The sequence below is a fragment of the Uloborus diversus genome, chromosome 2 (assembly GCF_026930045.1).
Source record: "Uloborus diversus isolate 005 chromosome 2, Udiv.v.3.1, whole genome shotgun sequence".
NCBI lineage: Eukaryota > Metazoa > Arthropoda > Arachnida > Araneae > Uloboridae > Uloborus > Uloborus diversus.
In genome coordinates, this window is record NC_072732.1 from 43,934,485 (window position 1) to 44,006,573 (window position 72,089).

The 72,089-nt window shown below is 33.6% G+C and overlaps 1 protein-coding gene across 1 annotated transcript; it reads right to left on the bottom strand.

The window, feature by feature from the left end:
• Window positions 1–12,511: 12,511 nt before the first annotated feature.
• Window positions 12,512–37,033, bottom strand: LOC129235262 (glycine receptor subunit alpha-3-like). The gene is made up of 6 exons (XM_054868976.1): window positions 37,029–37,033; window positions 27,173–27,255; window positions 24,456–24,596; window positions 21,683–21,897; window positions 14,639–14,818; window positions 12,512–12,754 (listed from the first exon to the last, which is right to left on the bottom strand). The coding sequence occupies exons 1-6, from the start codon at window positions 37,031–37,033 to the stop codon at window positions 12,512–12,514; spliced, it is 867 nt and encodes a 288-aa protein (XP_054724951.1).
• Window positions 37,034–72,089: the final 35,056 nt, after the last annotated feature.

Consider the following 72,089-nt stretch of genomic DNA (forward strand, 5'->3'; position numbering starts at 1 on the left):
CCCACGGCGAGGAGCGGCGCCGACGATCGGCGTGTTCGCTCCTAGGAAACCAAGGCTTAACGTGCGTTAGTTTAGTGACATTCCAAATTTAGGTTAGCAGGGGACATTTCGAATCATTGTGTTGAAATGAACAAGCGTCCACATGAGAATGCTCTCATAGATCGCTTGGTGTTTCACTACCATAAATTAGTGCTAACGATTGATCATTCTAAAGCAGCGCAACCAAATCATGTCAACAGACCCTTTAGTTAATATTTTCTAACCCTTTTTATACAGCAAATGGTGTCGCACTCGTTTTCGGTATTTCTCATAACTTTTATTTTAAATTAGATCTACTTGTAGCATGAAAATTTGCTTGAGCAGAAAGAAATTGATTTAAAATGTTTTAAAAAATCAAAGTAAATCGGGAAACTATGCGAAGTATATATATTTTTTATAGCTTTACGTTTACTGAAAATTAATGCGTGGATTGGGATACCAAAATGACAGTACACAAAAATCCATTGCAGTCACCACCTCGGTTTGGAATGCAGACATGAAAATTGTGGCAACTGCAAATATAAGAGTACCGCATTAAGAATTCCGTCGCTGTCAAGGAACTGAAACTAAAAGTATAAAAATTGAAGACAAATCTCGAAGAAAGTAAAATAGAGAGGAAAAGCTAGCCCAATGAACATTTAAAAATGCCTGGGTACATTTTGCTTACAAAAAATAAAAGCAAAATGCTTAAATTCGGTTCTAAAAGTTGGAACAGAAAGAAATTGATTTAGAATGTTTTAAAATATCAAAGTAAATCGTGAAACTACGCGAAATATTTTCTTTCTTTTTATAGCTGTACGTTAACTGAAAATTAATGCGTGGATTGGGATACCGAAACGGCAGTAAAATAATATCCATTGCAGTCATCTCGGTTTGGAATGCAGGCATGAAAATTGGGGCAACTGCAGATATAAAAAAGTACTGCATTAAGAACTCCGCTATGAAGGAACTGAAACTAAAAGTATAAAAATTGAAGGCAAATATCGAAGAAAGTAAAATAGAAAGGAAAAGCTAGTCCAATGAGCATTTAAAATGCCTGGGCACATTTTGCTTACAAAAAGTAAAAGAAAAATGTTTAAATTCGGTTCTTAAAAAATTAAAGTAAATCGTGAAACGATGCCAAATATTTTTTTTATATAGCTTTACGTTAACTGAAAATTAATGCGTGGATTGGGATACCAAAATGACAGTAAACTAAAATTTGAAGGCTGAGCAAACATCCATCGCAGATGAAAAAATGGTGCCTAAGAAATATTTCTTTCTATTCATTGAGTTCAAAAAATGAACCTTCAAAATTAGTAATTTAATATAATTTTCAAGAATTTTAATAGCAAGAAACATACGAGTCAAATAAAATTTAAAACTACAAAAAACATTCATTGTAATAAAAACGTTCAAAATTCCTTTAAATGATTTAAACTTTGCTCTTTTAAACTAAACTTTTTAAAATAACATTTAATGTTGTTCAAAAACGAAACTCACAAAGGTGTTTTTTCAGGAGTTTTAAGACTTCGGGATTCAAAGAATACCAAGGCAGTCATAAGATTTTTTAACGCATACTTCTATCAAAGCTTGGTTTACAAATAATAATAGGAATAAAGCTGATTAATTGTTTAAAGATTTGTTTTGCTAAACATAAACAAGAATCTTAAAGCACTCATTATTTTTCTCATTAATTTTTTTTCTGCTTCTTTCTATATTACAGAGGAGAGAAAACATAATGCGTCTTTGGTTCAATTTGGTATGATATAGATACTACAAGACTGACACATACTAAATAATAAGTAAATTCTTAATTAGTATAGTGATTACTTTTACTCACGCGTGAACATATTAAAACATTTTTTAGTTGAGTGAATAAATGAAGAAAAAATAATCGAAAATATAAAAAAATAAATAAATGATGTTAGAAAAATAAACAAATACGAAAATAAATGAATGAATGAATAAGTAAGTGAATTAATAAAGAAAGGAATGTAAATGAATAATTAATGAATGAATACCTAAGTTATTTAGTAAATGAATGAACAAGTGAACGAAATGAACTATTTCAGTTTGACCCACCACTTTGCTCCGTGTGCAATTGACAAATTGTATTAAACATTTAAAATCAAAATTTGTCTAATCTTAACTCAGTGATCTCTCGCTTATACGTGACTCTGTTATACGCGTTTTTCACTTATGCGCGTTTTTCTCATGGCCCCGACCAGCGATATAGGAAAACAATGTTAACTCTTGTTCATTTATAATCGAAACCTAAAATGCACCTTCCACTTATGAGCGATTCAAGTTTTAGTTAAATCGCATATTCACGCTTTGCTTATCGGAAGATTTGTACCCTTCTTGTTCTGTCTTTTGCATTCACACGTCTTTATTCCATTGTTTGGATTTTTTGAAGAACGCGTTCTTTTTCGCACAAGTGTGCAATTGTGGGTGGAATTAGTCTTGTGGTTGACATTGAGAGGGGAGAACAGATTACATACGAAAAGGTTGACGTCACTAAAAGTCATGGACAAGCGGTAAGCATTGACATAGCCTATCGGGGATCTTTTGCATCCTCGTAGGTTTTTTAGGTTTTTTTAGGTAGGCTTTCTTAGGTTTTGGGGAATTCGATTACGTACTGTACAGTGTATGAAAAATGACAGAAAGTACAACTTCAAATTTTACATTTTTATTAAATTACAATGCATAAACGGAAATTATATGCACATTTAATCATTAATATTAGTAGTGTACTATTAGTACGTATTACTATAACTGATGTTAACTTATTGCATTTAAGCTTATTTATGGGTTTTTCACATATGCGCAAATCTCACTTGTGCGCGAAAATTTCGTTGTCCCCTTTGGTCGCGTATAAGTGAGAGGTCACTGTAAGTACTGCACTGGACAACAGTCATATCAATTAATGCACAAAATATTCATAACAAAAACTTTAGCATTTTATTATAATAAAAACTATTTTTGATAACCCATAAAATATTACAATTTGGGTGTCGAATTTTGCAAATTACTTGTATGATCACGCAACTTGATAATTGTAAAACGACATAACGTGTATAAAGTACAAATAAAGTATTAAAATAGAGTTAAAAACTCAGCAAAGAGCTGTTTCGGGGCTGTCAAATGCAAGCCCCTTCATTAGTGCATAAAAGAAGAACGAAAAGTTCACCAATGTAGACCAAACGACAAAGGAACGAAAAATGGAAGGAAGCAAAGTAAATGGACATGGAAACCGGAAACATTGCGTCGCAGAACAGCAACGACACCTACAGTGGGCGGAAAAACGTCAACAGCAGAAAAATGTTTTTAAAGATAAGATTTCCAAACACCAGGGACTTTTTTCTGTTTGTGACGTTTTTCCGCACTATAAGTGTCGTTGATGTTGTCCATTTACTTTGCTTCCTTCCATTTTTCGTTCATTTGTAGTTTGGACTACATTGGTGGGCTTTTCGTTCTTCTTTTATGCACTGATGAGGGGGCTTGCATTCGACAGCCCCGAAACAGCTGTTTGCTGAGATTTTAACTCAATTTTAATATTTTATTTGTACTTCATACACGTTGTGTTGTTTTACAATTATTCCATAGTACAAAGTTTTCGACTGCTTTTTTTACTATGCAACTTGATCTTTAGAGCAATTTATTTTTAGGCTGGAATGGGCTATAGTTTTAAGAACATGGTTCGCATATTGCTTGTTAGGCAACGCAGCACAGTGTGAAAATAATTTAAACCTTCACTTTGGCCAGCCATTTCACTTTTCCACAAATTCCGCTACTTATTACTATTTATGTTTTATAAAGGCAGTACATTTTACTACTATTATTTTACAACCCCAGTTTTCTCCAAATCAATAGTAGCAGTTTTGTAAACAAAAGAAATGATTTTATGAAACTGTGTTAAAGTGGCTCAAAGTACATAACAGTATAGTACTTTGAGTCACCATGAAGTGCTCTTGAGTCGTGACTAAAGTTTATCATATTGCAGATATAAAACAAAATTCTTACAGTAAAAATCATTTTAATTATCCTAATAGATACAGCTATATCATATAAAATTCTCTGATCCAAGTTTAAGAAGGTTGTTGTTTTCAGTCGGAGCATTCTCTTTTATGAAACTTTTCCAAAAGTCTTTAAGCTGGACAGCGGTTAAACGGATAACAATCGCTAGCAACTCAGTAAGTTTTTACTTAATTTCAAGCGATTTCATGGATTTACGTAACAATGAATTTCGAGAATTTATATAACATAAAAATTCATAAACACCCAAGCCCCATAAAAAATCGAAGCTCATTTTTTTTTCCTTTCGCACATGAAAACCTGATAAATCTGAATAAAATGTGAGATTACGTAACTGTCGTAAATGTTACTTTAATTTATGTAGTAAAGGTTTTATGCTATTACTAGTGGTACCCGCACGACTTTGCCCGTAGTAGAAAATTAAAAGGTCATTTGTTCCGCTTGTATACACTGATCGACATTGAAAATGCAACACCAAGAAGGAGTGTTCAGAAATTTATGCAAATTTTAGAGTAGACGTACATCACTGAGTTATGAAAATGATGTGAAATGCACAGCTCTCCGACGCACGTGAAGTAAGATATAAGGGAAAAAACTTGCAGAATGGGCAACATTCGTGTCGTTATTTCTGACGGGAGAATTATCGAAGAAATTTTGTTTTTGTCTTGGAGGATACGTGTAACACGAGAGAATGCCAGGCCAACGTCAACGAAGGCACTTCCAGCAGATAGACGATTTTACTAGGGGTATCATGATCGGACTGAGAAAGGGGGGTTGGTCCGTACGTCAAATCGCAATTGATACCCACATGGATGCGAGCACGGTGCATCGGCTGTGCCGAAGATGGTTGGAACAACGAAATGTGGCAAGATTGAGGGGTGCAGGGGCAGCCAGAGTGACGTCAGAACGCGTGGATCGACGCATCCACCGGCAAGCTGTAAGAGACCCACAAGTCACTTGTTCCTCGATTCTGCAGCAGGTACAAGATACGTTGAATGTTCCCGTGTCAACCAGAACCTTTTCCCGTCGTTTGGTTGCACGTGGTCTGCAATCACGGCGTCCGCTAAGAAGACTGCCATTGACCCCACAACATAGACAGCAACGTTTAGTATGGTGCTGGACTAGAACAACGTGAATTACAGTATGGCAAAATGTCATGTTCTCAAATGAATCCCGCTTCTGTTTATCCAGGGATAGTCACCGCATACATGTGTGGCGTCGACGTTGAGACATATCTAATCCGGCAGTAAATGTGAAACGTCCCACCGCACGACAACGTGGCATAATGGTTTAGGGCAAAATTGCGTACAATTCTATATCATCTATAGTTCGTATTCAGGGCACTATGAGGCCCAACGATAGTTGGATAATGTGCTGCGGCCGATGGCAATCCCTTACCTTCAAGGGCTACCTATTGCAATTTTTCAGCATGATAACGCCCGACCACACAGTGCTCGCACTGCCACTGCGACTCTCTAAGGCACACAGATGCTTCCCTGGCCACCATACTCTCCTGATCTGTCACCAATCAAACATGTGTGGGATGTGATTGGACGCCGTTTGCAGACTCTGTCCCTGCCTCGCTCAGAAGACGAACTGTGGCAAATGGTTAAAAAGGGAATGGAGAGTCATCCCTCTAGATACCATCCGCACCCTTATTGACTCTATGCCTGGACGTATTTCTTCGTGTATCGCTGTCCGCGGTGGTCCTACATCCTACTGAGCCGACGCCGTTCTCGCTCTGTATTCTGCCTATCATTTTGAAATTAAGATCATTTATTATTCCTTGCTGTCTCTGTCTTCTTTTCAAATTTCATCACTTTCTGACCACTCCTTCTTGGTGTTGCATTTTCAATATCAAGCAATGTCTTTACAAATAATGGATGATGAATTTCTCGCCAATTAGCTATGCTCATTCGCTCTGCCATTCCACGTCATGATAATTTCGTAATTTACTCGTCCATCTTATGATAATTTTGCTCTGGAAAATGTTCTTAAAATTGAAATAGAAAAACAAGAAAATCGAATTTTCGAAAAGTCGCTTCTAGGTGCACACCCCCATGCAACAAACTAACTTTGTGCCAAATTTCATGAAAATCGGCCGAATAGTCCAGGCGCTATGCGCGTCACAGGGATCCAGACATCTTCCAGACATCCTTCAGACATCCTCCAGACAGAGAGACTTTCAGCTTTATTATTAGTAAAATAAACTAGTATGTTGTGGCCATCACGAAACTTTCTTCTATATTTTTCTTTTTTTTTCTGATCCCTCCCCATGCTTGACGAGGAAGCAATATTCCCAACAAAAACAAAATGACACATGCAAAAACTTGACGACTATCCCAATGTCTGAATTATTGCAAAAGCAAAGCAAAGAGCGAAAATTGAAAGTTATTTTTAAAGCCTTGCTTGAATGAATTACAAATATTTTATTTGTTAACAAACATAAGATGGCAACAGTTCAAAATTTTAAATCATTGAGATAATATTTCCTATCATTTCCATACAATTAAAATCACGAGAAATACGCAGACGACAATCTATTACGATTTATCTTTCTTATTGTTGCATTAATAAAAGTATTTTTATTCGCAAAAAAAAAAAAAAAAAAAATCAACACCTCTTGGAGCGATCGGCGTCAAAATAGAACCAAAGCCTGTTTACATATGGATTCACATATATTCCAAATTTCAACCAGAACGTAGTATTACTTCTTGAGATAGGGCACTCAAAATGGAAAAAAAGAACGGGTGATTGCGCTACCCCCCTTTTAGCTGTTGACACAAAAATAAAATCAGTTCTTATACCCACTAAGGGCTACTTGCCGATAAATTTTTCTTTCATTCCGTTCATTATTTCTTGAGATACAGCAGTCACAATTGACGACAAAAAACGTTCTACAGCTCAACCCCCGTTTGAGTTATTGACACCAAAATTGAATCAGTACCTGTTCCTGTTAATACCAACATATGGACCAAATTTTGTTTGATTCCGTCAGTTACTTCCTGAGGAATAGCAAGCACGCGTAACTCGAAAAACGTCCCATTGCTCCACCCCCCTTGGAGGAATTCGCGCCAAAAACTAATGGGCACAAGTTCACATAGGGGCACATATGTGTACTAAATTTCGTTCGATTTCATGCGGTAGTTTTTGTTGTAGAGCGGCCACAAAAAACTGGTCACACACAGACGTGACACACATACATACACACACACACACACACACACACATACATACACACACACACACACAGACAGACAGACATTTTCCAAAAATGGTCGAAATGGACTCAGCACACCTCAAAACGTTCGAATCCGTCAAAATTCGAAATTCGAAAATTTGCACGAATCCAATACTTTCTTCTATATATTAGATATAGAAGAAAGTAAAAAAAGAAAACATGGGTACATTCGGAAACAGGGGTCGGTTGCACCGATGCTACCGCAAGCGTTCGGAAATAGGGTCGCTTAAGATACAGGCTGACGCATCAGCTTAAGTTTAGCCATTTTGGATCGGATGTTTTATTGTTGCGCTGCTAGGGGTACCATAGAAAAATTCGGGTTTTGTAAAATTGGCCAAGAAATGACGTTTTATTTAATAAACATTTAACGTGCCGCTAATAATTGCTCGCAATGAAAAATCACCAAACGCGATAACTAGCCAGAAAAGACAGCTACTCAAACCCGCGCTCCGATCCAAAATGGCTGATCTTAAACTGATGCGTAGGCTCGTATATATATGGGCCTTATTCGGAAACGGTTAAGTCCCTATACGTTTTCATATAAGGACCCTATCGTTTCCGACCGCTTGCGGTGACACCGATGTGACCGATACATGTTTCCGAGCGTGTCCAAGACATAGCTCAAGTTTCAGAAAGTTTTTGATTTCATTCATTAATGCAAGATTTTTTAAATAATTAAGTCTCAAATGATTAAAAAATATAGGAAATGACGCATTCATAAATTACGGTCATTCAGGGAAAATTTGCACCCCTTCGTATCGCTTAGTATATATGACGTAAAAAGGAACTGCAGAAGTTCCAGCGTTGCACTTATCTAACGAGGTTAAAAAATTATCAGTTTTCTAAATTTTACAATACGAAAAAGGTTGGCAACACTCTTCACATTTTATTGCATAACAGAGTACTGGTCAACAGTATTGCAAGCACAAAAAGTTTTTTCGTTTTGCAAGATAAGCTAAAAACTTTTTGTTTTTTTAATTAAACTAATTTTTTAAGTTTAAATGTAGAAAAAAGCTTAAGAAAACATTTAGTAAAAATTTGGCACCACGAAATAACGAAAGAAGTGTTGAAAAACCTCGTGTATTCCGTGTCCGTGCATAAAAGAGCGGCTAATGTAATCAAACGAGAGTTGGTCCCAAAAATATAATCTTTTTCGGTTCAGTCTACACTCACTTATTTTTTTTTTTTCTGCTTAGAGTAACTCAAGACTCTATTGTATCTTTATTTCACATTACTTGGGGGAGGGAGGGGGGAGTTTAAATGGATATCAATTTCTATTATCCTGAAGATTTCGCTTTCATAATATATATATTTAATGAAATTAAATAGTTATTTGTTTTCAATAACTCAACCACATCTAGTCTTTAAACACATTAAACATTTTAACATTAAAAAATACCTGGCAAAAAAAAAACTTTGCTGAGACTCATGCTTGAAAAAAATGTTAAACTTCTCAAACTTACATCGTTTTTGTCCATTAGTGTACAATAATTCTGAAGTTACTGTTTGAAAGCTACTTTTCAATGCTGATGTGAAGTTTTTTTCTGGTTCAAAGTTGCACTACTTTAATTAAAATAGTTTACAGTGAACGCTCATTTTACACGGCTTTGATCATACGTAGTTTAAAATTTGACGTCTTTATTTTGTTTTGAGCAGATGAGTTTTAGTATTAAGTGGAAACGCATTGCAAACAGAAAAAAAAACTTCCTCTCCTTCAAAAATACAACTCCTGATAAGAGAAAAGTTTTGCAGACAACATAATGAACTGCCTTTTGGTGCTCTAGTAAGCGAGCTTGGGCTACTGGAGACACTTTTTGAGGTTAGTTCCAGAGCTCTTTCCTGAAGTAAAGTTATTAAGCTTACACAATTCAAAGCTCACTGAAGAGGATCTTTCGAAAGTGACAAAGGATGTCGAAACCAACGAGAATATCGAAATCAGTAACATAAAACCAAAAGCTTTCACATTGAAAGTGTTGAGCCATACCTTGACAATAGCAAATGAATTTTCTGATTTGTGAGTGAAGGAAGGTCCCATCGTCAAAGTGACACGAGTAATCATGAATGCCTTAATGCTCTACAAAGAACACAAAGAAAAAAAAGTGACAGTCAAAAGACTCATACTGCCGTGTGCAGGCAAAGGGTAGTAACTGCAGATTTTTTTTTTTTTTTTTTTTTTTGTCATCTATTGTACGTTATCTTTATTGTACAAGCTCGCTTATTTGGTTTCCGCTGAAAAAAAAAGGCGCGAAAAAGACGTCTAATTCCAACATTTCCCTATTGTTTGCATTGAATCCGAAACGTGTTTCTTCAAATATCTCGAAAACTCATTTCTGCAGATACTCTCGTTTACCTGCACACGGCAGCATAACCAGTTGTTTTTTTTTTCAAGCATTAAATTAATTCTTGTTTTTTCATGTACATAGTGCACATTTACCGAAATGTGCCGTTTCTTATACGATGTAGCATATAATATAGTATGCCATGTAATTATATATGAGATTAACGTAGTAGTCTGACCAGGGATTGTATGGAAAGACAAACATCCGTTTTACAGCCGGAAATGGACGAATCTATTATTTTTTAGCGACGTCAGCTTTTTTAGAAGCAGAGTCTCATTCAAATGAGCGGAATACCGGCATCAAATTTTTACTTTTCCCCCTCATTCAGATAGATTCGTCTTATCTGGACGTTTGAAAATTCCATACAATCATTGGTTGAACAGTAAACTTTAGTAGTTAACGTCTTAGTGGAACTTATGGGGCCACGATTAGCGTGAAACCCTGTATATAATATGGAATTAGTAAACTTGACATTTATAACTATAATAAAGAATTTTTTATCAATGGAACCTAACCCCTGTTTTAGTACTACTAAGTCTCAATTTAAGTGATTTTCATTTACGCGGCATATTTGTGGAACGTAACATCTTCGTGAAACGAGGGTCTAATGTGTTTTACATCACATTTCTTAAATCGTTAAAAGTAACTCAAAGGGGCGAGATAATTTTGAATTCTCATAGTTCTATTAAAATATTTTTAATAATTATTCTTCTCCCATTTTGTGAAACTGAACACTACAAAATCCTTAACAAAAAAAAAAAAAAAAAAAAAAAACCAACGCATCTAGAAAGAGTAGTCAGAATGAAATGAAAGTTTATATACGTAAGGACAGTGTTAATATAAGAAAGTGATCACAAAATGAAATCAGAATGATCATTTATTGCAGGAAAATAATTACAGATATTATTAGCCTGTTTGACAATCTCTATCGTGAATGCATGAAGCAATACTAACAAGAATTGAAGCGTGAAAGTATCGTATGATGTTCTACCTCATCTCGTGCCACATTTATACAGTAAAGGCACCACTAATTCTATCAAACACGGAAGCCGTCCCACTTACTCACCAAAGTTGACACAGATATGTTCGATCTATCTTTATCTTTATCTTTACTAATAATAAAGCTCAAAGTCTGTAGCGATATATGTCCGGATCTCTGTGACGCGCATATTAGGCTCTGTGACGCGCCTAAGCCGCTGGGCCGATTTTCATGAAATTTGGTACAAAATTAGTTTGTAGCATGATGGTGTGTACCTCAAAGCAATTTTTCGAAATTTGATTTTCCTCTTTTAAAAATTCCAATTTCAAGAACATTTTACCGAGCAAATTATCATAACGTACATGAACAAATTACCACAACGTGGATTAGTAGATTGCCATAACGTGGACTAGCAAAATAACAAATGCGACCATGGGCGAGCAAATAAACATAGCAAATTGGCAGGAAATTCATCTTCCATTACTTGTGAATGTACATGCGAACCAAATGACCTTTTAATTTTTCTACTACGGGCAAAGCCGTGTGGGTACCGCTAGTAAAAATTAAGGGGATATATCAGACCGGAGAAGGGGATAATGGGGAAGAGGAAGTCCCCTGACACCCTTGCTATATGTGACTGATGAGCAGTGCTCTATTACAAAATAGCTCCTGGGAGCCCGGGCGTGAGTGCCAACACTGACTGAAGCGTGCCACAAACATCCCGTTAGAATGTCACGGTGTTACGGATTATTATTAGGGGTGAACTTGTTTCGTATACGATGACATGTGTCATCAGCATGTGAAAATCAAAGGCGCTATTTGGGTGCTTACAATGGTGTCCCCACAAGCGTTCACGACTGTTGGAACTGCCAAAATTGAGTCTGGATTCGTCGATTGAGACGTCATAGACCAGTCGGATTCATTCGGTTGCAGTCTGATGCCATCAAAAGTAACACTACTCCAAAGAGAGATGACGGTGGGAAAACCCTCTGTTTTCAGCGGCACACTGCTCATGTAGCAGGGGTGATGCGACCGGGTGAAATGGCATATCACACATTGTCACTCCTAGCATTGATCCACAATACCTAACGGTACAGTTGTACCATTCTCCAGTTGACAGGGCTCTCGAGAGCCACTTTTTCCCAACACAACGCTCGGTCGCACACAGCAAGAATATCAGAGGATTTCTTCTTCTACAGTATCGCCTTCTGTGACCTGCTCGATTCGCTGATTTGTCACAGAGTGAGCATATCTGGGACGGCCTACGAGTTTGATCGAGTCACTAGTGGCTTTACAGTAAAAGTGGAACGAGACGACGCAGGTCATAGTACGATCATTTAAGCTTCAATTCTTGCCAGTATTGACTCGCACTTTCATGCTAGAGGTGACCCAATAGGGTACAAAAACCTACACTAATTACGGATTTTTCCAGTAATAAATCACTATTTGGTAATCACTTTCTTTTATCAATGTTGTCTTTACGTGTGTAAACTTTTGTTTCATTCTGACAAGTCCTTCTTAAGGCGTCGATTTTTTTAGTACGAAGTGTACACTACTTTAGGCGTTGTGTGTGTTTTTCTCTTTTAAGTTTTGTACTTATAGATCCAATAACACTATTAAAACATGAGTAGTGCAGTTAAAAATAAAGAATTTAAAGCACAAACTTCCCCTGACTGACTGCACCAACTGTATTTGGAATGTTACTGAACATTATCCGAGTATTATTTGTTATGAATTAACATTATAACATACAAGTTCTTAAACAAACTTTCAGATGTATCCTCATGTAGGATTTCAGTTATAAACTGCTCACATTTTTACTAAGCAGTGTTCAATATTATTACATTTTCATATTATAATATTGAAAGACTAACTATACGACATAAAATGCATGACTCATGGAGCCCAAGAGAACCAGTATATCAGATTGAATATGACGAAAGCACAGGGAAATAAGAATCTGCAAACTCGATCCACGGATTTGGCAGTATGTTCTGTTAGCTTGATTTTGCAGAAAGATGCATCGGGAAATTCTTCAGTTTGCAAATTTTCGCCATCCCTATTACCGAATTGGCGAACACAAGGACCATTGGAAATAGCAGCTGAAACCTTGTTCGTTGCTAACGGTTGTCGGACAACCTGAAAAGTAAAAAGCTTAGGTTAAAATCAAAAGATATTATCTCCATTTTTAATACGTTACTTAATTTTAATGTTTATATTGATGTACAATAAATGAATATTAGGAAATGCACTTAATTACAAAAAGTAATGCATTTTATTTAACATACAATTTTATATCTCTAACTAGCCATTTTTATAATTTTATCCTCATTTATATCTGTTGCCACTCATACAACATAATTTAATTGACACGTTATGGTTATTATTATGACAATAATAACGTTTTGAAACATTCGAAAGTCACAAAACAATGAGAAAAGTTTTATGCAAATGCTCGATCAGCTTTTATGAAAAATCTGATCGAGAAATGTTGTACTGGATAATGCCTGCGTAATTATTTAATACATAAATGTATTTCGTAGGGTACACCAAATTATTTTTACAAAATGATTTTTGCTATGAAAATATTTCATGAGCTCAGAAGGACATACACAAAGCTCTGTAACCGGAAAATATAATTATTTTCCTAATTATTAGAGGGACAAATAATAACAGTGAGAGGACAATATCTATCATAAGTCACGTTCATCTCTCAGTTGAAGAAATATTTTTAGTTCAATTTAAAATAATTGTCAAAGTAGAAAATCTGTATTTAGGCAACGCAGTCTTAATACTAAATGCCTATCGCATTTGCCTTAAAAAGTGATCTTCCATTAACTTCCGCGTTGACTTCCGGAACAGAGGACAGCGCTACCTAGCTGCAATCCAACGAAGGCGTTGCTATGGCGATAGATCGAAACAATTCAAATCAAATTGTTAATTGGTTAATTTAAAAATTAAAATTTCGAAATTAACCAAGTGTTTTCTTTACTATTAATTTCCAATAATTTCGAAAAATGAAAGTAGCTTCCGTACCAAAATTTACTTATCCTCGTACCCTCGATTTGGGTTCATTTTTGCTCTACGTTAAAAGCGAGAAAGCGACAGGCATTTAATATTGAGGAGGAGTTGATTTAGAAGGGTGGTTTGGAGAGCCTTTGAGGTAACAGGAAAGCTAAAAAAAGGTTTTGGAGTATTAATTTTCTAGAAAGGATTTGGTCGTTTTATTGTTTTCCTCTTCTTTTGTTTTTGTTGTAACACGATAGATGGCAGCACCATCTATGGACAGTTCGATAGTTTAGAACAAGACCAGAAGGCGAATAACTTCTGGCCCAGCAATCCCAGAGGTATCGTTTCACTTGGAGGACTTTGTGAATACGAGCATATTTAACGTGCCCCCAGTCACCCTTAATGAAGACGGCGGGTCTTCCACCGGCTAGGATCGAACCAGGAACCCTCCGGTCACAAGTTCGATGCTTTACCGATCAGTCCACCACGGCCTCCCTCTTCTTTTTGTCAACAAATAGCAAAGTTCTCAAACATCTAAGTTTTAAAGTTGTACTAATCAAAAAGTTAGCATTTTCTTTTCTATTTTAACATTTTCTGATTAACTTCATAACTGCTCTGGTATTTACAAAATAAACTGATAGTGTTGACATTATACGCTAAATGAGCTTTATTTCAACCCTACTTCAAAAACCGTGACCAGGAGAATAAAATGTTCCAAAAACACGTCACGTGTTATGTGTTTCATGTTCTGTAAGCAGAAAATGCGACCTAGGAACCTGTGTACCACTATGGCAATAATAACTACTTCATCTCCTCGTATCTTAAAATGTCCACAACGCTAAGATTTTAATCCTGGTCATCTGAATCCCATGATTACGTGTTGCTGCAAGGATATTATAATCATGTGTTTGTTTTTTCTTAATATTTCTAATCGTTCTTGCTTTGCCAATTTTTCATTATTATTATTTTTTTTAATCATATCTTCTGAAATAGAAGATTTTAAAACAAACTCACTTGAAATAGTTTGTTGGACGCTGGCAATCTCGCGTTATTCTGGGCTGCTGCGTTCGCTAAGGCATCATTTTCTTTACCTTTGCGAGCAATGAAATTAACAAATGGGAACTCAAGTAAGGCACAGAATACGAGCCACGTGCATGTCTCGATCCATACGTCGACTGCCTTCACGTATGACACCTGGAATAAACATTGGGAAAATATTATTGCACGAACAATAATATAATGCAGAAATTTTGTTTCAGTGTTCAAATATTGTACCTAATATTTAAAGCACATAGCGATTAAATTCTCATCTTTATTATCAGACCTGCCCCTCATTTATTCCTTTCCTAACTTGATTTACATAATAACGCACAGCATAATGCCAAAAGGGGAGACATTAGTGAAAAAAGAGCAGTAAGTATGTTTTAAAGTCTCAATTGTTAGATTTTTTTGAGCAATCACGATTGCTTATTGTTCTCACTAGACTGTTTTGATGTCCTATCATTTTATTTTCCCACCGCCACCCTCTGCAGCATCACCGTCGACCGGGTCCTCACGATGCTGCTCCTATAGCGAAAGCCGCCTCCAGGTTGCATCCATGTCCTACACACACGCGCATACATACACAACTACACACACACGCGCATACATACAGACACCTACACATACACACACACAAAAACATACACACAAGTACTCACACATTCATACATACAGACACCTACACATACACACACACAAAAACATACACACAAGTACTCACACATTCATACATACAGACACCTACACATACACACACAAAAACATACACACACATACACACAACTACCCGCACATTCATGCCTGCACACAGACACAAACATTTATGCCTACACACACATACACATACCCCCCCCCCACACACACATTCATACACACAGCTACCCACACACTTATGCCAGCCCACAGACACAAACACACATGCCTACACACACATACACATACCCCCTACACACAAACGCACATACCCCCGCACACAAACACACACGCCTACATACACACACTCGTGATTGCGAAAAACATAATTTGAATTCAAGATGTCAAAATTCAAATAAATTTTCCTTTTTTCTTTTTGGTGTAGGTGTTGAAACTTTCGATTTGTGCTGTTACGAGTCGGACACTCTTCAAGAAATTCTTTAATGATGGCACAGTTCTTGTGAAACAACACGGGCGATTAATTTTCAAATATGTACAAATAATTCATTAAAAATTGCTAAATTATCTGTAGCACTTAGACAAATTTCATCAAACAACGTAAACTCGACAATAAAACACGTGTTTACATCCCAATACGCAACTAGTATGTTGTGGCCATCACGAAACTTTCTTCTATATTTTTCTTTTTTTTTTTCTGATCCCTCCCCATGCTTGACGAGGAAGCAATATTCCCAACAAAAACAAAATTACACATGCAAAAACTTGACGACCATCCCAATGTCTGAATTATTGCTAAAGCAAAGCAAAGAGCGAAAATTGAAAGTTATTTTAAAAGCCTTGCTTGAATTAATTACAAATATTTTATTTGTTAACAAACATAAGATGGCAACAGTTAAGAATTTTAAATCATTGAGATAATATTTCCGATCATTTCCATACAATTAAAATCACGAGAAATACGCAGACGACAATCTATTACGATTCATCTTTCTTATTGTTGCATTAATAAAGCTATTTTTATTCGCAAAAAAAAAAAAAAAAAAAAAAAAAACTGACCCTCTTCCTCTAATCAACTCTAATTTGAGTTCTGAAACTTTGAATTCAAATTATGTTTTTCGCAATCACGAGTTGCGACAAGACCCTACTCATTAGAATTATTGTTTCTAGAAATGGCTCCCCCCCCCTCAAGCATGTCCCTCCTCCAGGGTGGTTATGTGTGTATAGTTGTGTGTGTGCAGGCTTAAGTGTGTGCACGTAGACCTGTGTATGTGTGTAAAGGCGCTCACGTGTTGGCGAGTGTGTATGAGCATGCGTGTGAAGGATATGGACGCCACCACCCAGCAGGAGTGGATTCCGGGGGACAGTGCTCAGGACCAGAGCAGCCGTGCCGCCGCCGCCCCGGTGGGCGGTGGTGCTGCTGGTCCAAGCTGAAAAACTAGTATGTTGTGGCCATCACGAAACTTTCTTCTATATTTTTCCTTTTTCTGATCCCTCCCCATGCTTGACGAGGAAGCAATATTCCTAAAACATGCAAAAACTTGACGACCATCCCAATGCCTGAATTATTGTAAAAACAAAACAAAGAGCGAAAATTGAAAGTTACTTTAAAAGCCTTACTTGAATTAATTACAAATATTTTATTTATTAACAAACATAAGATGGCAACAGTTAAAAATTTTAAATCATTGAGATAATATTTCCGATCATTTCCATACAATTAAAATCACGAGAAATACGAAGACGAAAATCTATTACGATTTATCTTTCTTATTGTTGCATTAATAAAGCTATTTTTGTTCGCAAAAAAAAACTAGTATGTTGTGGCCATCACGAAACTTTCTTCTATATTTTTCTTTTTTTTTCTGATCCCTCCCCATGCTTGACGAGGAAGCAATATTCCCAACAAAAACAAAATTACACATGCAAAAACTTGACTACCATCCCAATGTCTGAATTATTTTAAAAGCAAAGCAAAAGAGCGAAAACTGAAAGTTATTTTAAAAGCCTTGCTTGAATGAATTACAAATATTTTATTTGTTAACAAACATAAGATGGCAACAGTTAAAAATTTTAAATCATTGAGATAATATTTCCTACCATTTCCATACAATTAAAATCACGAGAAATACGCAGACGACAATCTATTACGATTTATCTTTCTTATTGTTGCATTAATAAAAATATTTTTATTCGCAAAAAAAAAAAAAAATCAACACCTCTTGGAGCGATTAGAGTCAAAATTGAACCAAAGCCTGTTTACATATGGATTCACATATATTCCAAATTTCAACCAGAACGTAGCATTACTTCTTGAGATAGGGCACTAACAATGGAAAAAAAGAACGGGCGATTGCGCTACCCCCTTTTTAGCTGTTGACACCAAAATAAAATCAGCTCTTATACCCACTAAGGGTTATTTGCCGATAAGTTTTTCTTTCATTCCGTTCATTATTTCTTGAGATACAGCAGTCACAATTGACGACAAAAAAGTTCTATAGCTCAACCCCCGTTTGAGTTATTGACACCAAAATTGAATCAACACCTGTTCCTGTTAATGGCAACATATGGACCAAATTTTGTTTGATTCCGCCAGTTACTTCTTGAGGAATAGCAAGCACGCGTAACTCAAAAAACGTCCCATTGCTCCACCCCCCTTGGAGAAATTCGCGCCAAAAACCAATGGGCACAAGTTCATATAGGGGCACATATGTGTACCGAATTTCGTTCGATTTCATACGGTAGTTTTTGCTGTAGAGCGGCCACAAAAAACTGGTCACACACAGACGTGACACACACACATACACACAGACAGACAGACATTTTCCAAAAATAGTCGAAATGGACTCAGCACACTTGAAAACGTTCGAATCCGTCAAAATTCGAAATTCGAAAATTTGCACGAATCCAATACTTTCTTCTATATATTAGACTAGCTGTACCCGACGCGCGTTGCTACGCCAACAAAAAAATACATCATTATACTGATTTTCATGACAATCGGTTGAACGGGGCAGAAGTTGCTACTCTGCAGTGCCACTGGTGGCGAGTGGCTTCAATGAGCATATTATGCACCTTCTCCGTGGAAAAATACATATATATAGCAATTTTCATAATAATCGATCCAGGTATCAAGTGAAGCCGTGACTATACACAAATTTTGTACTCACGCCGTTTGCAAGATCAATCAATCGCTAAAAATATCAAATAGAAAAAGTTTTAAATCCCCCGTTGCATGAAAAGCCATAAAACAATAAAGAAAGAATTTATTTGCTCAAACTCAAGAAAAATGGCAACAGCTAACTTCTTATCAACGAAATCTTTCTCGCGAATTAATTTCTGCAGCCGATAATTTTATTCGTATTTATCCAATGGATTGTGACTTAAATTGGAATAAAAAAGGAACTATCAATCGGATTTTTTTCGAACTGGTCTATAAACATTCCCAGTACCAAAAATAACAAACGGTGAAAGTTTCAGCCAAATCTGCCGGGTAGTTTTTGAGTTCATGGATGACATACAGACAAACATTCATTTATATATATATATAGATATAGAAGAAAGTAAAAACACTAAGACAAAAATTACAGCTCTAATAGCACACAGAGCTAAGCACGCTCACAGCCAAGTGAAAAACCGCACTGACTCTCATTGAAGCGGCTTCCCTCATATCGCATTGATTAAACTTCTAGCAAATTCCATTCAGGTACATTCTAGTATTTTCTATTCAGAAATATTCTAGTATGTCTCCAAGATTGGCTATATTTGGCGGTTTCTTGCCAAATTTGGTGCCAAAAATAAGTCACCAAAAATTTGTTACGATACTTTTACCTTACACTTACAGATACAGAAAGATATTTTTTCCCCTACGCTGGGCTCTTCCATATTAAAAATCTTTTTACTTGAATGTCATAAAGTTTTCAATTAAGTAAAATTGCATATTCAAGTTCATTGGACTCCCAGAGAAAATGTGTTTGAAATGGGTTTTTTATAATAAGTAATTGTTTACTTTTTGCGTTCAAGAGATAAGAGCGGTTTGAATGAATCGCTTTAACCAATGAAAAAGTGCCTATGAATTAATTTTTAGCATAATCTACAGTTAGTTAATGTTACAAAACCAATGTTGGTTCAAAAAAAAACATAATTACAAAAGAACTTTGTGGTGTATTAAAAAGCAAGTATACGTCAACGTGCATGTCATATTCTCTGGAATTCACTTGGACACTTCTAAACTAAGTAATTTATACTACATTGTGTTCTAATTGATCTCGTGACTTAATACTTTGATTGCTGACAATTTTTTCCGTATCGAATGTCTGCATCAAAAAATTTTTAGTGTTAATTCTGTTGAGTAAGAGACATCTTAATATTTTAGAGAAGAGGTTATATATTTATTTCAAAATAACAAGTAAATGTTCTGTATTTATTGTGATTACTGCAAGCAATCACATGCTAAGTCCTAAGCAAGCTTTGCTTTATTTTTTCAGTAATAGTAATTTTGATGATTACACAAATAATTTACGCCTCTAAATCTATGGAGCAATCATAAAGTTTTCGCGAAAACTTTAAACAATAAATATACCGAGATAACTTCATTACATGGTTCTTCGACGTGCTTTGTGGAGGAAATAATGCATATCCCAATCATAATTCACTTCAATACAAAAAATATCGTGAGTTTTACATTCTTGTTTCATTGATTGAAAAAAATTCTGAAAATTTGTTCTGCAGTAATAATTTATATATGGTAATATGACAGTCAAACTGCGATTCAAAAAAGAAATACTCTCTTACGTTGAAATGCAAAACTGAAGATGTAAAACTAGTTGAAATGACGACACGTTTCGGGCTTTGAACTTGAACCGCTGTTGCGCAGATAAAGTTTCGTATGTACGAGGAGGCAAACTGTTCTCCAAAATGAATCATTAAAGGATTAGGAATTTCATTATGAAAGATTTTTATGGTCGTGTTCTTGAGCGATACTTGAAATTCATATTACTTCGTAACTAAGTATTGAGAAGCCTCAGAACTAAGTACTATTGGATAATACTATATCTACTTAAGATTAAATTTGCTCATGAAGGATGGACGCACTTTATTGGAAAGAAGATAAAGAAATGGGGAAAAGGTGTTTGGATGAAACACCAAGAACATAAAATCAAAAATATTACTTTCGCTACAACTAAATGCATACATTAATTCATCGTGGTTTAAGAAAATCCGCACTTAAAATTGCATATTTGTATTTCGAAGCCACAATAAAACCATTCGTCAATGGAATAAATGATTCTGCGTTTGAAAGTATGTATACAATTTTTATGGTATATTTACGCGCGCCGCTCAGTCACACTGACTTGTTTTATGTGGCGTGTTTGCGTGCGTTCGTCGAAAACAGAAAATGTGTGAAAGCACGTAGCAGCGAATGTGTATCAATTTTTGCTTTAAGCTCGGTGAAACCGGCACCAAAACCTACGAGATGATGAAAACAGCGTAGAAAACGACCGGTGCTGTGGGCGTCCTCTCGCTGGATGCTTCATCATGGCGGTGCCCCATTGCACACCAGCAATCTTATGCAGCAGTTCCTGACAAAACACGGAGCAACCCAAGTAACACATCCTCCCTACTCGCCGGACATGTCCCCTCCAGATTTCTTCCTTTTTCCCAAGATCAAGAACACCTTAAAAGGACACCGGTTTCAGGACATTAAAACCATGAAACAGAATTCGACGCAGCAGCTTCAGGCCATCCCAAAGTATGAGTTCCAGAAATGTTTCAAGGACTGGAAACGTCGTTGGGCAAAGTGTGTTACTGTCAATGGAGCATATTTCGAAGGAGGTTGACTCAAAACCTTTTTATGTATGTATATTTTTGCACAATAAGTTCAGTCTCGATACTTTCTGAACAGCCCTCGTATAACATTATGTATATAAAAATAGAACAACGTTTAAAAGCACAAAAAGGATAAAAAGTTTTTAAAAACGCAGACATGTTTCGGAGGCAATAGCCTTCTTCTTGAAGGAGGCTATTGCCTCCGAAACATGTCTGCATTTTTAAAAACTTTTTATCCTTTTTGTGCTTTAAAACGAGAAGGAGGCTAATGCCTCCGAAACATGTCTGCGTTTTTAAAATTTTTTTATCCTTTTTGTGCTTTTAAACGTTGTTCTATTTTTATCCAATTTACCTTGCACAAAGCTATCGCTTTTCAATTATGTATATAGTTAATGTAATAATTAGAATAATAAAGTCTAGTATTATAATGTCTGAATGATCTATATTACCATTTACATGTCCAAGCGAGCATAGGTTCCATAAAAGGAGCCATAACAGTTCCAGGTATATTTTGTACAAAACTGATGAACTACTCACTCTCGGAATTGATTCTTTTATTCCCCTGGAACTGGTAATAATCGTCAAGATTGTGGTAATTCCCAGAGCAGTTCTGGCTGGTACAGCGTATACGTCTAACCAGAATGAAAGCCAAGATCCTATCACTAGTAAGCTTATAGGCAAATATACTTCCATAAGATAATAGGGAATTTCTCTTCGAAACCGGAGGTGAGCAACTAGTCCGCTGAAATCCCCTGAAAAGAAAAGAACAAATGTTTTTCAAAAGTCGGAAATAATTTTTTTGGCTAATTGATAGAAAGTGATGTAACTGTACTTAAAATAAAATTAATACGAAATAAAATTAAACATAAATTTTCCGTAACACTTTCTTATTTTGTAACTTATAAGTTATTTCACAAAACTGAAAAACATAAGGCTATTTTTTATAGCCAGAAAGCAAAAAAAAAAAAAAAAGAAATATTTCTTTAAATCCTAATATTATTGTCACCGTGTTGTAGGTTTTAATCAAGTAGTTTCCTATCTTAAGAACTATATTCATAGAAACCGTAAAATATATTGGACTAAATACCTGAGTATAGACAGAGATGTCATTCCCAGAATTAATAGAAAAACAATTGTTTAAGAAATAAGAACCCTTTGAACGGATTCAAGAAACAAAATTAGAATTAGTATCTACTTGCATCCATGCATTTAAATAACAGACATAGTACTAAAACGTAATGAATGTAGCGTGGAACTAGATTGCTTGATAGTTAAAAATAGCAAATTTTCCCATAACCACATTTGTCAAACATAACCACATTTGTCAAAAGTTATATTTTTACTGCAAAAAAGAGTAACTAACGGAAATTGATTTTGTTTACGTATATGTTGCATCTCCCCCATTAAGGAATAGAGGGCGCTATTAGCGCGCGGGAAGAATGTACTGTTACTTTCACTTGAGTCATCCATCTTGTGTGTTCTAATGTCCTCGTGTTCTTGTGTGTGCCGTCCATAGACTAATAATAAGAATAGACCGAGTTATGGCAACTCTTTTGCTGCTCATAAACCAAACCATGTGACTGGTGGATATCCTAGCAACAGCGGGCTTTGATCGTAGCAGACGATCTACGCCAGCGAGAAATAAAATAAACAGAATTGATGGAACACGGATTTTTATGGAGTCCGATTTGTAATATAGTGTTAATATAGTGAGTTTATCGTTTAGATAGTACTGTGCATTTTCTTTAGTCAATTTCAATAACTCTCTAAGCAATTAAAGATGCAAGCGTACAAAAAGAATCGGCAAACGGTAAGATTTTTACTTACAATTTCAATTTAAGATACCGATTAGTATATTTTTGCGTTAACGCAAAACGTTTACGCTATTACGTTCACGCCAACGCTGACGTAGCAGTTCCAAATGAAATAAAAGTTACTGAAAACTGTGATCAAAAACTAATTACATGTCAAAATAATGCATATAAAAGAAAAACAGTTCAATCTCTGCACCTGGAAAAAATTATAATGAAAACACATTACGTCTTAAAATACATGTCGAGTGCCAAACTATAGATAATCCTGCCATCTAGCAACCATGCTGCCAAAGTTTTCGCCAAGCCTCCCACCAGTCACATGATGTATCCATGAACCAATTTTTTCATCAGCAAGTCTGGGAAAGCTCGGTCTACTCTTATTATTAGTCTATGGTGCCGTCGTTCTTGTGCTGTACGTAATAAAAGCTTTCACAAAATAATGTTTGGGTCTTCTTTCCATTAAATTAAACTTGACCCTACTCGTGTTCCCACAATATATATCCTCCGTCATGCGATATACCAGACAGCTCGGTTGTCACTTCCTGAGAATGCAGTCTTGTTCTTATTAGAACACCTCGGTCAGAATAGTGAATAACCGAGCTGGAAGCAGATGTCATCTCATTGAAATTGAGTACCAACTAACTGGTAGATAAAATCAATTTATCTCACCAGCGAGTGTCCGCAGCATGGTGCGTTTAAACTCGTGAATGGAAGACAAAGCTTGGGTATTTAGCAGTAAGTTACCGCCCGTAAGCCATGGCTATGGCATGGCTTAGAAATGGCTAACACATCCTGCGACTGCAGTTTCGTTCTCATTAGAACTCCTCAGTCAGGAATAGTAAATAACCGAGCTGGAGGTCATCTACCTCCAGCTTGGTGAGCATACCAAATAAAATCATGACAAAAAGTTTGCATGACAGGGGTTTAATCGCCACACACGCGTAAAGATACGTTTTTCTTTGCCGGCACTGTACTCTCTAGTTCGTGTTTGCCACTTATTTATCACAACTTTCAGGTCTGAATTCACTCATAGATTCTATTTTTTAGCATACAAACATACAAAATAAAAACAAAATCTTCAAAAGAGTCTTATTGTTATTTACAGTTGAAGTTCTTACCAACAGAGCTGATTTTGTACATGAAATATTTATACAAAGGGTTGCTACTGCCAGACCACGGATTGTATGGAAAGACAAACATCCGTTTTACAGCCGGAAATGGACAAATCTATTATTTTTTAGCGATGCCAGCTTTTTTGAAGCAGAGTCTCATTCAAATGAGCGGAATACCGGCATCAAATTCTTACTTTTCTCCCTCATTCAGATAGATTCGTCTCATCTGGACGTTTGAAAATTAATCCGTGGTTGGACAGTAGTTATATCTTGAGTAGTATTAAGTGATAAATATTCCAGTCAACATATACCAGTCTTAGATTCACTGTTGTATTTCAGTAACTGAAGGAGAAATATGAGACTAATGTCAGCAGCAGTTCTTACCAGTTGTTTCGTACGTTGAATTAAATGACTTGCAAATGACGTCATCTTTGTCAAGAAAATGTTCAGGAAGCTCTACACTTTCTAAGAAAGTTACACATTCGTCGTGCCAACGTAAGACGAGAGCATTCATATCATAAGACCCTGTGAAAGAGAAACGAAACATTAAAAATGCATTCGAAAAAAGAAGACGGGCGTAAAACAGAGGTCAACCCAGTTAAACCTTCAGACATACCAAAAAATTAAATAATGCAGTTTTTTAAAATTAATTTTTAATTTTTTTTATTTTTATTTATTCATTTGTTATTTCTTAGACCTTAATTTCATAGACCTTCATTTGTTAAGCTATATTTTTCATCAAAACAGTTTTTACGTTACTAAATATTTTTACTTCCTTTTACAAAAAAGGAAGTATTGTATTCGCGAAAAAATTTTCACTCAAGAATCAACCTTAATTTCCATTTTTCTCACCCCCGAATGAATGTTGAGTTTTTTTTTTTTTTCTTTTTCGACTCGACCACACGTGGATAAGTGCCAAAGAAAGTATAGACACGCGAAATATCCATTTCGATTATTCCCAAGTTAGTTACAACGAGTTTTCTCGTGACGTATGTATGTGTGTGCGCATGTGCGTATGTGCGGAATTGCGGATGTGCGTATGTATGTCGCATAACTCAAGAACGGTATGCCCTAGAAAGTTGAAATTTGGTACGTAGACTCGTAGTGGGGTCTAGTTGTGCACCTCCGTTTTTGGTTGCGTTCGGGCGTTTCTAAAAGGGTCTTTTGCCCCTTTTTTGGGGGAAATCATTGTTAATTTCGATGTAAACTCAAGTGGTGTTACAATTTGGCGGACACTTGGCGATATATCGACAGTCTTTTGGTCGCCAAGTTTTGTCGCCAACTTGGCGACAATTTGGCGATTTTTTTATTTAAATCTGTTTTCAATTTGGCCAGTGTTGGTGATATTTAGAGAATAAACTATTGAATCACATTAAAAATACCAATATTGGGAAAATGACATTAAATTGGAGTAAAAGGAAGTCATGTGAGGCACACATCAGCTCGTTTTTGTATCATTTTATCGTTTAAAAGCAGAGTATTTATAAGCAAGAGAGCAGAAGGTATATTGCATGTAGTTCTACCATAGCTCTGGCTTACTGCTTTCTATCTAAGCTTTTGCCTTCATTTTTGAGTTGAGCGGAACCATTGATTGCGGACTATTGCTGGTATGCTACATTAATTTTAGCTCCCAGTTTGTTGGTAATTTAAGCTTCAATCAGAGAACATTGGCATCCGGCTCGGTTACTGACCATTCCAGACTAATGAGTCCATAGCGAGGACAAAACTGCAGTCTCTAGATGTCGTAACCGGAATATATTGCACGTAATGTTATTGTTGTTTGTTTATTCCATTTTGGTGTGTGAAATACACAAGACCATTGTTCTCCAACCTCTGCATCATCAAAATTCTGAACATTAGTACAAGCTGTTAACCCATCGTCTAATATAGTTTTCATGAACAATTATTCATTTCAATCGATTCTACAACTGTTTACAAAAAAGAAAAAGCTTCTTCTACTTCTTTTGATAGGTACTTGCACAAAATATAGCTTATATCACGAAAAATGTTTTAATGATTAGAACGGGCAGCCCTCAAATGCTCGGCGAGTCACACGTGACCTGTGGTTTAAAATTTTGAGAATAGCAGTTTAAATGGTTTAAAGATATCGAAAGATTCAAAAGATTTAAACCAACACAAATATTAACAATTTAACAGAGAAAAATATCATTGTTGCGTATTCCGTTTGATTTCATAATCACACAGTAAAGGATATGTTAAACTAAAGAAAATAAATATTTATAAGCTCTTTTAAATTAAAAATGTATGTTGAACAAAAAAAAACAATTATGTACCTTGGAGTAAAGGCAGTAAGTCACAAAAACGAAACTTGCCGACAAGGAGATAAGGATATTTTTTTTCTTTTGTAATGGTTTGTATTTTACTCTGTTGCCATTTAGAGGCTTATAAAGTGAAAACTTGTTTATCAAAATCTTAGTTGTTTTTACCTCTGAATATAGTCTTATTCGAATATATAGATTTATTAGAAGTTTAGTAAGACGGTGTTCCAGTTTTTAAAAAAAGGACATAGCGCCCTTTACCTCGCAGATTAAAAAAATAAAGTTCTGAAATCGAAATTCGAGCTGTTTAGAACTGTTTAGAAAATCTCTACGTTCCTCATTTAATTATCTCCTTGCCATATTTAGTAAAAATTCGGTGTAAACGGTGTTTTCGGATTTTAAGGAATAAAATCACATTCGAAACAGATTTGTTGCTTTTTTTATTTTATTTTTGTTTCATTCTGTGGTATTTTTTGTAATTATTAAGAAAAACTGGAATAGTTACGACGAAATTGATGCTGAGGTTCATCAAAAAACTAAACTCCACCAGATTTTTAGTGTGCTTTTTGTTTATTTCAGTCAATAGCTTGAGTGCATATCACAAAATTATGTCTCACATTATTAAAACGGTGATAGATTTAAGTATACAAAGCCTTGTTTCGTAAAAGTATATGCTGCCATCTATTGGAGAGCTTAGCATCCTTTTGATTTTTCTCGAGCAGTTAGGTGCTTAAGCAGAAGCTTTTTTTTTTCTCCCTTTCTTTCTTTTTTAAATGTCTGCTCCATCTAAATCAATAAAAATATTTCTACATTTATACTTACAGCTACTGACACGAATACGGCAGGATTGTTTGTCGAAAGGATAATGCTTTAAGTTCATCGGACAGGACAAAACTAATTGTAACCTAAAGAAAAACACAGCAAATAATGATATAAAAATTAAATTAGGCAATGCAAGAACAGAAAATGCTTCAAAAAATTTTATAATATCTAAGCAGCTAGCAATTAAGTTGGAAAATTCGTCTGTAAAGGTTGACTAAATTTAGCGTCATTTTATTGATTTTATTAGCACAACTTGTCAACAGTATTTTTTTTACCTGAATTTTAATAGATTCAGCAAATATTGAAGAAGTTTTAAGTTCGCAAATAATTATATTAAGTCTTAGAAAATATGCAATTATCATGCAATTTCCTTGCATGCTTCGTTAACTTAAATCCAGGAGCAAAATTATGTGACACATTAAGAACATAAATCACTCAACAATGAAGTGTACGGAGAAAAGAACTTGAAATTTTCTACCTAAAGCTCTCTACTTCTTAGCAATTCAATTAACAAGCTCATGTTCCAAGTTGTAAACAATGCTACGATTCTGCAGTTTTACCGTAAATGTGGCTTCTTTGTCACTACACTAAATGCGCAATGGAAACAGCATTCCGCTTTGAATTATTTCACATTATAGACTCAAATAAAAGTAGTTAACAACATTGTTGCACAAATAAGCAACTGAATTGCAGTCACGTGTTTCGGAGTTTTAATGAACACATTTTTCAATGCAACGAAGTGTTAATTTTGGAATGCAAAGTCATTCGAAAAATACTAACATTCTAAACACCGAAACACTTATCTGCAATTCATTTTCTTATTTGTGCTTTATTGAGGTTGTTTATACTTATACTTTGTTGCACAAAGGTTTTTCTTCATTTCTTAGACAAGATTCTATTTATTTTATAATTAAATTCAAATGAGCATTCAAAATAATTTTTCTTAGAGCTGCTTCTCTGAGCTTCAAAGATAGTTGAAGAATAAAAGCAGCTATTTTGCTTTAAAAAAATACATGACTAATTTTATAATGGGAATACATTTTATTTCATTTATTCATGTTAACTTTGAACCATGCGTTTTAACTAAATACCTATTTTACAGTTTAAAAAAAAAGCCGGATGTGCATATGAGACAGTGAGAGGCAAAGAGATATGAATGGACATTTTCAATTTTTGAGTAAAACACGTTTAAAGATAAGGTCCTAAGTGAGCTTTCATTGAAATGTTTTTCTAAATTATGCTGTACTAGTGGTACCCGCACGGCTTTGCCCGTAATAGAAAAATTAACAGGCTTTTTGGTTCGCATGTATATTTACAAATAATGTATGGTGAATTTTCTCGCCAATTGACTTGTACCCATGTTACGGTACCACGTAATGATAATTTCGTATCTCGCCAATTGACTTGTGCCCATGTTACGGTTCCACGTTATGATAATTTCGTAATTTAATCTTCCATCTTATAATAGTTTTGTTCTTAAAATTGGAATTGAAAAAGAACCACATCGAATTTTCGAAAATTTTCTTCGAGGTTTCTTTTTCATCGTTTCTTTTTGTTACAGATGCAATGCTTGTTATGGGACGTTGTGGCGATCCGAAAGAATTGAAAAAAAAAAACAGCAACAGAAAAAAAAAGTTCCCATTGTCAAACGAGCTCAATTCTCTAAATTCGTCCTTTTTACACGCATTCAATATGTTTACAGTGCGTTGAATCGAATTAAACGATCTTAAGTTTTAACTCGATAAGACTTACCGATCAGGATATAATTGAATTTTAGCAAAGCAATTTCTTTTCGATTTTAATATTCCTTGAGTTCTTAAATACTTCTAAGTGAGTGTACTTTTAAGTACTTGAAAATTTGTATACAGTAGCTCCCAAAAGTGTTCGTGCACCTTGAAATTTTGTAGTAAAACCAAAATAACGCAAAACTGAACTCGAATATGAAGTCCAATTTTTTTTCACACCATTCCTATGCCATTCTGAATAAAACCCAGTAGTTTTTTTTTTTTTTTTTTTTCAAAATATTGCCAGATTTTATTTTTGAAATTAGTCAAAAAACGAAGAGACAGAGAAAAAATACGCCACAAAAGTCATCGTACACTGAAATATTTTCGAATATATTCATGATTAAAATTATCATATGTGGGGTTTTTTTATTATTTTTGCATTATAATGACTCTGTAAAGTCATTTGCCTTTAATTTTTTGTTTATTTATTCCCTAATATTCTGCTTAATATTTTTAAATGCAAGGTATGCGTAGAAAACAACAAACACGATTCGAAATTTGATTTTTTTCCCTCACAGTAGACATAAATTGGTTTAAAATGTCTCTTAATTAGTTAATTTATACTATTCTATAGTGAAGTGCTTGATAAAATGATCTAAAGACAAGAATCGGATCGAAAACAAGGTAAGAAAAGGTCAACTGGCAAAGTTAACAATGCGTGATCGGAGGTTTACAGTTAAAAAAATTATGAAAAATACACATTTGAGTGCTGAAAAAGTTTCTGTAGAATTGAATGAAACATTTTGTGTTGAATTTTCACCTAAAATTGCTCACCAAGTTCTCTGATTAGCTGGGTTAAGGGCGACCTCTTCCAGCAGAAATTTTCTTGTTCATGCGAAAAACAGTAAGCTTATGCTTTCCGTTGTAAAATCAATGATAAATAAGCTCAAAACGTTTTGGAACAACGTCTTACTTATAGATGAAAATGAATTCAATATTTTGGGTTAAATTGTTGTATATCTGTCTATAGAAGAAAAAATGAGGAATTTAATCTAAAGAACTTAGTTGGATCAGTAGTTGGATCAGTTAATGAGGACGATGAAGGTGTTCTTGTGTGAGGGTCATAACTGCATCAGGACTTAGAAATTTAGAATTTTTTGAAGAAACAATGATTTATGTTGTTCATTTAAATATTTTAAAAATCAATTTGAAACTATTAGCCCAAAATTTGGTAATCGGAAACAGCTTTGTTTTTAATAAGATAACGATAAAAAGCACACGTTAGCGTTTGGTGCCTCAAAAATTGTCCTTAAACTTAGAACTATCTCCTCGATCGCCAGATTTAAACTGAGTGGAACATATTTGGAGATGTCTGGCGGCCAGATTACGAAAATACACCATTGAAACGAAAAGCGAACTAGAAACAGTAAGACTCGAAGAGCGGGTGAACACTTACTCAGAAATTGCATAAAAAAGAAAGAAAAAATAATGAAATCTCTTCCCAGACATTTAAAAGCTGTTGTTGATACTGCATGATATTCTATTAAATAATAATTTTGTAAAAAGTTAGATATTTTATTAATTTTTTGACATTTTTTCAAAGTGTACGAAGACTTTTGTGAGATAAAATTTCCGGCACTTTTTGGTTTTTGATTTTTAAAAAATTAAGTTTTAATGTTTTATTAAAAATTTTCGTGTAGTTTTGTTAAAAATAGATCATAGATCTTATAATTAAATATCTAGTCCAAAATATTAATTCTAACCAATGCATGGGGCCTATTTCATTGAAAATCGTTAGTGTACGAACACTTTTGGGAGCCACTGTATATACTTTAACCAATGTATATTTTAAACTCGTACAAAAATATTTCATGGATATGCATTAGTTAAAATTTTCCGTTTCTGTAGTTTGATGAACAAACCCCTTTTTAACAGAATGTGAGAAAGTATTCCAGCTAAGAAATTTCCGTAATCCACTCTCATATGGCATGTTTCTTTGCTGTAACGTATGTTTATTTAGGACAGGAAGGTTTTAAATACCTTTTATTTTTCAGTCAAGTAGACATGAAAAAAAAAAGAAAAAGAAAAGCGGAAAACCAAAGAGAATATCGTCTGCGTTTGAAAGAACAAAAAAAAAATTGACAGTTCGAAGCCTAAGACAATGAATGCTGAAAGAGGCAAAATGTATAGAAACAGATTGCGAGAATAGAAGCATTCGCAACTCCAAAGCTCGAATACGCTACCTTGCGGGGATCAGCAATACTAAAGAAAAGGGTAAAACATTTCATTCCACGTGTTTTCTTTGGGGTAAATTACAGGCTTCAGACAGTTTATGATGTAATGTAATTTCAGAGGAATAGAAAGGAAAGCTTCTCACAAACACGATGAAAAATTACTGTCATTCACCAAGCGTCAAAGTAAGTTATAAGTTAAGGCGTGTGTTTGTTTTACCTTTTTCATACGTCATCAGACAATGACTGCAGCGCCCCCTGTAGTTTATTGGAGTTGCGAATAGCTGCTATCGGCCGATCCCCAAACTGCCATTTTCTTTTTGCTTTTCTTCAATGGTACATTTTCAACTTTTTTTTTCTAAATTTCGAATTTGTTTTATATCTAAAAACATTACTTACCGAATCACAAACTTCAATTCTACTGCGAATTAAGATTTTTCCTATTGTTCTTTATCGCAAAAAAAATAACCAACGAACATTGAAACTCGCATAACGGTCAAAGAAGAAGGATTACAGCAACAAAATTTGCATGAGTACCGTGCTGTGAAATGCGAAAATATATCTGCAGTAAAATATATGTACAACTTCACGTAACTGTGCAATGCAATAATTATGAAATGCAGGCTCATTTCAGCAGTAGCTTTTTCTTTCGTTGTGTTGGATATTATGTTTTTTTAGTAAAACGACAACAAGGTGCGTAAAAGTACAAATAAAGCAATAAAATAGAGTTAAAAATTCAGAAAACAGCTGTTTCGGGGCTGTCAAATGCAAGCCCCTTCATTAATGCATAAAAGAAGAACGAAACGTCCACACAATGTAGACCGAACGACAAGTGAAAAAAATGGAAGGAAGCCCATTCCATTGCCCAGGCGCTCTTCCATTTTTGTTCATTTGTCGTTCGGTCTACATTGTGTGGACTTTTCGTTCTTCTTTTATGCACTGATGAAGGGGCTTGGATTTGACAGCCCCGAAAGAGCTGTTTGTTGAGTTTTTAACTCTATTTTATTACTTTATTTGTACTTTATGCACGTTGTTGTCTTTTTACTTATTCCATAGTACAAAGTTTTCGACTGCTTTTTTACAATTATGTTTTTTGTTTGGTGCTCATTTCTTCATTTGTTTGTTCCGAATTTTTGAAAAGGAAGCTTCATCTCCAGTAGAAGGGGTCACATACCCTACTGATAAATGTTTGAATCTAAAGGTTTTTAGTATGAGTTACGGATATTTTTGCCCTGTTATTTTGCTTGACTTTGCCTCTGCAGACCAACAATTTGTGAAAATTTATTTGTAGTTCAGTACATTGCTTACATTTTATAAAAATGTCTCTGTTTATTCGTTACTCTCTTTTTTAGACAGAGTGTAGGATCAATTTAAAAAAAGAAACTAAGTTTTTTTTTTTTTTTTTTTGTAAACACTTTCGTAACCCTCGTTTTTTGTAAATAAAGGTTCCTTCTCCTAACATTTATTCTATGCTAAAACAAGAACTTTTTTGGTACTTTTTCCCTTGCTTAGTTCAATTCCAATTAACTGTAATTGGAAATTCAAAATAAACAGCCATGCTGGTAGGAAGTTATTTAGTCAAATTTGCTGGAGACGATTAAGCTTGAGCTTTAGTTTAAGCTTTGAAAGAAGTCTAATTAACGGAGAAGAAGAGGCGAAAATTTTGTAAGACTCTAATAATAAAAGAAACAAAACTTTTAAAAAAATTTAATTAATTTTAATATTGCACAGTTTCTATTGAAATACATTTTTATCCTGAATTAAAATTTAATTTATCACCCAAAGTACATTGTAACTTCAGAAATGAAAAGTTAAAATTCTAACGATATTTACCTAAGCTGCTATGATCATGAAAATATTTGCACATTTTACTATATTTTCGTCACATTTAGAATGCCTTAGAACAAAAATTCAAAATAAGTGAATTACAAAAGCATCATAAAAACGAAACATTTTCCATAATTTCAAAACATCTTGTTTCTATTCTAAAACATAATTTGCTTGAAAATGTGAATTACATGGAAAACTCTCCGCGTTCTTAGATATTTCTTTCAAGTAGTTACATTGAATTTCTTAGCGTACTCTTTTCTCATTTCAATGAGAACAACACGTGCTTTTCAATCTCTATTAGATATTCTTTTTCGTTTTGAAAATTTTCAACACATTTCGTATTCAACGAAAAAACATTTAAAGCTTTTACTTTTGAAATTTGTAATTTGCAGCAAAATATCATTAAAATTGTTGTTGCATTTCTCTGATGTGGAATGATTCTAGGAAATAACGTTAATGATGATCATTTTTTTTATACATATCGAGTAATATATTTTTGTATATCTATTTTGAGCTATTCACATTTTTATTCAACAAATCTTTCAAATTTTACATTGATGTTAAGGATAATTTGAAACAGCAAAATCTAGCAAGAGTTTCTTATGGATTAATTGATTTTTTCTAAATCATTTTCAAACTGGTGCATTGGCATGTATTGAATTTTCCGCTTGAATTAGAGTTATAGCAGACGCAATAAAATACATAATATTGATGTCTTTCATGATATTTCCTTCATCATTCTTTCACATGTGTTTTTACTGTGACAAAAAATGGTTTTGTTAAGTTTTTTCTTAAATATTCAGATGAATAGAAAGTACTTCAAGGTTAATGAGTTGTTTTTAATTTTATATCATTCTTTTTCAAAGTAAGAGCTTCTCATTACATTACAATTTTCTGAAAATGGACTTTTGAAATTTTAGTGCATAGTTTCTGTAAATGAAACACAAAGGATCGCAAAAGACAATTACAGTCTGAATACTGATTAGATGGAAAGGCAAGCATTCGGTTTATAGGCAGAAATAGACGCATATATAAATTTTCAGGAATGGCAGCTTTTGCAGATGTATGCTAACCTTTAAATTAAGAGTTCAATTCAAATGAGGGGAATGCGTGCATCATTTTTTTTTTTTTTTTTACTTTTCCCCCTCATTCGGATAGGCTCGTCTTAACTAGACGTTTGCCAATTCTATATGTCCATGGGCAGACCAGGGCCGCTCCAAGCCTGATCGGCACCGTCGTTCAAATGTCTTTTGAGCGCCTTTATGCTCTGGCGTTCGAGGAAAATGTAGTGAACACCTGGAGGGAGGCTTTGTAGACAAATATAAAATGGAAAAAATACGTTTAGCCTTTAATTTATACAATAAATAATGTGTGAATATTTAATTTCGCAATATGGTGTACGTTTTTACTTCATATCTCGAAATAATTCCGATTTCAACAGCTCTCTGATATGCTAATAATGCGCTTTGGAAGAGGAAAATATTTTAATATCTAAGTTAAGCCACTTGAAATATCTGTCTAATTTCTAAGTGATGAATAATTAATGAAACTTTTATGCCTGTCAAAACATGACAACAGGAGCAGTGGCGCAACTAGAAAATAGTTTTAATAGGCACAAATTGAAAAAAAAAAAACTCTTTTAATAAGAGATGTTCGGGGGTTTTCCCCGGAAAATTTTTAAAATTTGTAGTTTGAAAAACGCATATTTAGACAGTCTTTGCTGGTGTTATGCGGTAAAAAAAGGTACAAGGCGCTCTGCGGAAATTTATCGAAGTTGAAGCCTTAAACATGATTGTGTAGGTAATATTTATTGACGTTAGAATAAGGAATGGAACTCTGAAATTCTACGCGATCTTTTTTTTTTTTTTTGAAAAAATGGATAGAAATCAATTCCCCACTTTTCTCCCCCCCAATTTCTCGAAATTGAACTTCCAAAAACGCAATTGTAGACAATATTAAAGATTTTTACAAAAAGAGAATTCTGAAGTTCCCCTCTGATTTTTTTTTTTTTTTTTTTTTTTTTTTTTTTTTTTTCAAAATTAAAATCCTAAAAACCTAAGCAGTATACTATGATGTTAGGAGAAGTGGTTCAGAGGCTATTCTAACTTAAATTTTTCGTAAATCATATTCGAAAAACCCAATTTTTGTTGATATTTAAGGAAGGAGGTTCGGACAGGCCCTTGCCCAATTATTTTCTGAAATTGAACTCTTAAAAATGTGATTGTAAGACCATATTTGGTAACATTATAGGGCCGGCAATCTTTCGAAGCTCTAAAAACCCAATTTTAAGTAATCTTCGAACGGAGTTTCAAGAGATGTTGTTTTGTATCTGGAAGCGTTCGCGAAATTGAAGATCTGGAAACGAAATTTAAGATGCTCCGTAATGATTTAGGTACGGGGGGGGGGAGGGCGAGAGAGATTCGGCAGGGTAGCATTTTAAAAACTTTCTTAGTTTCAGCCAAATTAGAAAAAAAAGAAAAGAAATATAACGGAGTTAGAGTAGAGCTGACCAATTAGTAGAAATTAAAGTTTTACCCCAACATCATTAGGTTTTCCTTAATTAAATCACTTTGTTAGACGCATCCCCCCCCCCTTCAGTAGTAAATATTTTTGAAAACATTCAACTAAGCATTCTGGAGGGGAGGGGGCACGGGCGGTGCAACCAAAGGGGTGTCCTCTGGACCCCTACCCCCCTCTGGTTGTTCCACGGAACATGATTGTAATGATTATATTTTTAAATTAAAGGATAATATTGCAGAGGATATTCCGCTTTAAAATCTAAAACTGAAACTTGCCGTAAAAACTAATACTTCTAACTTACGAAATCGTTAAAAAGGCATTGAATTTAATATCTAAAACAAATACATTGTCCAAATCTCTTTCTTTAATTTAATACACAAATAGTTGAAGAAAAAAGGGGTGGAGGAATTAAGTAATTATAGTCAAATCGTTACTTTTCGGAACTAAAACTACATTTTTGTCTACAATGTATGCATATTACGGAAAATTAAATAATATGCAATTGTGCTTACCGTATTTTTTAATGTATGATAATATGATGCAATGAAATTACCACGAACAGTAGTTAAAAATCACAAAAAGACATATTGCACGAATTATAATTTAACATATTGACCGCAAGAACCAAAATGGGGAATAGCAAATTTCTTGCGCTGACCGAAATAACATTCATGACTCCACACATAAAGAAAAATGCTAATGTATGCATCAGTTAGCATCATGTGTTTTTAATGTAAAATATTGCGCTTCTGAATATCATATTCAGACACAACAAAGCAATTTGTTTTTCCTGATAGATAGTCAGCAAGGAGGATTGTTTGTTTTAATGGGCAGTATAATTTCAAAAGTACTTATATGGATACAATAAAAAGTGGGCAGAGCTCGGCGCCTTTTTTACTCTGGCGCCGTCGTGCGCCGCACGACACTGTAATTTTGTTTCCCAAATAATTCATTTTGTTCAAAGTTCATGTACTGTATGAGAAATCATTTTAACCTACACTGTCATAGCGAACGAGACAAAAAATAATAACCAGTATTTAGGGTCAGTTTGGAGAAATGGGGACATAACTGCAATATTTTAACTTTAGATCTTTCCCTTCCTTTTGGGTGAATTGAGAGGAAAAAAATTGTGCATCTCATCGAAGACTGAGAATAACTAGGTGTGAAAGTTTTGGCTTAGTGACTTTTTGCTAGCAAATGTAATCATGTTTACATTTACCCCCGAAACTAGGGGGTAAATGGAAACAGTGATATATTACTCCATGAGGCTGATGTAGGCACGTAATCAATTGAGAAGCTTCCAGATGTTCTGCACCAATGGTATTCTATATGCGGTCACATACGAATCCTTCAGCTTAAAAAAAGAAAAATAAAGAGAAAGAAAAATAATGCAAAAAACTAAAATACACGGCCTAAATTTATATAAAATAACTGAAAGGTGTACAGTCGAGTCCCGACTTACGCGAGGGATGCGTTCCAGACTCCTCGCGTAAGTCGAAATTTCGCGTTGTAGAAAAAAGTACGTATACAGTTTTTTTAGAAACATACCACATTCTTTTAGACACTGTTAAGCACTCCTTAAACTGGTGTAAAGCATTTCTCAACTATATATTACAGTTTATTACTAAAGAGCTGAACTTTTACTGTTTTAAAAAAATTAAAAAAAGCTGTTTCATTCAACATAAAATACTTTAAGATGCACAAAAAGAATGATCAATGGGAAGGAAAGACATAAAATAAAACAACACGGCATGCACATTATGTAGTAATAATAAAAGCTGCACTATAATAGTAACAGTAATAATATTTATGAGTTGAAAAATAAAGATGGTGATGATTTATGCTCCATGATCAGATCGTTATTCTTTTAAATACATTTTTAATGCGTTTGTTCACCTTTTCTTTTACTACGTTTTTATTTATGCAACAGCCTCTCTTCCTGATCTCTTTAATCCGCAGTACAAGAGCAGCTTCCATTTTCATAATACATATTTGCTTTGCTTAGACACTACTCTGCAAGCTTCAATGTTGGAACTAAGTTCTGAACTTTTACGGATATCTTTTTGTTTCGACTTTTAATGGTACGTATTCACTCATATTTATTGTCGTGCTACCGTCGACGTTTTGTACTTGTTCAAGCATATAGAGAATCTTACTCCCCCCCCCTCCTTTTTTTCGCCAGAAACTTTCTTTTTCTTCCCATTTTCAAACTTTAGATGAAACAGCGCACTAAGGTGTCATTATATTTCATCAGTTTTAATAATAAGAACGAAAAACAAATTGATTAAAAATGCTGAGTGGTAATTTGATCCACTAACAACGCGATGCGTAGACTAGTTTGGTTTGAGAACTTTCTCTGTCTGATGCTAAAAAGAGTAATAACGTTTCACGGAATCTATATTTAGTACCCAATAACAAAGTCGATACTTCCTTCCAAAAAAAATCGTGTTAACGGTGGACGGGGAATTCGCATTAACTCTAAAATTCATTACTCGTGAAAAATTCGCCTTATAGCCCTTTCGCGTAAGTCGAATCGCGTTATAGCGGAAGTCGTCTGTAATTTATATCAACTGTTAATCTTCCAAAAAAAAGCAAGAGTAACAAGCTTAGTTGCTTCATTTACTACAGAGCATGATGGGAAGATTGCAACCCCTAGATTGCACATGAAAAATAGCAAAGGAACTGAAATTTATTACTAAATATTTTCGGGGACCTTTGTCATGACACGTTAAAGTCGTTGAAACTAATTACTTCGCATTTACAGACCAACTAGAGTTGTAAATATAAGTTTAAAATAACTTTTTTCTAAGTGTCATCTTCCAAAAAAAACGGCAGCTACAAAATTTTTTGGAAACAAGCAGAACCCTCAGAACGTGTGACTTAGTTTTCACCATAGAGTAAAGAAATGTACATAGAGAGGCCCCGTCTATGGTAAAATGGAGATAAAATTGAAGCCGAAATCATGTGGAATTATGGGATACAGCGGTGCAATTAAGGGCGGGGTTATGCTAACACGATCGCTTCGCGAGAATAGTTTTCACCAATCCCGCAAAGGGACCAAATAAAGTAGCTGGTGGATTAGTTTGCATTTTATAATTCATGTTTTGATGACATTTCAAAAACGTTCTTCATAAACTTGCAACAACATCTACGTTTAAAATAACAACCAATTGAGATTCAGTAATGGAATTTTTGAATCTAGATGTATCTCACAAAAACTTAGCAAGAAGCTAAGGATCTTGGAATACAGCGGTGCAACTTCCGGCTTCAATTTCTTAGTATAGCAGGGCTTCTCTATGTAATTTCCTTACTCTATGGTCTTCACTCACTAATAGTCTAGCTTCAAAAATCACCACAAGTGTGATAGTGCAGTTTGTTGCCATCTACTTTAACTAACCTTAACCCTTTTTACTTAAAATGAAAACGACCATTCAATTTTATTGAGTCCCCTGGTTTAATGAGAAGGAGCATTACAGAAAGTATGGGTACATTTGGATGAAAAATCTCTTAAAATATAATAAAGGTAAAAACCTCACCTCAATGCGTAATATACATTTCCATCCGGATCAATCTGTACATATACGTTGTCTCTAGTGCTGACAACAAGCTTGCTGTCTTTTTCGTTGATAAAAAAGAGAGTTGGAGTCCATATTAAATCACGTAAGCTTTTAAGTCCTACAACTTTTGATCCCATGGTGGCATTGAAAACAAGTCTTTCATCCATCCACCATTGTCGAAATGTAGCATGGATCTCGAAAGTCTGTTGAATAAATTAATTTTGATTGGCATGCAGATTAATAATAATAAGGATGATGGTGATGCTGCTGATGATGATGAGGATGATGATAAATGCACGACATTGAGAAAGCAATATTAGGTTCACATTTTCAACATAGATGATAAAAATAAGTTATTTTGGCACAGTAATTCATATGTTTCTGTAAAGTATGAGTCATAAAAGTTACTTCAAGATTAAAGATTTTTGATGAATATGTTGTGCGACTAAATAATACAAATGTAGAGAAAACATTCAATGATAGTTCAAAAAAGGTATCGCAATTTTAGACACGCAAATTTTAGTTTAAAAAGTACTTTGAAACAACATATTAAAACTTCTCATCAAAATGCTGTTTCTTTTTTTAAGAAAAATAATTCAAAGATAAGCAGTACTTGAACCAATTTATCTTTGATTAAAAGCAAAGAAAATCTACCGTCATGGAAGAAATCTGCTGAGTTGATAAGAATTCTGTGATCAGCTCCAGAATATATTGTCACATATTAATAGAGAAAATCTTATTTTATAGACTGATAGAGAATATATATATATATATATATATATATATATATATATATATATATATATATATATATATATATATATATATATATATATATATATATATATATATATATATATATATATATATATATATATATATATATATATATATATATATATATATATATATATATATATATATATCCTGCGAAGGTAACAAACAAATAATTGTAGTAAAGAAACCAAATTTAGATGTTGTAGAAAGATATGATAATATACAAATCGCAAAAAAACACTAGATATTTAGATATTTATTTGTATAATAAACTACAAACTGAAGCGTCTAGACGATTTTATAACATATTTAGCCTATGAGCGTTGTTATATCAAAATGACTTAACAGATAATTACTTAATTAATAGGCCCCAATAGAGAAGTATGAAATTGTAACTACCTACACTAGGATTTTTTAAAGCAAATTACCAGAATTCTAAAATTTCGCTTGAACTTCAGTCACAATTTAAAGCAATGAAGACAAAAGGGACGACTATGAATTCTTATGCATATTACTATGTACACCTTTTCTTTAAAGTACAATACACCAGAAACATAAGCAAGCAATGAAAAAAAACTGTCAACTGACGAATATAATTTAAAAGGGATTGCCACATAAACGTGTTTTAAATGCTTTTATGATTTCATAACTAATACAATTCAACTTGCCATTTTTTTCGTATCAATGTCACCCATATAGCCGATTTCTATTTGCACTTTCATTGCAACTGCTGTACCTATGGGAGAAAATATTGATTTAAAACTTAAAACTCGTTCATTAAAAAACAAAGCATTTCTAAACTTCATATTAAATTTAAAAATTTAATTTTTTTGATTTTTTAAACATTTATTTATTTAAAAAATATTGCACACTACAGAACACAATCCAGTGGTAAATAACATAAAAATTGCAATTAAAACAAATTATACATTTAAAACATTGTTTTAAAGTTTTAGTACCAAAAACGTTTCATTAACAAAAAATTGATTCCACATGCGTAAGCTATATATAATTAAAACGGTTAACTTTTAATTGCTTGCCATTGTTTTTATGAATATTTGTAACGAAAACAAGACTTGTTTCACCTTCAGTACTAGATCTTTCAAACGACGATTTGAAATATTTTTCCTTATTGTGAACGGTTCAAAATATTAACATTTTCTTGCCAAGAAATGTGAATCCTCTATAAATCATAATCTCACGGCGTGTTTGCTTCGAACAAACTTCACAACGAGCTTTAGACAACGGGTATGTACAAAAGCATTTCTGATATATTTTATTTTGAAAATATTTTGAAGAGTTCAAAAAAAAAAAAGATTATAACATTAGTCTCCGGAGAAAATAAAGCTTTTTTATAAATCGTAATCTAACAGGCGAGTTTACTTCAAGCAAACTTTATACTAAAGACCTTTCGGCACAGAATATGTTCTAAAATCAAGGATTTATTGATTAATATACTTTAAAGCTAACTTGATCCGTCGAAAAAAATATTTGACATACCGTATAGAATAGTAATTCAAACCCTTTTATCAAACACTAGAAATAAGCTTTTGCATCAAATAAATAAGTAAACAAAATCATTAGTGAGTTTAAATGGTCTTAATTTTTGTTGCAAAAAAGAAGATTATGTGTAGAAAACAAAATTGATTTTTCAAAGGATTTACGGCTGAAGAAGTAATCTAATTTTACTAATTTCTTCAAAGCAAAACGCATTGTTTTAACTAGTTAATAGGATTAGATGCATAAAATTCACTAAAAGCATTCAAATTTAGAAAGTTATTTTTGATGGTATTCAACTTAAAATATGTTTTAAAAAACCTCTTATGAAAGCATAACGCCTACACTAATAACCTGAAGTCACTCAATTAACTTCGTTTCCATTACCAACTTGCTAAGAGCTGAAGTCTAAGAACTTGATAAAAAATTCCTTTGATTCGCAGTGAGCGAATAATTGTACAAAGGTGTGATAATTATTAGAATAATTGTGAATTTTTTAACAAAATCTCGTTGTGTTACGGAAATATTGCTTTCTTTTCAAAATACTGATAAATTTATTACTGAGAGAGTGCATCCCCTTGTGTTTTATTAAAGGTTCGATGCGACATGGCATACTTAATCTTAGTTTTTCGCAATTAATTTGTATTTTGTCGCCATGGGGACGAATTTGGAAGAGTCTTTCTATCAGACTATTCTTGTAGGTGTCATTGCATTTCGTTAATTTTTTCTTTACAATGGTCAAAACATTCTGTATTAGTTGTTAAGTAGTTCTGTATTAGTATCTGGACTTTTTCCTGGCCGTAAAGTTACATTTGTTATTCAAAAAACTTTGGACCCAGATAAAGCTTCAAGGCAAAGAACTCTCTATCTTGCATGAATTATAAAGTCTCCATTTGCAAATCAGTCATTTAATTGCCAAACTAGTCTTCGCTCAAGCATCTTTTTATGCTGGTACTGGTTCATCATGCCTTCAACAATGCATAAACGTCCAGTTCCCTCAGTGGAAATAAAGCTCCTAACCGTAACTTGGATAGGATGTTTAACCGTTTGTGCAACGTGATTTGTGGAAAATTCTTCTCTGGTACTTCTCCTGAAATATACTGACTGCTTTTTTCTTAACGCGTAAACATTGATTCATCAGAAACCTACAGTGATGGCCAAATTATTAGACTAAAGAGTTTTATTATTTTTGTACACTATTTGTATTAAAATACTATTTATTTTACTATTAAAGTACAGTACATACTGTACACTGATTATTACGTTATTGTATCATAATTTAATGTTTGCAGGTGGCAGCACTGTCTGCTTTGTTTATGTTCTTTGTTTATCTACCTACCAGGAACATAACCTCAATTAGATTAAACAGTTCACTAGTTCTTTTTATTAGTGTGTTCTGTTATATTTAAAGTTAGTTTTAGGTAATTAGTGTGTATGTGTATGTGAATATATATAATAGTGAGTATAAACAGTTTTTTACCTCCTTTCTTAAAAAGTTAAGAAATGGTGTAAATCTTGTGAAAAGTATACCAAAAAGACTTAAAATGCTCATCAAGAACAAGGGAATGCATACTAAATATTAGATAATTATTTCACTGTTTGTTAATGTGTCGATAGTTAGGTAAACAATAAAGAATTTGCTTTTAAAACAGTCTTAGTCTAATAATTTGGCCAGCACTGTATACCTAAAAAGTTAAGTATACTTTAAGGTGTGTGATTTATAGAAACATTTTCTTATAAGAAACTTTTAACCATATTTGTAAAGAAACTTTAAACCATATCTGTAAACAGCTCTGTATCGTTAGTCAGTATGCAATAAAAATCATTTCAATAGAAGAAACGAGCAACCTCAGTTCTGCTGGTTAATTAAAGAGAAATTAGTATTTATCAACTTGCTCCAATCGTTTCTCCGCATTGTTCATACAATGTGTCATATATGTCAATGTCGCATGTCACAACTTTTGTCGCTTTGCCATAAGAGATGTGGTTTTAGTTTCTCCTTTTCCAGGACCAAGAGCACTGTATTTGTCTGATATGAGCTTCCCACAGACAGGAGAATCACATACATTACAGAAGAACTACATACACTTGCAGAGGGGGATTTTTAGTGCATGATTAGATGCTCTTCCGTTCGCTTTAGAAAATGGATTTTTTTTCCCCGTTCTTCCTATAAATTTACTTTTCCTACCACATTCCCCTACTTTAGGATTGATACGTTCACATTTGGCGTCCAAAGATCTTTTTTTTCTATACACAGATGTTTGAATTTATTTTTATTTATTTATTTATTTATTTATTTTTTGTGATTTTTTGTTGTGTAAAGTTTTTTTTCTGCATGAGACACTTAACGTTCATGGATTTCTAGGGAACATATCACTTGCTTTGCTCAAAATCACTCAAGAAAAATTTGCCAAGTCAAATAAAGATATTAATTGCAAACCAATTGAAGTTAAGAAAAGAATTGCATCATAAATACTGATTTCAATGCGATGAAATGAAAAAAAAAAGTGAATCATGGGACGCTCGGCAGAAGTGATAACTTTCATAGGATTAAATTATTATCATTATTTAATCCTATGAAATTAACAATAGGCTTATGATAGCTATAATAAGCAACGAAGTTTTTGCATTGTATGTTATCTAAAAATCTTGCAAAGACTGCATCAAGTACATTTCCGTGACTTGTAGTGGCTTCTTCTGGCTTATTAATCATTTGTAATTGTGATTGGGATTGTAGAAACGGTACTAAATTTTTAGCTCGATCATAAGCAAAATTAACATTAAAATCTTAGTCTACTTTTAAACATAAGTTTTGATGTCGGCACAAAAACAATAGATTAAATGACGCGTCGTTTCTAAATATTTCGTTCATCAGAAAAAAACGCTCAAACTTACGAAACATTTTAGATTTTATTCTGTGATGAGCAAATTAAATGTTTATTTATTATTTTTGTTTTCTCGGCCGTCCCCAACCCCCGCGTTGCGGAGTCTGCGGGGATGAAGTTCGTTTAAGATATGTACACCGTATCACAGTTCAAAACCCTAAATGAAGCGAGATATTTTTAGTATAATCGCAAAAATTTTTTTGGTTTGAAAATAAATTTAAAGATTAAATGCTGTTTTGAATATATATTGTTTACAATGTTATTGGTATTATATTGTATTATTAAATTCACCTTTCGTTAGGAGATTGCGTTATGTTGCGACGATCATTCATCTTCTGTTAGTTTCATTACTTTTTCTACTATCACTTAACGCTTAAAGCTGACCCAGGAGTAAAAAAACGAAATTTCCCCGACCATGCGCGCTATATATATATATATATATATATATATATATATATATATATATATATATATATATATATATATATATATATATATATATATATATATATGTATGTATGTATATGTACATATATATATATATATATATATATATATATATATATATATATATATATATATATATATATATATATATATATAATAATGAAAGTGAAAAATATTAAAAAGACCACACCAAAAGCCCATAGATGCGCAAAGCAGCAAAACTAAAAAGCCAAGTAAATATAAAATAAGCAAACAAAATTTCAAATATTAAACAATTATATAAAAATAATGATGATAAAAAGGAAAATTGCAAATAGCATTAAATAGGAAAAGAAAAAGTATGAATCCAGAGCTCATTAGCCATGGAGGATTCATTAATTATGGTCAAAAGACCAAAAATTTAACTATGAACTAAAAGAGAATGTTTAAGCTCCAGTACATGCAATATAGAATAACATTGGGCAAATGCACCACTTGCTAAACTATAAACAATAAACAAGAACTCAAATATAAAACTAAAAGCAGGGAGTTTTCGCCTCGACAAATTAGGAAAACAAGTTCCGATAATTAGCCATCCACGGGACAACCATTTCTGCATTTAATCAAGAAATTTCAGTACTCAAAAACATACTTTTTAATAATAACTTCCCTAAAAATCTGGTTGAAAACATTTGCTTAAGTATAGCCTTCGATGAGCATTTCGCTTCTTTTGAAACTGTTTAACTGTGTAAATGTATGATACAACCGTGACTAACCATTTTTTTGTGGATCACCGGAGTGGATGATTTTTAGACGTGGGAAACGGACGACTTGGCATGGTTCTGGAGTAATCTTTTGGATATGATTTTATTTTTATTTTTACGTTGACAACTGGGAGGAATTTCTATCATGTTGAACATCGGAATTGGCTCTGTTTATATGGGTTTCAAGGTAAGATAATTTTGTTATTGGCAGGTACTGTCCCGTGGATGGCTAATTATCGGAACTTGTTTTCCTAATTAGTCGAGGCGAAACCCCCTGCTTTTAGTTTTAGGTTTGAGCTCTTGTTTATTGTTTATAGTTTAGCAAGTGGTGCATTTGCCCAATGTTATTCTATATTGCATGTACTGGAGCTTAAACATTCTCTTTTAGTTCATAGTTAAATTTTTGGTCTTTTGACCATAATTAATGAATCCTCCACGGCTGATGAGCTCTGGATTCATACTTTTTCTTTTCCTATTTAATGCTATTTGCAATTTTTTTTTTATCATCATTATTTTTATATAATTGTTTAATATTTGAAATTTTGTTTGCTTATTTTATATATATATATATATATATATATATATATATATATATATATATATATATATATATATATATATATATATATATATATATATTAGGGTGTTCCTTATTTTTGAAGTTGCAGATATTTTACGCGACGCCCACTCAATTTGTTCTATTGTACAAATAAATGATCCTTGCAAAATTTAAAGTCAATCCATGAATATTAACACGTGCCCCTAGGGCCCCCTTTTTTGAGTTTCGAAGAAAAAATTGCGGATTTTCTCATTTTTATGTAAAAATATTCAAACGTTTTATATTTAAAGTAATTTTGAACCTCAATAGGTGCTGCTACTTCCAGATCGACTATTCTCTCACTTTCATTCTGTAAAATGTAACATGTTACAGAGAATAAAATGTACACCAATGGCCTTGGGTCAAGCGTACCGCTCATCTGCGCTTGTTCCAACCAAGCGGCAGGGGATCGTTTCTTCCTATCAAGATGGACACAAGGGATTCTATAGTCCATTAATGAATGACCTAGGCTATTAATGAACGATCTTTGACAACAACAAATTGCCTCCTCCAGGCTTTGGGGGTGTTGATTTAGAAAATTCTCTGTGTATGTAATAGGAGTGTCAAATAGAGTCGCAATGTTACAATGTTATAAATATTAATAATTTCAATTATATTTTAATTCGCTGTTCTTTAGTTATAAACATACCTAAATGCTTATGCAATTTTTAATTTTTAAAATATAAATTTCGAAAAATCTTTGATTACTGCTAACATAAAAATATACTGTATTTTCCATAGCTAAAATATAAATTTAAAAAGTATCCAAATCGGAACAATGTAGAAATCTATACTTTTAATTAATTTTCCTCTATTTCAGTACATAGTCCTTTATTATCATCAAATTCTTGCGATTCACAAGATTTAGAAACCGAAATGGGTATCTATCCTAACCTGTTCAGCTTTTGTTATCTACAGCTGGTCTACCACATTGCAAAAAGCTTGACAACTATTGATATCTGCTCGCCTTTCATCACTGTTAGACAAATGCCATATTAAGGGGAGAGGTGTTGTTCATTTATTTACAGCCTATGTAGATGCAGTAGATTTAAATCCAAATAACCTACTGATCAAACGTATATTCCTTAAGAGAGCAAAAGAAAATCTTCGAGAGATAAAATTAAATTTCATGAATTTAAATTTAGACTTTGTTGTTATTCCCTGGGATACAAAGCTACATCCAGATATAACTGGAAAAAGAACGCCGACAGGATTACCGTGATAGCTTCAGATCCTAATATTGAACAGTTACTCGAAATTCCTTAGATATTTCTTCAATTGTATGTGATATCTTAGATGATAGCTTTTTATTGCTAACTGTTCTAGCTGTAGTGTTTGATATAACGAATTGCAATACTAACCGTATAAATTTTGCATACAATTTTTTAGAGCAAAAACTGAACGGTGATATATTACATTTGGATTGCCATCATCATGCACTTGAAATCGTACTGCAGAGTGTGTTCTTAAAAAATTTCGTGCCTTTCTTAGTTCTAGATCAGATATTCAATTATTTAAGCGCTTCAAAATTTTGTGGAAAGATCTCCATCATTCAGAACTTATAACATTTCAATCAAGTACACATACCTCTTAAATTCTGAAAGACGAAGTTGATGACACATTATTGCTCGTAAAAACGGAATTGAGAAGGATTACAGAGAGTTCTTATAACTAGAAATAATATTTCATGGTGAAGTCCCTCCTACAGGGATATATTTTTGGCAACCTGGAGTTTTATCTCTGAGCCAGATGGCTGGCAAAAGGAATTTTTTGTTTGAAAAATTTGTATATTTAAGAAGCAATTTAAATTGACCTTACATGAAAAGAAAGCCCTTCAATGCTGTTTTACAATTAAATGCTGTCTGAAGATATGGTTTTTCGCAGCAACCCAATCGAGGCTCCTTTGAATAATATAATATGTCTGAAAAACTAGCAGCGTACAAAATGACGACAAACATGCAGCAGAAGCAGTGATTGGAAAATTCATAAATCACTTATGGTATTTGGAGGATAAACTAGTAGCTTTGTCCGTAATGGATGAAGGAATTAACATTGAAGATTAGAATAGACTAGTCCAAAAAATGCTTGTGATAAGGAAGACGTGTCTGATGACTGTTTAACAAATTTCAGATAAGAGTAGATGATTTAAAATACTTTCTTAGTAAAGATCTTCCTCTTTATAGAATCAATTACGAGTCAATAAAATTATTTGATAAATTGCAAATGCAAAAAGATTTTTTCCTATTTGATCCTGATTCACGGCAAAATGTTTAAGCTATTTAAAGGGAAGAGAGATTGTTAAAATACTGAATATTGTGAATGATACAACTGAAAGAGGAGCACAATATTAATCAAAGAATTTCTCAACCAATTTACCAGATATGAGTCACAGAACAATTTATTTTACAGACCGTCCAAGACTATCGAAAAAAAAATACACACTATCAAGATACATTGAGAAAAGCGTACGATTAAGGAAAGTTTCTAAAGCATTATTTTATTCCTATTCAAAGTGAAATCTTTAGATGATATAAAGTAATTAAAAAGGTTAATTTTAGTGCTACCTCACTATAAAAATATTTTGCAAACCTAGGAGAAACGATGTACTGGGTCTGGAGTAAAAACTCGGAAGATTTGTGGGAAAATTATCAAAAGTGTTAAAGTTCAACGGCCTAGGGGCACGTGTTATTATTGACCGATTGAGTTCAAATTTTGCACACGTTACTTTTTATTATAGTGTCACAAAATTAGGGGGCGTCACTTGTTGAATTCCGAAAAAAAAATTTTCCCATATAAATAAGGACTACCCTAATATATATATATATATATATATATATATATATATATATATATATATATATATATATATATATATAGAACATAAGAAAACAAAAGTATCAATATTTAAAATTAAGAATGAAATAAAAGATTTTCTGCTCTATAATCATTTGCATAATTTATAAAATAGTCACATAATAAAATAATCAATAGTAAGAACTCATTCTTTGGCGTGGAAAATAATGCGATTTAACAGAGTTTGATTTTGAATCAGACCACCCAATCAATCAATTACCTTCATTATGTGTCAAATTAACAAAGAATGTTTTTGTTTTACTCATAAGCATAGTTTTCGATTTTTGTCTGCTTTCATTTTATATTCGGAATTATTGATTTTTGGATAAAACGGTTTGAATTTCTTCCATTCATGCTAATGTTATAAGCTTCGAAAGTAACCTTAAAACATTTAAATCAAAAGTTTTGTTCAAGTTTCACATTTAAAATTATTTCTGATAAAGTTAATCCATCAAATAGTTTCCACCAGAAGTAAATTTCGCTTAACTGCTAGAAATTGAGAAAAAACTCCAAATCAGAAAATGAAGCATATGAGGATAGGTGTCATTGTAAATTTCTTTCTTGGGAGACTGGACAACTCTTTCAAAGCTTACTATGGAGAACAGACACAGGAAAAATATATTCCAAGTTTCATAAACATCTTTTCAATTTTTTATTTGTAAACATTTATTAAATTAATTTATATTATTAGGTGTTTTTTATTGTTTAGCAATATTTTTATGGGATGTCAAGATTTTTTTCACAACGTTATTTTTATCTTTGAAAATACTTTTGAGGAAGAGTGGGCCAAGAAAGTGTGAAACACACTGGCTCCCCTGTTTTAATTCTCTGGCCCCCAGATTTGTTCTGTGGGCCCCCAAGGGGACCATAGAACCCGTCGAGCTAAGGGCAAGAAATCACTTCAAAATAAACGTTACATAAGTTCGCACGGAATTACTTTCAATCGGAAAATTTCTTATAAAAAGAATTCTGTCTATTCGCACGCAATTTAACAAGTGCTCATTAAAAAAATGCTTTTAAATATGTTAAAACAGGTTGAAGTAACTAAGGAATAAATGAACAGCAGAAATGTGGCTCAATGGTAAATGCAAATGCTGCAAAATCGGAAGAATAATATCAAATAATAATAATAATAATAATAATAATAATAATTGTTCAACTTATTAGCATACTGACATCTATTTCCTAAGGTGCGGAATTTTTTCTCTTATTTTTTCCATTTCTTTTCCTTTCTTTTTTTTCCTTTTTTTTTTAAATTTACTTTTAACGTGAAAATTTTCCGAATACGAAGACCATGAATAAAGCACTTTTCCAAGAATGAATGAATAAAAGAGGTAAAAATAAAACAGCTTCCAAAAAATTGAATATTATGAAAGGTGTTCTTTGACAATAATTAAAAATGCAGTTCGTCATCCGTGGTGTATGAAGTTAAATAGGAAAAATCAATCATGTCCTCCGAAAATAAACAAAAGTATTTAACTTTCTTGTTTTGTTGATTCATGAAGGGCAAAAGTTTATTTACTTGGCATTTTTTCCCCTCGCTAACAACAAAATAAATCCCATTTTGTTTTTGCAACCAACTAAAGAAAAATTAAATATTTATACATCTAGAAAAAGTTAGAGTGTAAATTTATAAGAACGTCGTAAATTTTAGGAACACCACATCTCACGCCATTTTACAATACGAATTTTTTTGTAGTACAGAAACTCATGATGGATTTCACCATTTCTACACTCACTAAACATAAACTAATTAAAGAAATAAATAAATAATGATGTTCAGTGTTCATGTGTTTCAAGCCGAGTAGTCGTTTATTTCCTCACATAAGCAGATGCGTGACCAACATTTTACTACACTATTTACTGGAAATAAAAATACATTTGTCACGTAATTTTAGAATTTAGAGTTTGTTCGAGTTGTATTTTGTATGGAGAACCTGTAGTTTTTATGCTTCTGCGTTGTGAGTAACATTTATTTTGAAAAATATCTATTGGACACTTTAAAAGTTTGACAAATCGTACACCAGGTAAAAACATTTGGCGCCAGAATATAATCAGCATGGGTAATGCACTGATAAAAATATCTGCATTAAAGTAAACAAGAGTCTTTAGGCTCAGCTCTCTAAAACGTTTAAACGAAATGAGTGCATGTACTCAGGTACTTTGGGAGACATGCATTTTAAATTCAAATTTTTTATAAATTTTTATTTATTTATTTATTTATTTATTTATTTATTTATTTTGAGCAATCACGATTGCTTATTGTTCTCACTTGACGGTTTTGACGTTCCTATGATTTTATCCCCCCCCCCCGTGATCCTCTGCACCATCACCGTCGCACAGTGGAGTATTTGACTGAAAATCCTGGCCAAAAATCCAAAATTAAAAATTTACCCGATTTTTATGAAAATTTATTCTATAATAGTTGACTAACTGGTGCATCGATCGGCACCTGTTTTGGAAACTTGAGTCACGTACAATTGCTCATAGCCTCGGTAAAAGATGAGATTTCTATAAGAATTTTCGCTTTTTTGTTACGTTTGAGCATAATTATTACGTTTGAAGGTAGATTTTTTTGTGGCTTTATAAATGAATGAAATTAAGCCAAATCAATTTTACGGGATAAAGATATGTCAGGGCTTTGTGCTAATTATAAATCAAAGTAAATATTTTTATTTTCTTTTTGTAAAAAAAATAAAGAAACCTTGGTACGGGAGATTTTTAAAGGCTTTTCGCCTTAATTTATAACTAGAGAAAGCTTTTTAAATGGGTGTCGGGCTTGGTCGGGCTGTTTTGAAAGTTGCATCATATTTGGCAAAGTCTCTAGTGCTAATTTCAGCAAAAAAATCTTCCGCCTACAACTGCCCTTTTTTAAATGATTTTTTTTTTTTTTTTAAGTGCATAATCTGATCGTTTTGTGACAAATCATGATTTTAACTGAATTTTTCCTACAAAGTATTTAATTAATTTGTAAAAAGTTATCATAAGTACTACTGAATGAAAAGATCAACATATTTAAGCGCACAAACAACAATAAAATTTCAGACACGAGTTTCAGGGTTACGAGAAACAGCTTAGTCAATGTATAAAGATGTAAGTTATGGAATGAAAATATTCCAGTTAATTTCGAAAACGCTTACTTTTATGCATTGCTAAAGGAATTCATTGCACCCCTAAAACATGTGTTTGCGTTCAATTATGTTAATTTTCTACTGCACGTTAATGAGTTAATAAATTAAATTATTTTGTGATCTCGCTAAGAACATTTGCTCTTCCTTAAAATTGAGATAGATTTTAGATAAAATAAATATTTGTATTTTTTCAGATCATTTTGCAAATAATGTGCCGGGGGAGGTAGGGTCTTTTCCCCCTTATACGTAGAATAAGGGGACCCCCCCCCCCTACTCGCTAGCGTTAGGAGCCAATTGTAATTGTTTCCTAACGCTAGCGAGCTATCCTCACTTAAGACATTTTACCTACTCATTGTGAAATTGAAGATACAGTCGGATCCCGCTACAACGCGATCCGACTTACGCGAAATGGCTACAACGCGAGTTTTTCCTGAGTAATGATTTTTTTTTTTTTTTTCTGATGCAAATTTCACGACTACAGCGCAAAAATTTTTGGAAAAGAATCGCGGAGTGTTAATATGGGCTTCGTTGACACTAAATATTGGTTTCGTGAATGGACTTTCATCCCTTTGGAATCACTGAAACAGGAAGTTCACTCACTGTACTAGTCTAAACATCGCTTTGCTTTCGATTATACAAATATCCACTTGGTATTTTTCATTCAGTTTTTTTCATTCTACATATGAACGTTTATAAAATTGAATGGCACCCAAACGTTTTCTTTCAACTAAAGTTTCCGAAGATGGGAAGAGAAAGAGAAAGTTTTTGACGATTAAAGAGAAGGTCAAAATTCTGAACATGCTTGAACATTTAAAAAGTGCATCAAAAATAGCGCGAAAATTAGGTATGAGTGAATCTTCAATTCGGATAATTAAAAATCAAGAAAAGGAAATCCGTAAAAGTTATAAATTAAGTTTTAATACTGAAGCTCGCAGAGTAGTGTCGAAGCAAAATACTAACATCATGAAGATGGAAGCTGCTCTTGCATTGTGGATTAAAGGGGTTTGAAAGAGGGGTGTTCCGTTCTTTGTAAAAGATACTGCAATACATAGTTAATAAATGGTTTGAAACAATATGAGGGGTGTTTACAAACGTCTGAAAAAAAAGGGGTATGCTTATAAAAAATTGCTAAACATACCTTGTTCCGCAACGCGAAATTCCGACTTACGCGAAGTGTCTTGGAACGCATCCCTCGCGTAAGTCGGGACTCGACTGTATATTAAATTTTAGTTCCAAGTTTTCGTTCGTATATTTTTTAGCGGGACACATCACGCTATGTAAAACTAAGGATCGACCAAGGTTCGGGTATATGTACAATATATACAATTCAAAAACAAAGAGCTTTTGAATATCTATTTTCGAGTGTTTTTACAGTTATAACTTCCTAGTTCATTTATTTATTTTTTTTTACAATAGAAAAAAGTTTCTTTGTAACCCCGAAACCCTTGTCTTCTATTCTTTTTGTGTGATTAACTCAGGGTTTTATTGATTGAAACCAAACGAAAAAAAAAAATGATTTTTTTTTTTTTTTTGGTTTCAAATTAGCGTTTTGTACAGAACACTAGGATTTTTTAATCACTTTTCTTTTCTTAAACAGTGCACTTAATTACATATCTTCGAAGGAAAAGACGGGGAAAATAGCCATTCGCAACAAACATATGTTTACTTTTCACGTGTCTAAGCATTATTGGCAAGGAGCCAACTGCTGCATCGCTTTCGGATCGCGTGAAAATTATTGAAAATTTTCATTTCAACTCATTGAAAAAAAATTCATTATAAATCAGCGAAACAACATAAATTCACCGTTTTAGCTGTAAATGAAGGTAAGGTGTTTATATTATTTCCTTAAAAAGTTTCAGAGCCATAACATTATTAGAATATCGGATGCAGGAATTTTAGTTTACATTGATTGAATAATTGAAAAAAGTCGAACAAGTGACCTCCCTTTGTAAATTCCTAGAAATTCAGTTAATTACGATAGAACTTCAAACAAACCATATTCTTGAAGAAAATTGTTTTTCGAGTCTATAAGTTGGATAGCTTCGCCGTACAGCGCACAAACGCACACAAGGATGTCGCCTTTAGAAGAGTGAAAATTTCAAACTAGTTTTGGCCAGGATTTTCAGTCAAATACTCCACTGTGCGTCGACGGACTCCTCCAGGTGCTGCTGCTCCTCCAGAGAATACTGTCTCCAGGTAGCGTCTATATCCTACATAAACACGCATACATACACACACATACACATATACACACACGATTACATACACACACATATATACACCCGCGCGTATATACACACATGTACATTAGGGTGGTCCTTATTTATATGGGAAAAAAAAATTTCGGAATTCAACAAGTGACGCCCCCTAGTTTTGTGACACTATAATAAAAAGTAACGTGTGCAGAATTTGAACTCGATCGGTCACTAATAAGACGTGCCCCTAGGCCGTTGAACTTTAACCCTTTTGATAATTTTCCCACAAATCTTTGAGTTTTTACTTCAGACCCAGTACATCGTTTTTCCTAGGTTTGTAAAATATTTTTACAGTGAGGTAGCACTAAAATTAATCTTTTTAATTACTTTATCTAAAGATTTTACGTTGAATAAGAATGAAATAATGCTTTAGAAACTTTCCTTAATCGTACGCTTTTCTTAATGTATCTCGATAGTGTGTATTTTTTTTTCCGATAGTCTTGGACGGTCTGTAAAATAAATTGCTTTGTGACTCATTTTTGATAAAAATATAGTTGTGAAATTCTTCGATTGATATTGTGCTCCTCTTTCAGTTGTATCATTCACAATTTTCAGTATTTTAACGATCTCTCTTCCCTTTAAATAGCTTCCTTCATTTTGCCGTGAATCAGGATCAAATAGGAAAAAATCTTTTAGTATTTATAACTTATCAAACAGTTTTGTTGACTCGTAATTGATTCTATAAAGAGGAAGATCTTTATTAAGAAAGTATTCCAAATCACTACTGTTATCTGAAATTTGCTAAACAGTCATCAGACACGTCTTTCTTATCACGAGCATTTTTTGGACTAGTCTTTTCCTATCTTCAAAGTTAATTTTGTCATCCAATACGGACAAAGCTACTAGTTTATCCCCTAAATACCATAAGTGATTTATGAATTTTCCAATCACTGCTTCTGCTGCATGTTTGTCGCCATTTTGTACGGTGCTAGTGTTTCAGACATATTATATTATTCAAAGGAGCCTCAATTGGGTTGCTGCAAAAAACCATATCTTTATACAGCATTTGATTGTAAAACAGCATTGAAGGGCTTTCTTTTCATGAGAGGTCAATTTAAATTGTCTCCTAAACATAAAAACTTTCGAACAAAAAATCCTTTTGCCACCCATGTGGCTCCGGGATAAGCTCCAAGTTGCCGAAAACATATCCCTGTAGGAGGAAATTCACCAGGAAATATTATTACAAGTTATGAGAATTCTCCGTAATCTTTCTCAATTCCGCTTTTTACGAACAATAATATGTCATCAACTTCGTCTTTTAGAATTTGAATGGTATGTGTACTTGATTGAAATGTTATAAGTTCTGAATGCTGGAGATCTTTCCACAAAATTTTGAAGCGCTTAAATAATTGAATATCTGATCTAGAACTAAGAAAGGCAAGAACTTCTTTAAGAACACACTCTGCAGTACGATTTCAAGTGCATGATAATGGCAATCCAAATGTAATATATCACCGTTCAGTTTTTGCTATAAAAAATTGCATGCACAATTTATACGGTTGGTATTGCAAGTCGTTGTATCAAACATTACAGCTAGAACAGTTAGCAATAAAGAGCTATCATCTAAGATATCATGTACAACTGAAGAAATATCTAAGGAATTCCGAGTAGCTGTTCAGTATTAGAACCTGAAGCTATCACGATAATCCTGTCGGCGTTCTTTTTCCAGTTACATCTGGATGTAGCTTTGTATCCCAGTGAATAGCTACAAAATCTAAATTTAAATTCATGAAATTTAATTTTACCTTTCGAAGATTTTCTTTTGCTCTCTTATGGAATGTACGATTGATCACTAGGTCATTAGGATTTAAATTTACTGCATCTACATAGACTGTAAATAAATGAACAACATCTTTAACCCTAATATGGCATTTTTCTAACAGTGATGAATGGCGAGCAGATATCAATAGTTGTCAAGCTTTTTTGCATTGTGGTAGACCAGCTGTAGAAAACAAAAGTTCAACAGGTTAGGATAGATACCCATTTCGGTTTCTAAATCTTGTGAACCGCAAGAATTTGATGATAATAAAGAACTATATACTGAAATATAAGAAAATTAATTTAAAGTATAGATTTCTACATTGTTCCGATCTGAATATTTTTTTAAATTTATATTTTAGCAATGGAAAATACAGTATTTTTTTGTGCTAGGAGTAATCGAGGCTTTTTCGAAATTTATAATTTAAAAAATAAACATTGCATAAGCATTTAGGTATGTTTATAGCTAAAGAACAGCGAATTAAAATTTAATTGCAATTACGTATATTAATAGCATTGAAACCTTGCGACTCTATTTGCCACACCTATTACATACACAGGGAATTTTGTAAATCAACACCCCCAAAGCCTGGAGGAGGCAATTTTTTGTTGTCAAAGATCGTTCATTAATGGCCTAGGTCATTCAATAATGGCCTATAAAATCCCTTGTGTCCATCTTGATGGGAAGAAACGTTGCCCTGCCGCTTGGTTGGAACAAGCGCAGAAGAGCGATACGCTTGACCCAAGGCCATAGGTGTACATTTTATTCTCTGTAACATGTTAAATTTTACAGAATGAAAGTGAGAGAATGGTCGGTCTGGAAGTAGCAGCACTTATTGGAGTTCAAAATTACTTTAAACATAAAACGTTAGAATATTTTTACATAAAAATGAGAAAATCTGGAATTTTTTCTTCGAAACTCAAAAAAGGGGGCCCTAGGGGCAAGTGATAATCTTCATGGATTGACTTAAAATTTTGCAAGGATCATTTATTTGTACAATGGAACAAATTGAGGGGGCGTCGTGTAAAATATCTGCAACTTCAAAAATAAGGACCACCCTAATTGTACATACACACACCTACACACAAGTGTACATACACACACCTGCCCACATACACACAGACACACACACGCGCACTACACACACCTACACACACACACACACGAGTACATACACACAACTACACACACGCGTACATACACACACAGATACACACACACACTCACATTCCTACACACACACACTCGTGATTGCGAAAAACATAATTTGTATTCAAAATGTTGAAATTCATTTTTTTTTCTTTTTTTGTGTGTGTGCGTAATGCATGACAGCGTGAGTTTAGTTTTTAAGCAGAGTTTGTTCACAATCCATCTCTTTTCTGCAAACACAATTTAAAAAAATGTGTTACGTTACCAGTATTAATGGGTGTAATGTTACACAAATTCTGAAAGTATCATTGTTTCAAAAATTCAAATTGTTGGAGGAACCTTGCACTTTGGTTTCAGTAGAATTCAAAGCGCATGCGTAAAGATCAGAAACGGCGCAGAGCTGGTCAACTCTTATTAGCGAAACGGAAAACGTTTTTGGTGGCCGAGCGGTAAAAGCGGCTTTTTCTGTAAGACTCGCGTCGCGTGTTCGGACCTCACTCAGGTCATTTCCTCTCATAGTGCAGTAAAAATGTGTTGTTTTTATATTAAAATAAATAAATAATTGGTGTACAGTTCACCCTCTGGCAAGCTGAGCTACGTTGCAGTGTTTTTAGTTACAATCGTTGATCTGAGCCATTCTTGCATCCTTATAAAATTGACAAACAGTGTTTATGCTGTTCTGATTTTGCTACGGATTTGTGTATCACTTTTAGTACTAAGCTTGACTTTACGCAACATATTAACAACATTGTTTCAAAGGCATACAAGGTTCTGTGTTTTCTTATACGTAAGACTAAAGTTTTTTCTAATGAGTAAGTACTTAAAACGCTTTACTTTTGTCTTGTGTGCTCCAAACTTGAGTACTACAGTCTTATTTGGGATCCCTACTACAATAATAAAGATAAAACTCTTGAGAAGAATCAATCCAAATTAGTTTACTATTCGTAACACAGAACTGATAATCAAGATTTTTTGACTTATTCTTACTCTCGTTTATGTAATATTTACAATGTTTCCACTATTAAATCACGCCGTGAACTTTTGTGTCTTCTTTTTACTTCCTTTTACAAGTATTGTCCTTTAGTATTGTTTTCGCCCCCCCCCCCCCCCATTAAACCCTTAGTATTGTATTCGCGAAAAAATTTTCACTCAAAAATCGACCTTAATTTCCATTTTGCTCAGCCCCGAATGAATGTTGAGGTTTTGTTTTCGACTCGACCACACGTGGATAAGTGCTTAAGAAAGTATAGAGGCGCTAAATATCCATTTTGACGATTCCCGAGTTAATTACAACGAATTTTCTCTTGACGTCTGAATGTACGTAGGTATGTCGCATAACTCAAGAACGGCATGTCCTAAAAAGTTGAAATTTGGTACGTAGACTCCTAGTGGTGTCCGGTTGTGCACCTCCCCTTTGGTTGCATTCGGGTGTTTCTAAAGGGGTCTTTTGCCCCTTTTGGGGGGGGGGGGGAAATCATTGTTAATTTCGATGTAAACTCAAGTGGTGTCATAATTTGGCGGGCACTTGGCGATGCATCGCCAATCTTTTGGTCGCCAACTTGGCGACAAATTTGGTGATTTTTTTTCCTTAAGCAGAAATTAGTGAGAAATTACGCAATAGTTACAATACAAAGGCGTAACCTTCCACATAGGATGTGTAACTTTACACCAGTTATATCAATTAAGCTTCTCTAGAGCAGTGGAGGCAGCTAAGCTGCCTCCACTCCCACGAATTTCTCACCAATTTGCTATGTTCAATTTTTCACCAATATTACGATTCCACGTTATGATAATTTCGTAATTTATTCTTCCACGTTGTGATAATTTGCTCGGTAAAATTTTTTCAAAATTGGAATAGAGAAAAAAAAATCTAATTTTTGAAAAATCGCTTCGAGGTGCACACCCCCATGCTACAAACTAACTTCGAGCCGAATTTCATGAAAATTGGCCGAACGGTCTAGGCGCTGTGAGCGTCACAGAGATCCATGCATCCAGGTACATATAGAGATCCAGATATGCAGACAGACTTTCAGCTTTATTATTAGTAAAGATAAATAAGGTTACACATTTTTTTTACAGTAAATATTTTAATTATTATTTTATGGTAAAGAATACAAACAAATATATTTCAGTTAAACAAGTGGCGATTGAATAGTAACTAGAAGTCTCGTAAAGGATGCCAACAACTGGAGTACAAACGAGGGGGGGGGGAATCATGGGGCAGACTGCGCCATTGACATTTGGGAGGGGATAATTTTAGAGGATTTTAGCTCATTTTTTTGGGGGTTTCTCGTTGTTGGAGGCTGCTCCAACAACGAGATTGAGGGGTGTGAACTCCCCCCAACAAAATCTCTGAGAAATGGGAAGCCCTCCAACAACAAAGATTAAAATTCTAGTGAGAATTTTCTGTGCTCAAGTATATTTGTTTTGGGAAAGATGCTTTCTTAGGAAAAACAATGCTTGAAATGAATAGCAAAAAGTAAAAAAGTAGGTTGTTTTAGTTTTTCACTGCTTCTCTTACCACGGTAAAATCAATGTAACTGTTTTCTGTAACTATCAAAAGTTCTCAAATACAATTTCAGGGGTGATTGTGACTCCATGAAAAAATACCTGAACTTTTTTTTTCCCAAGAAGAAAAAGTGTTTTGATGGGCACACACACACATATTATATATATATACATTACGTGTATGTACAACTTAATATTATGTATATAAATAATTTATATACATAATTATTTGTTGGGGCTATAACTCGAAGTTTTAATTGGACTTAATACGTCCTTGTGCATGGTGAGAAATAAATTCTTTTAATTTTTCTCATTTCTTGAGCATTTTCAAAGAATGTTTTATTTTCCTCCTTTGTATCTGAATCTTTAACCATTAATTACATTCATTTACTAATACACTAAAGTCTAATACACCAGCATTTTTTAATGATTCTTGGTTTCTTTTATGAGTATTTGTAGAATGTTGCAGTAATGCCTTCACACCATCATTAGCATATGTAAAGGACTTGTTGCAAGAAACACAAAAACAAAATCCAGCCCTATCAATTTTTTTACACCATATTTCCATCTTTTTACTGTAGGAATCCACCCTGCTTAACCATTCCCAATTAAACTTGTTCTTCTTTCCTGCATCGATGGAGCCAATATCTTCAGATTTATCCAGATATCTCATTTTTTAAATGAGAACATACAAAGTTCAAATGAATGAATGGAAAAATAATCTATCAAGTAACCCTCCTTCCTCTTCTTATCTAGCCTTTATTCCATCCCCCACCCCAGCTGTTCTTCGATAATTACCATAGAGTTTACAAAACATAACCGTAGCTTACGTTTTATACCAAACAAAACGTCTTCAATTTGGACTTTTGGCGTTTCATTAAACATCACCCTAAATTTTGCAAAAGTGGGTTTTTCTGAAAATATAGAAGTTCCGGTATTTTCGAAGATGAAGATACCGGAATTCAAGATGAAAATACCAGAAATCCGGTAAAATACCGGAACACAATCACCCCTGATAATTTATACATTTCCACGGAATAATAGTGAGGTTTTCTATTTTTACAAAAAATAATTGTTATTGCTCGGTAGAATATTTTTTTCAGCTGTTTTCAGAAACATTCTTATTTCCAATTTTTTTAAGTTGTATTCGAAGCTGTACCTGAAACTTCACATTATTAGTAAAGTTCATTAAAAGAAAGCGTCCAAATATTGATTTCAGGACCTTGTCATCAATTATTTTTATAATGGCTCTAGAAATAAATTAATTGAAGTTCTCCTGGTTTCATGGGGGAGTCTTTAATTTACTTGCCTGTCAATAATATCCCATCAGGCGCCATAGCTCTTAGGACGACAAGACATTTTTTTTCACGCACACAGTAGGATTATTTGCAATATAGATAAATCCTCATTTTATTGGTTCCAGACATTGAGTTCTTTTTCTATTTATTATCCAAGCTCCATTGCTCCATAGTTTATAGCTCGAAAGGACATTCTTTTTCTCAATACAAAAAGATGCATCCTGTATGTACTACGCAAGTTAATATTAACAACACTAATTCACAAATATTTGTAACTTGTGAACAAACGGTTGGTTTTGATTAACGTTAATACTCATTTACGAAATTAAAGTTTAATAAATATGTTTTATGAAGTCGTTCGTGTAAAAATGTTATTGTGGCCCAAGAATGAGATTTTCCCCTACATTTGCGGTAAAAAAAAGTAACAATATGGTGTTGTACGTTTGACAAAATAAATACTTTTTTAAACCAATGGAAATTGTTTAATACGTACAGTAAATGCTTATATGAGTTAAAGTATAGACTCGAAAAAACTAATATCCATTTCAAAATTAGTTGCCGTATGTGTTTTGTGCATAGAATATTAATAACGTTTTTCAACCCATGGAGTTTTAAACAATATTGATGTCGAAAAAGGGCATGCACGCGCTTCGGGGTTGCAAGGAAAAGAGGTTTTTGCTATGCAGAATACGTTTCTTTTAAAATACCATTTGACGAAACAGTCATTTTCTTCTTCTTCTTTTTTTGCTTATCTCTCTGTTCTGAATCAGATCTGATCCATGAGGTTGTTCGCCTTAATCAACTTCAAGACAGAAGCAGGTCTCTTCAGTAGATCCTCGCGTACCAAACCAACACAAAAAAATCAGATTTTGTGCAGTGGCCTCTTCAGTATGACATTTGGTGCAAATTGGGAAAGTCCTTTTACCATGGGAAAATCTGAGGGTTTTTAGATGACCTGTGTTCAGGCAAGCTAAAGCAGTTTGATCTCTCCTGTCACCCTCAAATCCAAGGGAAGCACCAGGACCCTCGCAAAAGCAATTTTAACCCGCATCATCAGCTTTGAAAATGGAGCTCCCTGCAACTCGCAATAATTCGTAGTTTTCTTTATTTATTGGTTTTTACTTATTATTTTTTTATTTGTTTGTGGATTTTATTTTATTCATTTATTTATTTATTTTTTTTTATTTTATTTATCTTTTTTTAATACATTTATTTCCTCTTCAGAGCTATTGATTTATTTCTTGTCTTAATACGTCAGAAGAATGAATGACGCAATATTAGATTTCAACTCTGCGTCATTATTGTCTTATTTAGCAACAACAGAATGCAATCTATTAAAATATCTCTTGAAGGCTTTTTAGACAAATTAACTCTCTTTGCTCCAAACTTTGCCTCCGCTGAAAATGAAATAAATTACAGATGATTTAACTACTTAACATTCCCTCGCAATAACAAGCATCATTAAAGTGCAGGAAGACAATCATGGGTGTTGCATCACCTTGCGATTCGTCTGCTTTTAGCTTGATGGTAATCCATTTGGAGCATCTCATGCGTCTCGCAGAAATTTAATTCAGCATATCATTCTTTCAAGTTTCTCAAGTTTTTCATTCATTCATTCTGATGCAAAGTTAAGGAGAAGCGTTGTTTGTTGATTCTATTTTGAGTGAGAAACTCACAAAAACCTTAAAGCAGTATTTATCATTAATACTTGTCTACTGAAAACTAAACTTAAAATATTTTGACAGAAAGATTCCTCTACTAAAGCAATGGTTCTCAACCTTTTCACTAGTGAAGACCACTTTGTACCCTTTCTAATCCTAAGCGGCCCACATACGAGAAAAATAATGTTTTCAGAACAATTACATTAAATTAAATGAGATAAATACAAAAGTTTTCTTTAATAAATTTAATTACATCTATAAAAAGGATATAGACTACTTTTCGATATCTGTTCACGGACCACATAAAAATTTCTTTCGACCACAGGTTAAGAATCACTGTTCTAGACTAATTATGTAATATGAAATAGATGGTCAAAACAGCATTGAGCCAATAGCAGGACGTTTTGCGATCTTGACATGGAATAAGCAATGTGTAACTTGAAGTAATTGATACCAAACAAGTTGGTAGTGCTTGTTTTACATTCGACGAAAATTAAATGCGATTATAGTAATTTTTATTTTTTATTTGCATTAATTACAATGGTAAAAAAGAAGCTAAAGTCTACAAAAAAACGAAATTTTCTATTTATTAAGAAGACACCTTTATGATGAGAGACGCATTCATTCACTTAAAGAAATATTTTATTTCCCTGATGCATTAATCCCTTGTGGTAATAACTGGGAACAAATATGGATGTGTTTCCGCTTTCATCCGAGTTTTCAGATTTTGAGTTTCATAAATTGTCAATTTTATTGTAGTTCTTTACGTTCAAATGCTTCCAGTAACCCTCCACTATAATTTTAAAGTGTATATATAAATGAGTTTGAAATCTGGGTTTAAATATTGAAAGTATTAGTTTTTACTTTAGAAATCTAGTCTATCTCAATTTTCAGCGCAGACAGAATATTTGGAGATTGGGCATTTTTCATTCCAATTAAAAAACTCACGTGTTTTAAACAGGGTTTTTTTTATCAAATTTGCAAAAAAAAATTACTTGACCTTTCTCTTTGTTTTCTTTTCTTTCGTTCTTTTTTTCTAGGAAAAACAATTTACTTGATGGCAGTATTTTTTATGGGCAACAGTAAGTCATAGAAAAAAGGTGCTGGTGAAATAAAAATGAATACAAATACTTTGTGCTAAAATGTGATTAAACTGAAAAATTAACGTAAATAAAGCAAAATTGATTTATTTACATGTACGCCTTTTATTTTCTTATTCTAAAACTTTCCTAATGTTTTTTCCACTTTGGAAAACACATTAATAATTTCTTTATGCTTAATTTGTTTAGTTTTTCATGGATTAATTTTTCTCTGTTCAGATTCGAAATTTTGTGTATTCGAAGAATCCTTTTTTTTTTTCAATTCATTTCTATTTCTGCAATTTGTTACTTTTACGTTCGTGCGCTTAAATATTTAAAACAGTTGCTTGAATTGAGTACCTTCTTTGTGAGAAGTTCATTGTAAGTGGCTCATTAATAGTTGAGATTGACTGAAACATAAAAAATAACAGCGTCGGTGAATGGATTTGATGGAAATTTGGTATTAACAAATAGTTTCATTTTTAAATAAAAGAGATAGATCAAGTTTTAAGGTGTCACAGTACCTTTAGAATTTTTTTTTAATTTATGTAAATTTTGTTTTTCTGGAAACCATAACATCCACACTTATTTCGTAATCAAAAATTTGTTTTCAAAATCTTAAATTATTGCCCACATTTTTTAAAATTCAAAAAAATTCAAACATTTCATTTTTTTTAAGTCAAAAAATTTAGGAAAATTTCATTTTTTTTAATTCTTAATGCTTTTTTGTTTTTGCACTTATATAAAAAAAAAGGTTTTGCTAATCAATCACAATAATCATCTCTAAAAATCTGTGCACTCATTTGCTTATGCATTAGAACATTTTGTGTGATTAATTATGTAAAAAATCGTATTTTTTTTTAAATGTTTATTTATGAAGGTGTAACATGCTCTAAACATTTGAATAATTTATAAAATGCTTATACTATGCACAGTTTTCTTAAATATATTATCCTGATTGCAAAACGTAATACTTTAAAGCTGTATCTTTAATAGAAAAAAATCCTTAGGGATTCTAATGACATGAAAACACAAAAAATTATCACCGAGAAAAGGCAATTTAAAGTTTTTCTTTTGCGTAAGTACATATAGCGAGCATGACTTAAAATCACTCATAAGTTTTTTAACATTTGAACTGAAGCAATTAAACATTTTCCCTATGCTTGGAATAATTTGTAGTTTTAAAATAAGCAATTTTTTTTTTTTTTTTTTTTTTTTGATCGTTTGATCATTTTTGAGGTACTGTAACCCCTTAAATGTTAAAAGGTATATTTGAAAGGCTAATCCATCTGAGACAGTTAAAACTAACTACTGACATCTGACGTGAGGAGGCGATGTTGGTGTACGGGAATGTAGGCTAGTTTAGTTCCAGACGATACTTCTTGTTTTTTGTTCGGTATTAGTTCCTAAATGATTGACATTAAGGCCATTTTAGGAATGACACCCTCTGGGGTGAGGAAGTATTTTTTTAACTGTTACACATCTGCCTTTTTTTCAGGTGCCCTTGGGGAATAGAAAACATGATCCTTTAAAACATAGTACATTTATTTGCAGATATTTACAGGCCGTTAATAACTGCTTAAATGCTCACACCTATTAATCAAATCGCATAAAACACCATAAACACAACAATAATCAAGTATTTACCTCCGCATACAAAAACTCCGAGACAAAGCACAACTCAAACAGTACAGAACTAAACACACTCACTACTAAGTAAAAACAAGACTAATGCCTAACTGATATCGACCCAACTTCTATTTGTATACCATTGGGAGGAACATACTGCAATTTTCGAGTAAATTCTAGAGTTACTCATGTTATCGGATATCTGGAAAGATCGGAGCATCGAGTTTGATAGTTCTAAATACTAGAATATGCTAGATTCGCAATATCGCCAGGTTAGGTGATATTTAGTGATTTCTAGCCAAGTTTGGTGCCAAAAACTAGTCGCGAAAAAGGATGTAAACTTTAGTGATATTTCTTAAATTCCACGTCAAGGCGAATGACATAATGTTAAATGGTGTAAAACAGAGAAAATCAAGATACAGGTGGAACATCAAAAACTAAGGTAATTTTGTGCGACCATTAAAGGAATAAATGCCAAATTTAATCAGATAAAAACATAAAACTAACGAACATTCATAAACTTCATAGAATTATTTGAGACAGAATTAGTTACCACGATGATTGTTTAATGTCGTCCCGAAATTATTGGGGAGCACCTTCCTCCCTCAGCCTTCCACATAACTCTGTGACATAATTGGTATTAGTGGCCATTGGTAACAGTGGCCAAGTCTTAAAGTAACGAAAGCATGATTTGAAGAGTGGTAAAAAAAGAAGTGGTAGAAAAAAAATTAACATTTTTCTGCGTTTTGACTAAGCAAGCACAATTTTCACGTGTTTTGAACTTTCTTAAAAATTTTTCTTTTTAAAAATTTAAGTTTCAGAGGATCTTTTTTTTTTCATTTAAATTTTTCGTCTGTTGTAAATTTGGAACAATAAACGTACTAGCTCTATAGGTTACAAAGTACTTTACTGGCATCGGAAAGAAAAGTTCAGCAGTTGATTAAGACCAAAGAGACACCAGTACTTTTATCTTCATTTAAAAGAATGATCATCATATATGCACAAGCATAAAACTTGTTATTTACATTTAAGTACTCGGGGTTCTTCAAATAAATAATTACATTATAAATAATAACACTGGTTCAAAATTGTAATTGCTAAAACTATCATCACATAAATCTCTTACCTAAAAATTAATAAGGGATGAATATTGTTACTTTCTAAAATTTGCAGCACCAACTCGACTCAACATTTATTAGCAGTTTAAATTAACTTCTTTTATTATGCAAATTAATGAAAATATATATTGTTGGTAATTTTACTCCCAGAAAGCTAATTAAAATTTATAATCAGTCCGCTTAGGGCTGCAATGCATTCAAACCTCCTTTAACATTCTTTCAAATTTAATTGAATCTTTAGTCAAACCGCTTTTTCTTCGGCTTCATTAATCGCTAAAAATATATATTGCTATATGTACTGTTATTATTATTATTGTAAATATTATTGTTATCATTATTATTATCAAAAAAAAAAAATAGGAAGTGAATAAAGTGAATAGTACATCTTCTATAGCTGAAAATTTCAAGAATTCTCATTTTGAGAAAAGACCATTCTTATAATTTTGATACGCTATTTATAAGTTCTCATAGTTAACTTATAAGTTATTTGTATTGCTGTGTTTTTGAGCAATCACGATTGCTAATTGTTTTCACTTGACCGTCTTTAGTGTTTGGTTCCTTTTTCTTCCCCACCATCCTAAGCAGGCTCGACTCCCCTGGGTAGCCGCTTCTCTTGGTCGGTGGCGTCCATGTCCTACACGCACGCACGCTCATACACATACACACACGCTAACGGACATACACACAGGTCTACGCACACACGCACAAGCCTACACATACACAACTGTACACACGTAACAGCCCAAGAGAAGGGACAGGAGCCGTTTCTAGAAACAAGTGAGTAGGGAAGTAACCAATAAGTAGGGTCCTGTCGCAACTCGTGATTGCGAAAAATATGTTTGAATTCAAAATTTCAGAATTCAAATTAATTAAAAAAGAATGATGTCAATTTGAATTCTAAAATTTTAAATTAAAATTATGTTTTTTTTTTTTTTTTTTTTTTTTTTTTGAGCAATCACGATTGCTTATTGCTTTCATTTGACTGTTTTTGGCGTTCCTATCATTTTATTTTCCCACCGCCACCCTCCGCAGCATCGCCGTCGACCGGTTCCTTACGATGCTGCTCCTATAGCGAAAGCCGTCTCCAGGTTGCATTCATGTCCTACACACACGCGCATACATACACAACTACACACACACGCGCACGCTCGCTCGCTAACACATATACGCACATACACATACACACACGCATACATACAGACACCTACACATATACACACAACTACCCACACATTCATGCCTGCACACAGACACAAACACATATGCCTACACACACATACACATACCCCCCCCCCCACACACACACGCATTCATATAGACAACTACCCACACACTATGCCAGCACACAGACACAAACACACATGCCTACACATATCCCCTACACACAAACACACACGCCTACATACACATACTCGTGATTGCGAAAAACATAATTTGAATTCAAGAAGTCAAAATTCAAATAAATTTTTTTTAATTATTTTTTTATAGAAATTACATTGCTTATTGTTCTCACTTGACTGTTTTGATGTTCCTATGATTTTATTTTCCCCCCACCTCCCTCTGCCAGCACCACCGTCGACCGGCCCCTCCCAATGTTGCTCCTCAAGCGAAAACCGTCTCCAGGTTGCGTCCATATCCTACACACACATGCATACATACGCAAACCTGCACACACACACATACGCACACATACACACACCTACACACACACACATACGCACCTACACACACACATGCGCACACATACACACACTTACGTACACACCAACCCATACATACATACACGCTCATACATACACACATACACACACCTGCACACACATACATGCACACATACACACACTAATGTGTGCACACAGACGCAAACACACACGCCTACACACACACACACACATACATACATACACACCTACCCACACATACACACACAGATTAATGTGTGTACACAGACGCAAACACACACGCCTACACACACACATACTCGTGATTTCGAAAAACATAATTTGAATTCCAGTTGTCAAAATTCTTTTTTTTTTACATATATAGATTTTTTAAACCGGTTTCAGAATGAAGGAAGGAACTTTTCAACCAGACAGACGAACTAGAAATTTTGAAACAGCATTCCTCAAACAGCTTGTATCCCGTAATTTATTATTGTATCTCAGATTGTTACTTAGTTGGTTTGCATTAAGGAAATATTTCGCTTACCTTTCGAAATCTGGGGCCTTTCCAAGGGGTCATACTGTCGCTCATTCAGTAGCACCTTAAAGTTTGTTTCTGATAAATGCACACTGTCACTGAAATGAAAGAACACATTTTTAATCAACCTCATGCAAATCTATAACGCAACTAGGTATGAAAAATGATTTGCTGGTTTGAAGAAACATAACTATTTTCTCAGTTTTAAATATCTAAATTAAAAATGAACACGTTACTTTCGGAATGCAATTATAAAACCACGCAAAATCACATAAATTTAAAAGCGTACAAAATAAAAGAGGAATATTTTCTAAAAAAATAATGTAAAAAGTATATTTTGTCATGTTTTTTACTTCCTTTTACAAAAAAGGAAGTATTGTATTCGCGAAAAAATTTTCACTCAAAAATCGCCCTTAATTTCCATTTTGCTCACCCCCAAATGAATGTTGAGTTTTTTTTTCGATTCGACCACATGCGGAAAAGTGCCTAAGAATGTATAGACACGCGAAATATCCATTTTGACCATCACGAAGGTAATTACAACGACTTTTCTCGTGACGTCTGTATGTATGTGCGTATGTGTGTATGTGCGTATGTGCGTATGTGCGTATGTGCGTATGTATCTCGCATAACTCAAAAATGGTATGTCCTAGAAAGTTGAAATTTGGTACATAGACTCGTAGTGGGGTCTAGTTGTGCACCTCCTATTTTGGTTGCATTCGGGTGTTTCTAAAGGGGTCTTTTGCACCTTTTTGGGGGGAAATCATTGTTAATTTCGATGCAAACTCAAGTGGTGTTATAATTTGGCGGTCACTTGGCGATATATCGCCAGTCTTTTGGTTGCCAAGTTTTGTCGCCAACTTGGCGAAAAATTTGGCGATTTTTTTTTTTTTTTAATCTGCTTTCAATGTGGCCATTGCTAGTGATATTTAAAGAGTTAGAGAGAGAATCCCATTAAAATTGCAATAATAGGGAAATAGCATTAAATTGGTGTAAAAGGAAGTCATGTGATGCACACATCAGCTCGTTTATTTTTTATTTTCTTTTCTATTCTGTTTTATAGATTGTATTTTCAAGCTCTAATTTTAAAAAATAATCAATTTTCAATCTCCAATTTGTTTAATTTGAAGCGTTTAATTTCGCTCATATTTCACTACGCCCCGATTTCACCTAACCAGAAACAACGAGTTTTAGAAGGAATATTGAACAAATGCATATACACTCGGAATTGGATAGGGACCGCGTAAAAAAAAAATTCGTTTTAAACATATCTCCGTCCGTTTTAAAAAATATAACTTCGTACATTTTATCTTTACAAATAATAAAGCTGAAAGTCTCTCTGTCTGGATCTCTCTGTCAGGATGTCTGGATCTCCGTGACGCGCATAGCGCCTAGACCATTTCGGACGATTTTCATGAAATTTGGCACAAAATTAGTTTGTAGCATAGGGATGTGCATCTCGAAGCAATTTTTCAAAACTTCAATTTTGTTCTTTTTCTATTCCAATTATAAGAACATTTTCCCGCGCAAAATTATCAGAAGATGAGTGAGTAAATTACCAAGTTATCACAACGTGGAACCGTAACATGGGCAAGCCAATTGGCGAGAAATTCTCCATACATTATTTGTAAATATACAGGCGAACCAAAAGACCTTTTAATTTTCTACTACGGGCAAAGCCGTGCGGGTACCACTAGTAAGAAATAATTTCGTTAATTGAGTCACAATCAGGTTGAAAGTTTTATATTCCACACAAAAAACAGTTCGCACAAAAAAAACGTACTAAAAAAGACCGTACAAAAAGAGGTTTGAGTGTATATAGATAGACTGTGCGTACACTACAGAAGTTTAAAATTTTTAATATAATATACAGAGATATTTTTTAGCACCATTAAAAGCGCATTTCAAGCATTGAAAATCGGGAAAATGAGTTAAAATTTTAGTTGTATGTGTTTTCTGCTTTATATTTTAAATAAAAATTTATTTTCCTTGAAATTGGATAGGGTGGGAATCAATTGCACTTTTTAGCTTTACTTTTCAATATTTTATTACTTTCTTACACACAAATTGTCAGGTAATCTAATTGCTACAAAGTAAATTAGTATCCGAAATGTATTTATTTTATTTCATTCTCTTTCGTTTTCTATCAAACTGATCCTCATTGGGTCTTTAATGATTTCGCAAAAATCACTCTCTAAAATAAATTTTTAACTTCGAAAAAAAAATGTCAAAGATTAGTTTCAAGTCTGAAAAAAATCCTAACTATACCTGATAATAGATACTGTTTAGTAGCACCCACATTCATTTTGTGGTTTAATTCCTTAGGTGCTATCTAGCAACATTAAAATACTTTCGCCTTCAGTTTGAGATCATTACATGAAAAAAATCAAACATTTAATCTCAGTTCATCCATTAATGTTAGTAAGTTCATTGTGTAAGTAATTTTACTTTTAAAAAATTCCGAAACGTTGCTATTTCCGTGGAACGTTGCGGAATTTCGTGGGTTTTCTCCTATTTCCCCGTAAAATCAAGTATCTTTACAAAAAAGTTTGCAAAAAGCGAATGCAGACTCCTCACTGGAGTGGAAAATACTTTTAGATGCCAGTTTAAAGATTAACTCAGTGTATTTATTAAGTGTCTTTAGTTTGATTACGACCGTCCATGTTGACTAAGCTCCCAATGGAAGCGAATAAGTGTCTGTATAACTGCAGCTTTGCAAGACAAGAATTGTAGGCATGGGGGATGCTCGGTTCTTACTTGCAATTCTGCTTTGGCCATGGTTGCATTGATGGTTCTGGAACTTATTTAGTAATTCTGGAATGTTCTAAATCAATTGTGCTAAACGTATCGAATTTCCCTTGAAGGTTCTAGACTGGTTTTAATCGGTGACCCTTCCGGTTTAACCTCCATATTCTTCAGACGCATTTAAGGATAATTTCAAGAAAGGGTACTAATTTTTTATCGGAAAACGTTCCTGGTTTGTGCAAGGTATGTTACCGGCAGAAGTTGGGCGCATCAGCTGGTAGTTCTTATCGTCTGCAGCAGCAGCTGAGCCTAAGACTTTGATTTAAATTAATTATTATTTGCAGTGCTGTGGCAACGTTTAATTTTTTTTTTTTTTTTTTTTTTTTTTTTTGATGGAACGAAAGATTCTGTGGGGCCTCAGTTGTCGAGCGGACTGAGTGACTGCTTGACATTGGCACACTTGAGGCGGTGGGTTCGACTCCCACCCTCGCTCCGGTTGTACTTTCCCTTCTTTGTGACGTAAATTCTTTCATATGTTGTTTATATATATGTAATAAAAATGTATCATGCGTAAGAGAGGCAAGGCACTTAGATTGTTATCCTCATCAAAAAATAAAAACCTGTGCAATTAATTGCCGAAAGAAAGAAAGAAAGATTCCGTAGTAGCGATAAGTCAAGCAGCTCTGTTGCATCACATTCTATTCTTTCCTAAATATTTCCT

Excerpts from the sequence above, each read along its gene's own strand:
- LOC129235262 (XM_054868976.1), bottom strand. Across the intron at positions 14,819-21,682 it reads TAAAAGAATCAATTCCGAGA|GTGTCATACGTGAAGGCAGT; the intron begins GTGAGTAGTTCA and ends TGTTTATTCCAG. Across the intron at positions 12,755-14,638 it reads CGTCCAACAAACTATTTCAA|GTTGTCCGACAACCGTTAGC; the intron begins GTGAGTTTGTTT and ends TTTACTTTTCAG.